At 41.4% G+C, this 72089-nt stretch overlaps 1 long non-coding RNA gene across 1 annotated transcript; it reads left to right on the top strand.

Annotated features, from left to right (window-relative positions):
- The first annotated feature begins 29205 nt into the window (after positions 1 to 29205).
- LOC137341853 (uncharacterized) lies at positions 29206 to 53112 on the top strand. The gene is made up of 3 exons (XR_010967139.1): positions 29206 to 29320; positions 34155 to 34217; positions 52592 to 53112. It is a non-coding gene; the product is annotated as an uncharacterized lncRNA (long non-coding RNA).
- Positions 53113 to 72089: the final 18977 nt, after the last annotated feature.

Raw genomic sequence — 72089 nt, 5'->3', positions numbered from 1 at the left:
TAATGAGTCAGGATTAATTAATAATGTCCTAGTTTAGGATCCCCTTGGAACGAGCGACCACAACATGGTTGAATTCCATATCCAATTAGAGGGTGAGAAGGTTGATTCTCAAACAAGCGTACTGAGCTTGAATAAAGGAGACTATGATGGTATGAGAGCGGAATTGATTAAAGTGGACTGGGAAAATAGATTAAAGGGTAAGACGGTACATGAGCAGTGGTGTTCATTTAGGGAGTTATTTTACAACTTTCAAAATAAATATATTCCACTGAGGAAAAAAGGGTGTAAAAGAAATGACAGCCACCCGTGGCTAAGTAAAGAAATCAAGGATAGTATCCGACTAAAAACAAGGACATATAAGGTAGCCAAACTTAGTGGGAGGATAGAAGATTGGGAATTCTTCAAAAGACAGCAAAAAGTAACTAAAGGATTGATTAAGAAAGGGAAGTTAGATTATGAAAAGAAATTAGCAAAAAATATAAAAACAGATAGCAAGAGTTTCTATAGTTATATAAAAAGAAAAAGGGTGGCTAAGGCAAACATAGGTCCCTTAGAGGATGAGACCGGGAAATTAATGGTGGGAAACATGGAGATGGCAAAAATGCTGAACAAATATTTTGTTTCAGTCTTTACAGTAGAGGACACTAAGAATATCCCAACACTGGACAAACAGGGGACTCTCGGGGGGGAGGAGCTAAATACGATTAAAATCACTCAGGAGATGGTACTCAGTAAAATAATGGGACTCAAGGCGGATAAATCCCCTGGACCTGATGGCTTCCATCCTAGGGTCTTGAGGGAAGTGGCAGTAGGGATTGTGGATGCTTTGGTGATAGTTTTCCAAAATTCCCTGGACTCAGGAGAGGTCCCGGCAGATTGGAAAACTGCTAATGTAACACCGTTATTTAAAAAGGGTAGTAGGCAGAAGGCTGGAAATTATAGGCCAGTTAGCTTAACATCTGTGGTGGGTAAAATTTTGGAGTCTATTATTAAGGAGACAGTAACGGAACATTTAGATAAGCATAATTTAATAGGACAAAGTCAGCATGGCTTTATGAAGGGGAAGTCATGTCTGACAAATTTGCTTGAGTTCTTCGAGGATATAACGTATAGGGTGGATAAAGGGGAACCAGTGGACGTAGTGTATTTAGACTTCCAGAAGGCATTCGACAAGGTGCCACATAAAAGATTATTACTTAAGATAAAAAATCACGGGATTGGGGGTAATATTCTGGCATGGGTGGAGGATTGGTTATCAAACAGGAAGCAGAGAGTTGGGATAAATGGTTCATTTTCGGACTGGCAACCAGTAACCAGTGGTGTTCCACAGGGGTCGGTGCTGGGTCCCCAACTCTTTACAATCTATATTAACGATTTGGAGGAGGGGACCGAGTGCAACATATCAAAATTTGCAGATGATACAAAGATGGGAGGGAAAGTGGAGAGTGAGGAGGACATAAAAAACCTGCAAGGGGATATAGACAGGCTGGGTGAGTGGGCGGAGATTTGGCAGATGCAATATAATATTGGAAAATGTGAGGTTATGCACTTTGGCAGGAAAAATCAGAGAGCAAGTTATTTTCTTAATGGCGAGAGACTGGAAAGTACTGCAGTACAAAGGGATCTGGGGGTCCTAGTGCAAGAAAATCAAAAAGTTGGTATGCAGGTGCAGCAGGTGATCAAGAAAGCCAACGGAATGTTGGCTTTTATTGCTAGGGGGATAGAATATAAAAACAAGGAGGTATTGCTGCAGTTATATAAGGTATTGGTGAGACCGCACCTGGAATACTGCATACAGTTTTGGTCTCCATACTTAAGAAAAGACATACTTGCTCTCGAGGCAGTACAAAGAAGGTTCACTCGGTTAATCCTGGGGATGAGGGGGCGGACATATGAGGAGAGGTTGAGTAGATTGGGACTCTACTCATTGGAGTTCAGAAGAATGAGAGGCGATCTTATTGAAACATATAAGATTGTGAAGGGTCTTGATCGGGTGGATGCAGTAAGGATGTTCCCAAAGATGGGTGAAACTAGAACTAGGGGGCATAATCTTAAAATAAGGGGCTGCTCTTTCAAAACTGAGATGAGGAGAAACTTCTTCACTCAGAGGGTGGTAGGTCTGTGGAATTTGCTGCCCCAGGAAGCTGTGGAAGCTACATCATTAGATAAATTTAAAACAGAAATAGACAGTTTCCTAGAAGTAAAGGGAATTAGGGGTTATGGGGAGCGGGCAGGAAATTGGACATGAAGCTGAGTTCGGATCGGTCAATGCCCTGTGGGTGGCGGAGAGGGCCCAGGGGCTATGTGGCCGGGTCCTGCTCCGACTTCTTGTGTTCTTTAGATTTGTGGTTGGGATCAGATCAGCCATGATCTTATTGAATGGCGGAGCAGGCTCGAGGGGCCGATTGGCCTACTCCTGCTCCAATTTCTTATGTTCTTATGTTCTTATGTTCTTATCATTCTCAAAGCCCTTACAAGTTAGTTCCAAAATCAGCTCACATCCAGTATATATGGACGTGAACAGCACCGTGTGCAATGCATCAGGAAATTGGGTGCATGTTGACATGACATCATGTAGTGTTCATTTAAATATTCCTGCTCCCTTTTTTAAACATGGGAATGTGCACAGAGTGAAAATTAGGTACAGATCCAGTAGAAGAGATTGTCAAAATCCCCAATCTGTAATGGCCTATAGAGTAGCGCACATGGGGCATAACAGATGAAAGTTGGCCCCATTTTCTTCAGGGGAGGAAAAAGGGAGGATCAGAAAATTGGCAGACAAAAAGGAGGAAAAAGTCTTAATATATCAAAAGTATAAAAGTGCTGAGCTCTAGTCCCTGTTTTGGCTGCCACTTATACTCATGCTTATCACAGAGCACAAGGTTTTCCATCTGGTCATTTGCAGGAGGGAGAATAAATTAGCCAGTATCTCCTCTCACACACTTCAACTGATTCATCAAATGAGGGCATTAAAGACTTTGTGCTCTCATCTACATGTTTTTTGATCAGAATAGAAAATTTAGTTACGTTATTGGGAATAAGTTACATTTTTAAGAACAAGTTTCCCAAAATGGGAATGATGACATGGATGTAAAATGGTAGGAACAAAATATGAGAAAAATGCTCTCAAATTCTGGAGCATACCCCTTTTTTTGGCTGGAGAACTAGATTTTTGACAATTTTCATATTATACAATAATAATGTTAGCAATTCAGTTGGATTGGCTTAGATCAGACTGGATTGAACATCTAAAGTCAATTCACTCTTTCCTGTCTGCTACCAGTGAAGGCCATGTGAAGGATCTGCCAAACCCTGAAGAAATCATCATTAGTTTCACATCACTTATGACAGACATAAGATCCCTTTCAGCAGATACCCTTTTATTTATCACGCTTGCATGATGTTTGGCTCAGGCTCACAAGGCACTGTCATTTGATGTTGCTGTTGCTTCTTACACTATTTTGGAGTGAATGATTGAGGACATTGTGTTCACACAGCCTGACAAGTGGTTCAATGGGTCCAGACCTCAAATAAGCAGCTAAGTGCTTCTCAGAATTCCTATGGTCCCCATGGGGCTGGCACTCTAGTCGTGCTGTGAATGATGGAGGTGCCTACCCCTATTATGCAAATGACCCCATCCCCAAAATTTGAGTTGGTGTTAGAGCCAGGGCAGATGGATGGGTGGAAGTATTCTCCCACCACACTTCTGGCAGTGGAGTGGGGTTCCAGGAATTTCTGGACTGTAAATTCTGGAAGCAAAGCTCTTCCTTAGCCTTGGGTTGGTCATTGTACTCCATAGAAAGCCTGGAGTAAGATCTAAGAAATAAACAACAACCACATGTAGAAATAAAAGGTACTATGGGCCTTGGCTCTTCCCCAGATTTCTCAATAATTGATCAAGTGATCTTCGTTCTCCACCCAAGACTTGAAAAGCACTCAGCAAGTGGAACCCTCTTTTCTGGAAAGGATGAGATAAGGACAATAGTGAGAAAGGATCTTAGCTCAGAAAATGAAGATGTAGAATCAGTATGGGTGGAGCTAAGAAGTAACAAGGGGCAGAAAACACCAGTGGGAGTAGTTTATAGACCCCCTAATAGTAGTTATAGTGTTGGACAGAATATAAATCAGGAAATTAGTAGAGCATGTAACAAGGGTAATGCAATAATCGTGGGGGACTTTAATCTTCATATAGACTGGGCAAACCAAATTGGCAAAAGTAGTTGGGAGGATGAGTTCATGGAATGCATCCGCAACAGTTGTCTAGAACAATATGTTGCGGAACCAACTAGGGAACAGATCTAGTATTGTGTAATGAGACAGGATTAGTTAGTAATCTTATAATAAAGGATCCTCTGGGGAAGAGTGATTATAATATGATAGAATTTCATATTGAGCTCGAGAGTCTGAAACTAGAGTTTTAAATGTAAACAAGGCCAATTATGTAGTTAAGAGGGGCGAGTTGGCTAAGGTAGGTTGGGAAATTAGATTAAAAGATATGACGGTAGATAAGCAACGGCGAACATTTAAAGAAATAATTCATAATTCTCAACGAATATACATTCCGTTGAGGAATAAAAACTCCACAGGAAAAGTGATCCAACTGTAGCTAATTAGAGAAGTTAAGAATAATATTAGATTAAAGAAGAGGCTTACAATGTTGCCAAGAAGAGTAGTAAGCCTGACGATTGGGAGTGTTTTAGAAATCAGCAAAGGATAACCAAGAAATTGATAAAGAGGAAGAAAATTGAATATGAGAGTAAACTAGGAAGAAATATAAAAACAGATTGTAGGAGCTTCTACAAGTATATAAGAAGGAAGAGATTAGCGAAAGAAAAAGTAGGTGCCTTAGAGGCAGAGACTGGAGAAATTATAATATGGAATAAGGAAATGGCGGAGACGTTAAGCAAATATTTTATATCTGTCGTCATAGTAGAAGACAAAAAACATACCAGAAATAGTGGGGAATCAAGGGTCTAATGAGAGTGAGGAACTTAAAGTAATTAAGATTAGTAAAGAAAATGTTTTAGAAAAATTAATAGGATTAAAAGCTGACAAATCCCCTGGACCTCATGGCCTGCATCCTAGGGTTTCAAAAGAGTTGGCTGCAGAGATAGTGGATGCATTGGTTTTGATCTTCCAGAATTCCCTAGATTCTAGAACGGTCCCCGTGGATTGGAAGGCAGCAAACATAATCCCGCTATTCAGAAAGGAGGGAGAGTGAAAACAGGGTACTACAGGCCAATTAGCCTGACATTAGTAGTAGGGAAAATGTTAGAAACTATTATTAAGAGCGTAGTAACAAGGCACTTAGAAAATCATAATATAACTAGGCAGAGTCAACACAGTTTTATGAAAGAAAAATCGTGTTTGACAAATCTATTAGAGTTTTTTGAATGTGTAACTAATAGGGTAGATAAGGGGGAACCAGTGGATGTAGTATAATTGGATTTTCAAAAAGCATTCTATAAGGTGCCACATAAGAGATTGTTACACAAGATTAGGGCTCATGGGATTGGGGGTAATATATTAGCATGGATTGAGGATTGGTTAACGGACAGAAAACAGAGAGTAGGAATAAATGGGTCATTTTTGGGTTGGCAGGTTGTAACTAGTGGGGTGCCACAGGAATCAGTGCTTGACCCTCAGCTATTTACCATCTATATTAATAAATTAAAAGAAGGGACAGAGTGTAATGTATCCAAGTTTGCTGATGATACAAAGCTAGGTGGGAAAGTAATCTGTGAGGAGGACACGAAGAGTCTACAAAGGGATATCGACAGGTTAAGTGAGTGGGCAAGAAGGTGGCAGATGAAGTACCATGTGGGAAAATGTGAGGTTATTCACTTTGGTAGGAAAAATAGAAAAACGGAATATTTTTTAAATGGTGAGAAACTATTAAATGTTGGTGTTCAAAGGGATTTGGGTGTCCTTGTACATGAAACAAAAAAGTTAACATGCAGGTACAGCAAGCAATTTGGAAGGCAAATAGTATGTTGGCCTTTATTGCAAAGGGGTGGAGTGCAAGAGTAAGGAAGCAATTGTACAGGGTGAGACCACACCTGGAGTACTGTGTGCAGTTTTGGTCTCCTTACCTAAGGAAGGATATACTTGCCTTAGAGGCGGTGCAACGAAGGTTCACTGGATTAATTCCTGGGATGAGAGGGTTGTCCTATGAGGAAAGATTGAGTAGAATGGGCCTATACTCTCTGGAATTTTGAAGAATGAGAGTTGATCTCATTGAAACGTATAAGGTTCTAAGAGGGCTTGACAGGGCTTATGCTGAGAGGATGTTTCCCCTGGCTGGAGAGTCTAGAACTAAGGAACATAGTCTCAGGATAAGGAGTCGGACATTTAGGACTGAGATGAGGAGAAATTTCTTCACTCAGAGGGTTGTGAATATTTAGAATTCTCTACCCCAGAGGGCTGTGTATGCTCAGTCATTGAGTATATTCAAGAGTGAGATCGATTGATTTTTGGACTCTAAGGGAATCAAAGGATTGGGCGGGAAAGTGGAGTTGAGGTCGAAGATCAGCCACGCTCTTATTGAATGGTGGAGCAGGCTCGAGGAGCTGTATGGCCAATTCCTGCTCCTATTTCTTATGAGACTTATACTACACAAGCACCTAAGCACACACTCAGAGAAGCTGATGCAAGAGGGAAGATGGCAGTACACCCCCACCAGCCCCAGTGTCCACACGAACAACAACCCAACCAAACAGCAAGTCTAGAGAAGCTAGGATAGCCCTCATGCGACCCTGCACAGCTACTAGTGACAAATCTTCCTGGTCCTGAAGCATGTAACACCACCATACCAGTGTGTGCAACTGTATCAACAAGCTCATTATACCAACACATGCTACAGCAAAAACCATGGAAGCAAATTGTAGCACCAATATATAAAGCAGTAAAATTTAAAGCAAAAATATCAGATAGAATTGCAAACTGCTTCATTTCAACAAGACCACATTTTGGAGTTGAAATAAGTGTAGGTATTGTATTTTTTTACCTTTAAAAAAAAGTAAAACTATAGTTACAGAACCAAGAAATTGAAAACTAATCCAATGTAATCTTCAAACCCGCCTATTCTAAAACTCTTCAGAGGAGTTAAGAAATGCTTAACTTCTTTGGAATGTGTTGGTTACTTATTCCTTATCCGCTTTGAATACTTCAAAATCTAACCAAGCTAAAGCTCTATCAGGGTTAATTTGCTCTGAGTGTTGGAGTTGGTGCACGCACTAATTGTGCGTCGAGGTGCAGTAATCCTGTGCGTCAGCGTTAATGGAGTGGATCTAACTTTTCCTCTAGCTCATAAAATGATTTCTGGGAGTAGACAGGTGTAAAAGCAGGCTAATCAGCATCTGAAAAGAGATTTTAAAAATACGACTATCTGAAATGTCCAACATCTGAAAAAAGAAAATTTCGCTCCTGCCCCAGATTTCAATCATTTTTAATGCTTTTGTTCAAAGTTTAAAGCTTTTACAGGTTTGTTTTCCTTCTGTTGAAACGTTTGCCCTTGTTATATAGGAGCTGTAAAGTTTTTTTCACTCCATACAGGTAACTCCTGTAGAAGCATGTTATATGATTCCATCTTCACAGTTTTGAATAATGACTATCATGTTCCATAAGGCACTGCATTTGTATATTTTAGCTAGCGAAAACTCAAATGAAAATGACATCTTGAAAATAGAATAGAGAAATCCTGGGTTAAAGGGTTGGATAGAAACGGCCAATCGGTTCTGACATCTTTTGAATCTTGACTTAACATATTAGCTATCTTTTTTCTTTTCACTTGATAATGGCCTGCTGTATATTTCCAGTCATTTTAGCTTTTACTTTCAATGCAATTAAACAGTGCCTTTCACATTTGGAATATCTTATAATCTCAGGTTAGGTGTAGACTTATTACTGTTTTACAACGTGAGTAATAGAAAAGTGATGAAGTATGCATGTAAAAAGCAGAATGGTAGCTATCACCAGTAAAAAAACGAATGCAGGGCCTTCCAAGTTCCGTAAGTTTCCTACTCTTTAACCTAAGCCAATTAGAACAAAAAGTACCAGAAACATGTACACTACGCAACAGTGTTAGTCAATGTTTGCAGGTTTGACGTCATTCATTGCACGATTAGCAGTTTAACAAGTGGGCTCAGCAGCATTAATGCAGCTCTGTTCTGACGAGCATCTCGGTGTTGCGTCAGTTGTGACACATCTAACTCCATAGAATGCAAATAAAGTAAACCTGTGCCAATCTGTCAGTACACTAAAAAAGGAGGAGTAAAATTAAATGTAATTTAACACACAATCAGTGTGCGAAGAGCAAATTAAACCTCTTAGTGCAGTTTTGTCATGGCAAATGGTATGGCTCCATGAGGAAACAAAAACTTCTTTCACAACTTAAATATCCGCGTTTCATACATGTATAAAGTATGCATCGCCCAATTAAGGCGGACAAGCTGGAGTGCCTGCCAAGGCTTGAAATTGAACTTGTAGTATTCTGCTGAATCTTGTAATATTCTTCCAATCCTACGTGCGCCTGTCAGAGTTAAAGATAACACTGTCCTTTTTAACAGCTGAAATTTTCAATTTAATGTTACACTGTGGAACATACGACTAGTAAAGCACACAGTGCAGGTCCTGTCACTTTAAATGTAGAGGCTTTACAACAGGAAGTAAATTTCACCCTTGCATAACATGAAACGCAAGCCTTTTGATTACTTAATGCTCTTTGTAGCTTTCAAAATATGTATTTTTTTGTGACATAACATCGACAAAAAATATAACTTTCCATACAATTTTAATGCCATTTGGAACCAAGAGGCTGACTGACAAACCAAAGGTATTAATTCAAGTGGAGTTCTTTTTTAAAGTAGTAACCAGTACATTGTAAAAATCCATTTCAAATTGAAGCCACTTAGATGTATTTATACTGTCTCAACACAAAGGCAGTATTACTTACTTCTAGTTGGTGGCCACAGCAGCCACCGAATAAGCCTGCCCCCTCGTAGTGAGGGGACCTAAAATAGGCATTAGTTCCCTCATTTAAATACTTAGGAGACCGAATATCTGTTTTAGGCAACTGCCAGGGACTCCTGAAAAATGGCCCGACCCAATTCCAGGTCAGACATTTTTCCGGCGTCCTTGAGGCGCAGGATATTGCTTTCTGAAATTGGGCCTTGTTGCACCCATTTTACACCTGTAAAACGAATGCAACGAGATCCAATTTCTACCTCTCTGTCTCTTACTCAGTCCTTGTTCTAAACACTGATTTGATCTGTTATCTTAATTGTATGGCTATTTATGGTATTAAAAAAATGGGGAACAGTGCCTTATTGGGGTAAACTACTCTATGAATACAGCTTATAACACATTTATAGATTTAACATTCATGAATAGTAGGCTTTGTGTCAATTTGAAATTTATTTTGTAGTATGTCACTCTTTGCCATTTGTCTCTGTATATTCTTTCTAATTGCTGTACCTCTACATAAAATGAGAATATCTTTCTCTCCCTTCACCAAAGGAAGTCTGCGAGAGAAAGTAGGAACATGACCACATTAAGCATCACTGTGGATCTTAAAGAACATTCTAGAACCATCAACCTGCTTTCGCAACAGACAATGTCTGCTCTTACATAATCACTACTAAAGCGAATTAGCCAAGTGTCTGATTACATGCAAGTGAATGTTGATGCAGATCTGCTTGTAGCATTATGGAATAGTTGTAGGAGGACAGTACTAATATTTACTGACAAGCATGGACAAGCTTCACTGTTTCTTATAATTAAAATGTAGCTCTCTGGGAACAGTTACTTAAAAAGAATGCAATCTTACACAGCAGCATTGAGTCAGAGATCTGGTAGGCTGTATGTGACTGGTATTTGTCACATGCATTTTGCATCAGTGTCCTGAACCTGCCAAGTTCACTCCAGTTACGCATAAAAGCGATTAGCTAGTATCCATTGCTCATGAATTATTAAACTCAAGTTCCAGAAAATGTACTAAATTCCATTAGTGTTTTTCTAAAGGAATGATTTAACTGTACAGTAATGTAATTTTATTTTATATTTACTGGTAACCTGCAGTACATACTTCTGTAACCTAGTGCAAATTATCATTAATCATTTAACCCATTTAGCACATTTAGCTCAATGAGTGACTATGCCATTTTATCCCTTAAGTAAGGAAAACCATATGACCCATGAATTTTGAAGTCACAGTGAATTGTGAAGGTGTTCATCACGAATCATTGAGTATTCTATTTATACTACTCACTTTAAAATATTTTCAGCAGCAGTATCTATTATACAGTGAAGCGCAGAACTTGTTTTTTTACTAGTTTAATTCTGCTGATTCACAGTGCCAAGAGCTGTAATTAGTCCCAAGACCAATTATACAAATAACCTATCTAGAGCTATTACAGCCAAAATGTTTTCACTTAAATCTCTGTTTTGCCACATTGCACACATATAATGAACTTAAGAGCAGTGAAGTACCTCAAAATAAATTAACTCTTAAAGCCCTGCAGGCGGATGAGTTATGTATTCTTATTTTCCTGTAGCCAAGTATGTATGGTAAATATTTGAAATAAAAATGCAAGATGCTAGGAATACACAGCAGGCCAATCACCATTTGAAACAGAAAGGTAGGTTAACATTACAGGTGTGATATAACTCTTCATCAGAACTCAGCTCAGTGTTAACCTATCTTTCTGATGCTGATGAGCCAGTTGCACATTGTCTGTTTTTATCATTAACCATTCCTTAATCGATTATTTTATTAATATTCCTTTTCTATTTACCGTGGTCAACAGCATTTTCATGCTAATAACTTTCTAATTTTCTTTTCCTTTTTAGGCTCTCCATTGTTGTCTTCCTTTTTCAATCTTCCCCAGATGTAGCCAGATGTGAACGTCACCATATTTAGTATATATGATAAACCAACAGAGATTGGGCATTCAGTTTGCACTCTCTTCTGCCATAGAGATGGGGTGCTTTTTTTCCATTAAAAAGCCCATCCATGCAAAATGCACCCAATGAATACAATCATGGGTCAGCACTCTCTCCTCTGTGTCATAAGGTTGTGGGTTCAAACCATTCTTCGGGGTTGAGCACATAACTGAGGCTGACACTTCAGTGCAGTACTGAGGGAGTTGTGAATTGTTGGAGTGCTCTCTCTCAGGTGAGATGTTAAACTGAGACCCTATTTGCCAATTTAGATGGACATAATAAATCCCACGGCATTTTTCAAAGTAGGGAGTTCTCTCCATTTCCTGGCCAGCATTCATCCCTCAATCAGATTAAGTGGTCGTCATCTCATTGCTGTTTTTGGGACCTTGCTGTGTGTCACGTTTGATGTCAAAACAACACTAACTACATTTGAAAAAAAAATCATTGGCCGTGACGTGCTTTGGGATATGAAAGGTGCTATATAATGGAAGTACTTTCTTTCAAATTTTGAATACCAATCATAATCGGATTTCAGACTTTCAAACTTCAAGTTTGGAGCCCAGCACTCTATACAACAGCTTAAAATCATTTTTAATACTTATCGTCCAATAAAATATGCTGTGGAGAAACAGCAAATCTAATAATTAAATAGATTTTTAAGAAAGAAAATTAAAGGAAGGAATAAATGACAGTAAACAATAAATTCAATTAAAGCTTATGAAAGATATAAATGCTTGAAAACAATTAAACCTACCTAAACCGTAACTTTTCAAATGTTTCTGATTGATAATACCTTAATAATAATGCAGTGACTCTTGAAGCACAATTTGAGTGATACAGAGTCACATTACTAGTCAGTCGTACTGTCTAAGTCTGCATTCAGATGAGCCTTGTTGTTTAAAAAACGTCTAAACATGCAAGGTGGCAGTAAAAAAAGTAAATACGATGCTGGGTTATATTACCAGATCAATTGAGTTCTAATCTCCAGAAGTCAATCTGAAGCTGTACAGAATCCTGATCAGTGTGATTCCACAGTGCCAGAGATATATAAAATATTTGATAGGGTAGAGAAAGTAAAGTTAAAAAAACAGTACTTTCAAGATGCCAATCATAGATAGATGCCAATGCAGCAGGACGGAAGGATGCAGGTTCAAGGTTGTAAAATGCAAAATTAGGACACGTCAGGAAATATTTAATGACACATAGGATGATCAAACCACTGGAATAGGTTGCCAGAAAGGGTGGTTGAGGTCAGTGAGATGCTGTAATGGGGTAGTGGTAAGTTTGCTATTCTGAAAGGATGAAATCAAATGGGCTGTTCCAGTAAGGGTGTAGTGCTGAAGACTTGTGCTCCAGAACTAGCTGCACCTCTAGCCAAACTATTCCATGACAGCTACAACACTGGCATCTACCCGACAATGTGGAAAATTGCCCAGGTATGTCCTGTCCACAAAAAGTAGGACAAATCCAATCCGGCCAATTACCGCCCCATCAGTCTACTCTCAATCATCAGCAAAGCGATGGAAGGTGTTGTCGACAGTGCTATCAAGCGGCACTTACTCACCAATTACCTGCTCACCGATGCTCAGTTTGGGTTCCGCCAGGACCACGCGGCTCCAGACCTCATTACAGCTTTGGTCCAAACATGACAAAAGAGCTGAAATCCAGAGATGAGGTGAGAGTGACTGCCCTTGACATCAGGGCAGCATTTGACCAAATGTGGCACCAAGGAGCCCTAGTAAAATTGAAGTCAATGGGAATCAGAGGAAAATTCTCCAGTGGCTGGAGTCGTACCTAGCACAAAGGAAGATGTTAGTGGTTGTTGGAAGCCAATCATCTCAGCCCCAGGACATTGCTGCAGGAGTTCATCAGGGCAGTGTCCTATGCCCAACTATCTTCAGCTGCTTCATCAAAGACCTTCCCTTCACCATAAGGTCAGAAATGAGGATGCTCGCAGACGATTGCACAGTGTTCAGTTCCATTCGCAACCCCTCAGCTAATGAAGCAGTCTGTGCTCACATGCAGCAAGACCTGGACAACATCCAGGCTTGGGCTGATAAGTGGCAAGTAACATTCGTGCCAGACAAGTGCAGGCAATGACCATCTCCAACAAGAGAGAGTCTAACCACCTCCCCTTGACATTCAACGGCATTACCATCGCCGAATCCCCTGCTATCAACATCCTGGGGGTCACCATTGACCAGAAACTTAACTAGACCAGCCATATAAATACTGTGGCTACAAGAGCAGGTCAGAGGCTGGATATTCTGTGGCGAGTGACTCACCTCCTGACTCCCCAAAGCCTTTCCACCATCTACAAGGCACAAGTCAGGAGTGTGATGGAATACTCTCCACTTGCCTGGATGAGTGCAGCTCCAACAACACTCAAGAAGCTCGACACCATCCAGGACAAAGCAGCCCGCTTGATTGGCACCCCATCCACCACCCTAAACATTCACTCCCTCCACCATCGGCACACCGTGGCTGTACCATCCACAGAATGCACTGCAGCAATTTGCCAAGGCTTCTTTGACAGCACCCCCCAAACCACGACCTCTACCACCTAGAAGGACAAGGGCAGCAGGCACATGGGAACAACACCACCTGCATGTTCCCTTTCAAGTCACACACCATTCCGAATTGGAAATATATCGCCGTTCCTTCATCGTCACTGGGTCAAAATCTTGGAACTCCCTATCTAACAGCACTGTTCGAGAACCTTCACCACTTGGACTGCAGCGGTTCAAGAAGGCGGCTCACCACCACCTTTTCAAGGGCAATTAAGAATGGGTAATAAATGCTGGCCTTGCCAGCGATGCCCACATCCCATGAAAGAATGAAAAAAAGGGTGAATTTATAGTGCCACTTAATAAAGAGAGGGAAAGAAAGATTGGATTAGGAGAGAGAGAAAAAAAAGATATAAAAGAAAAGTAAGAAAAAAAATTTAAAATTTAAAATTTAAAAAATCTCTAACAACAATTTACTACCTGTAGCAATCTCCACAGTTTCAATTGTTCTCTTTCTGGAATATAAATCTCATTGTTAAAATGTTAATTACCCTGTTAAGTACTAGTCCTAACTTTCTGCAGCGAGTTTAATTGGCAATTAATGTGCAATTGCAACAATTTCTTGAAGCCTGCGGGAAGGTTGAGGATGAGCTGTCGGTTTCGCGAGGCTAATGGCGGAGTGGTGCAAATCGTCCAGCAACTTGTGGCGATTCGCAATTCACAGGGTATTTCTTCCTCGCCACAAGTTGCTGGATGATTTACACATTAATAATGGTGTGTGCATTAAACTCGCCATGATTTTGGCAGCAAAATCTGGGCCATTCTTCGTGACTTTGGTTAGGACCATTTCAGTGCAGAGGGAGGGGCTGAAACCTGATTGGAGAGATTCAAACTGAGTTGTGGGAGATATGGGTATCGATTTGAGAGGTGAAAACACATTCAAAGACTTTGGAGAAGAAAAGAAGGTTGGAGATGGGGCAATAGTTTGCAAGTACAGAGAGGTCATGGGTGGTTCTTTTGAGGAGTTTGATTATGGTGGTTTTGAAAGGAAGAGGGACAGTGCCTCAGGAAAGGGACATAAGTGGGTCATCCAAAACCTAAAGATGGAGGAGAGGTCAGCAATGAGGGTAATCCTTGCTGATAATGGGATAAGCTATGAAGAATGAGTAGATAAACTGGAACTATTCAGCCTTGGAAAGATGTATTTCAGAGAGCAATTTATGGAAATATGCTAATACTTAATGGAATAGCAAAAGTAATCCTGGAGCACCAGGACAGAGGGCACAGGATCAAGAGCAGCTATCAGGATTTTTTTTTTACACAGAGAGTGATCAAGGGCTAAAATGAGACACCAGAAAAGGTGGCTGAAACTACGACAGTGGATTCATTTAAGAAACATCTGGGCACTATAATAGAAAGACGAGGTAGGCTTTGTATTCTGAAAGGTTGAAATCAAAAGGGGCTTCTCCATCTGAATCTAACTTTCAGACTTCTAATATCTACATTTCTCCACAATATTTCTGCCTCAATGATCTGTTTCCATGCCTAAATTCATAATGTTTCATCACTTAAGTCTTTGGCAAACCCACCTGTCCCCTCTACTACTATTTGGATACTAGCCATGCCCAGGTACAGAACGTACATGACTCAAGACAAGCTAATTGTTTGGTAGCATTTATGGAAGATTACGATGATCCACACTGGTATCCATTAACACAAAGCACATATAGCTCATCCAAATCCATTAGTTTCCATGGGGACAGAACTGGTAACAGCAAATAAGTTGTGTGTCATCTTAATACTTACCATGATTGCTTCAATTATTGAAGTAACTAAGGTGAAACTTGGGTCATTTTCCCCAGAAATTTAGTAAATGAGCTATTAAAATTTTCCAGAAACCCTATTAAACTCATTTATTTTTGGATCAAATAGTGAACAATATTGTTGACACAACTTCGGCACAATAACCAAAAGTAGAAACGTATTGAGTAAACATATCCAACACTAATAACTGCAGATTTCAGAGTTATGAACTGAACCTTAATATTTGTGTTAAAACCATCACATTATACTTTCGTTGAAATGAACATCAACAGTACAAAGCATGAGTGCAATGAGTGCAAACCTACTAATCAAAGTCCTTATTGGGATTTTGAAGGTTGTGCGTCATTAGGAACTACTTGCTTGCAAACTAGAATTTTTTTTGACAGTCAAATCAGTACATAAATGTTTAATTACTTATAAGATAGCATGTTGAAGAATAGAAACGATGGTGGCAATTCAAAAGTTAAATGTAATTGAAAGGAATTATATCATACTACAAAACAATGTAAAAGGTCCTGATGTGAAAGATTTTTAAAAAATTAATAATCATTTCATGTTGGTAAAAAAAAACAGAACTAACACAAAATATAACCTTCATAGACAAGACAGCATCAACATTCTCTAAAAACAAATACAAATACAAGACGGATAAATCAGGGCACATTACAGAAATGCAAAGAGACCACAGGGCTCTATACATGAAGGAATAAGATGACTAATTTGACTAGAATGGTCTTGTCAATGAAGGTTGATTAATTTGGAGCCTTTCCAAAGTCAAGTGTGTACACGAAGCAAAGGGTAAGTGACTAACTATGGCAAACATGATGTTATCAGAATCTGAAGCCTCAAATGATTCCTGCCATTTCCATGAACCATAACATGTAAACAGAAATGTCAAAAAATGCTGTGAGTAAAGTCTGTTGCCTAGTTTTATTACTGTACCGAGTCACAATTTAAACATATACCAGTTATTGAATAAGTTTACTGGTGTTACTGAATCATAAAATTTAGAAATTTCAGTACTAAAGCACTATAACTCGTCAACATAATGAAGGATAATAGCTTTTTTAAATGATGATGATTTTCCCTTCTTGCCATAAGCTAGACATCCAAATGCTCTTTAGTCTTGGATCCAAAGAGCTGTCCAGAATTGGCAACTTTGCTGCCTAGGGAAGCCAAAATGTGAATTTTAACAGAGGTCAGGTTTCAAATCCAGGTAACCCAGGCCATGATGTACTACACCCACACACTCTGCCACTTGGCTGCCCATGAATAATTATGATTTGAATGAGGTTTCCTACTTCAACGTTAGTCACCATTAATATTATAAATGAACTACTTGAGAGGAATTAGAGCGGACGTCAACAATTTCGATGAATTTCTACTCGGCATATTGCAGGATGTTTGATTTAGTCTGCGAACTAACAGGATTTATAATGTCAAGAGGTTGAATCAAACTCTGGAGTCCCCCAAGGATCTATCCTTGGCCCCCTTCAATTTCTCATCTACATTCTGCCCCTTGGTGACATCATCTGAAAACACGTCAGGTCCACATGTATGTTGATGGCACCAAGCTGTACCTCATTACCACCTCTCTCGATCCTTCCACTGTCTCTCATTTGTCACACTGCTTGTCTGAAGGATGAGCAAAGATTTTCTCCAACTAAATATTGAGAAGACCGAAGCCATTGGCTTTGGTCCCCACCACAAACTCCGTTCCCTAGCCACCGACTCCATCCCTCTCCCTGGCCAATGGTCTGAACCAGACCATTCGCAACCTTGGCATTCTATTTGACCCTGAGATGAACTTCCAACCACATATCCGCTCCATCACCAAGACCGCCTACTTCCACTTCTGTAACATCATCTGTCTCTGCCTCAGCTCATCTGCTGCTGAAACCCTCATCCATGCCTTTGTTACCTCTAGACTCAACTATTCCAGTGCTCTCCTGGCTGGCCTTCCAACTTCCACCCTCCGTAAACTTGAGCTCATCCAAAACTTTGCTGCCGTATCCTAACTCGCACCAAGTCCCGTTCACCCATCACCCCTGTGCTCGCTGACCTACATTGGCTCCCAGTCTGGGGACGCCTCCATTTTAAAATTCTCATCTTTGTTTTCAAATCCCTCCATGGCCCCGCCCACCCCTATCTCTGTAACCTCCTCCAGCCTATAACCTTCCAAGATCTCTGCGCTCCTCCAATTCTCGCCTCTTGTGCATTTCCAATTTTAATTGCTCCACCATTGGCAGCTGTGCCTTTAGCTGCATAAACTCTAGAATTCCCTCCCTAAACTTCTCCACCTCTCTACCTCTCTCTTCCTTTAAGACGCTCTTTAAAATCTACCTCTTTGCCCAAGCTTTTGGTCACCTGTCCTAATATCTCCTTATGTGGCTCGGTGTCAAATTTTGTTTGATAACACTCCTATGAAGTGCCTTGGGACTTTTTACTACATTAAAGGCGCTATATAAATGCAAGTTGTTGTTTTTATTGTAAACTAGACACCCGAATGCCCTTTGGTCTTGGATCCAAAGAACTGTCCAGAATATGAATTTTAACAGAGGTCAGGTTTCAATCCAGGTATCCCAGGCCATGATGTACTACACCCACACACTCTGTCACTTAGCTGCCTATGAACAATTATGATTTGAATGAGGTTTCCTACTTCAGTGTTAGTCACCATTAATATTATAACTGATCCATTTGGAGAGGAATTAAAGCAGGTGTCAACAATTTCGATGAATTTCTACTTAGCATATTACAGGATGTTTGGTTTAGTCTGTGAACCAACAGGATTAATAATGTCAAGAAATTGAATTCAACTATTGTGGGATGGGGAGAAATTTATTACGCACTGGCTCTGGATTTGAATTCTTTGCATGATTATAGACTAAATCAGTTACAGATTCACAATATTAAGGCCCATATTAAATACACTCCTTCTCATTTATTGTTACATAATAGTAGCTTATTAATTTGTGAACTTCTAAAATAATATTTTAAAGTTTAATTTTATCTCCACCTTTCTCTCCCTGATCTCCCATCACCATGCACCACACACTGGAATCAATATTTCTGCTGCCACTCTATGGAGAATATGGATGCCTTGACCAATTAGAAGGCAATTGCATCCAATAAGGAAAGGAATTGGGTTGTTTTGGAACAAGGTGAAATGTGCTGTGCTGCTCTATAATGCAAGTATGAAACCTCAACAGGCTCACTCACTCACTGATTGTTGTGCAGCAGTACTACTTGAGGGGGAGTTAAGAGGCTTATAAAGAAGACTGCAGTCTGCCAACTAACTCTTAGATGGGATTCCTGTAGCATTAAATGGTTTTAGTGAAGAGAGAGAGGGAGTGAAGATCTGAAGGTAAAATGAGAATCAACTATAAAAAAAGGAAAACTATTAATGAGCCACAGTTGGATAATGATTTCCATTCATAGCAATTAACATTTTTAAATAAATAAAACTTACCTTTCATGATGAGTAAACAATCTGAAATAAAAGAAAGAACTAAAAATAAGTATAATACTATTCTGGCAGTAGTTGACGAAATAGGAGCCTGTTATTCATCTCAGGGTCAAGGTGACCAGAAACCAGTACTATGAATAGTGCATATTATCTGAAGAACTGGGTCTTTTACTGTTATAATTAAGTGTACTTCCATTAGAGGCAGAGACAGGAGAAATTATAATGAGGTTTAAGGAAATGGCAGAGACGTTAAATATTTTGTATCTGTTTTCACAGTAGAAGACACAAAAAACATGCAAGAAATGATGGGGAACCAAGGGTCTAATGAGAGGGAGGAACTTAAAGTAATTAAGATTAGTAAAGAAAAAGTATTGGAAAAATTAATGGGACTAAAAGCCGACAAATCCCCTGGTCCTGATGGTTTACATCCAAGGGTTTTAAAAGAGGTGGCTGCAGAGATAGTGGATGCATTGGTTTTGATCTTCCAGAATTCCCTAGATTCTAGAACCGTGGATTGGAAGGTAGCAAATGTAACCCCGCTATTCAAGAAAGGAGGGAGAGCGAAAACAGGGAACTACAGGCCAGTTAGCCTGACATCATAGTAGGGAAAATGATAGACTATTATTAAGGATATAGTGACAGGCATATAGAAAACCAGAATATGATTAGGCAGAGGAGATAGTTGAGGTACTGGATGGGCTAAAAATTGATAAAGAGGTGGTACTAGAAAGGCTGGCTGTACTTAAAGTAGATAAGTCACCAGGTCTGGATGGGATGCATCCTAGGTTGCTGAGGGAAGTAAGTATGGAAATTGCGGAGGCACTGGCCATAATCTTCCAATCATCCTTAGAGATGGGGGTGGTGCCAGAGGACTGGAGAATTGCAAATGTTACACCCTTGTTCAAAAAGGGCGTAAGGATAAACTGAGCAAGTATAGGCCAGTCAGTTTAACCTCGGTGGTGGGGAAGCTTTTAGAAATGATAATCCCAGACAAAGTTAACAGTCGCTTGGACAAGTGTGGATTAATAAAGGAAAGCCAACACGGATTTGTTAAAGGCAAATCATTTTTAACTTGAATGAGTTTTTTGATGAAGTAACAGAGAGGGTTGATGAGGGCAATGCAGTTGATGTGGTGTATATGGACTCTCAAAAAGCGTTTGATAAAGTGCCACATAATAGGCTTGTCAGCAAAGTTGAAATCCATGGAATAAAAGGGGCAGTGGCAGCATGGATACGAAATTGGCTAAGGGACTGGAAACAGAGATTCGTGGTGAACGGTTATTTTTTGGACAGGAGGAAGGTATACAGTGGTGTTCCCCAAGGGTCGGCACTAGGCCCTCTGCTTTTCTTGATATATTTTTACAACACCAAGTTATAGTCCAACAAATTTATTTTAAATTCCACAAGCTTTCGGAGGCTTGCTCCTTCCTCAGGTGAATGGTGAATGTGTTTTTTTCCACACCATTCACCTGAGGAAGGAGGAAGCCTCCGAAAGCTTGTGGAATTTAAAATAAATTTGTTGGACTATAACTTGGTGTTGTAAAATTGTTTACAATTGTCAACCCCAGTCCATCACCGGCATCTCCACAACATTTCTTGATATATATTAATGACTTGGACTTAGGTGTACAGGGCACAATTTCAAAATTTGCAGATGACACAAAACTTGGAAGTGTAGTGAACAGTGAGGAGGATAGTAATAGATTTCAAGAGGACATAGACAGGCTGGTGGAATGGGCGGACATGTGGCAGATGAAATTTAACACAGAGAAGTGCGAAGTGATACATTTTGGTAGGAAGAACGAAGAGAGGCAATATAAACTAAAGGATACAATTCTAAAGCGGGTGCAGGAACAGAGAGATCTGGGTGTATATGTGCGCAGGTTGTTGAAGATGGCAGGGCAGGTTGAGAAAGTGGTTAAAAAAGCATACGGGATCCTGGGCTTTATAAATAGAGGCATAGAGTACAAAAGCAAGGAGGTTATGATGAACCTTTATAAAACACAGTTTTGGCCACAACTGGAGTGTTATGTCCAAATCTGGGTATCGCATTTTAGGAAGGATGTGAAAGCCTTAGAGAGGGTGCAGAAAAGGTTTACTAGAATGGTTCCAGGGATGAGGGACTTCAGTTACGTGGATAGACTGGAGAAGCTGGGGTTGTTCTTCTTAGAGCAGAGGAAGGTTAAGGAAAAACTTTCTTACGTAACGAGTGGTTATGATCTGGAGTACACTGCCTGGAAGGGTGTTGGAGGCAGATTCAGTTGTAGCTTACAAAAGGGAATTGGATAAGTACTTGAAGGGAAAAAATTTGCAAGGCTACGGCGAAAAGGTGGAGGAGTGGGACTAACTGGATTGCTCTTGCAGAGGCTTGATGGGCCGAATGGCCTCTTTCTGTGCTGTATCCATTCTATGATTCAGAGTAAACAATGTTTTATGAAAGGGAAATCATGGTTGACAAATCTATTAGAGTTTTTTGAGGGGTGTAACTAGCAGGGTAAATTAGCGGGAACCAGTGGATGTAGCATATTTGGATTTTCAAAAGGCATTCGATAAGGTGCCACACCCTCCAGGGTTGTTACACAAGATTAGGGCTCATTGGATTGGGGTAATATATTAGCATGGATTGAGGATTGGTTAATGGACAGAAAATAGAGTAGGAATAAACTGGTCATTTTCGGGTTGGCAGGTTGTGACTAGTGGGATGGTGCAGGGATCAGTGCTTGGGCCTCAGCTATTTACAATCTATATTAATGACTTAGATGAGAGAACTGAGTGTGATGTATCCAAGCTTGCTGATAATAGAAAACTAGGTGGGAAAGTAAGCAGTGAGGAGGACACAAAGGGCACGATTTTGAAATGAAAGTGTGGGTGCGTTGGAGGCGGGGCGGGGCGGGGGGGGCAAAAAAAATCGGGATCTTCTGGAGCGGGCAGGAATCCTGGCTCCAACCCGTCAAAAAACATGCATGACCCAGAGTCATCTGGGTGCATGTGCCATTCCCGAACCCAGAAGTCCCGGCAGAAATTAAAGCCAGCGGGACAAAATTTAAAACATTAAATCAAGTACTTAAAGTACTTGAAATGAACATAATTCCAATTAGCAATGAAGGCAAGTGATTTTAGCGCTGCCTCGATGTATTTCCCGTGCTGTGTGAAACACGCCAGGTGAAAGTAGTCGGGTTTCAGCCGGCAGCCATTTGGACATTTAAATCCTTGTTTGACAGATGGGGATAAAAGGTCAGTTATTGCACAAGGGCACTCAGTTCTCTCAAGCAAACTTTTGGCTGGGGAATCTTTGTGTTTGGACTGAAAATTCTTGGTTTACACTCAGAATTGTTCTCTTCACACATATTTACAAATTTTTCGAACCCCCTTAAACTGACACCATTAGAATGGGGGGCGTGATGGCTGCATTCACCAGTACATCCGAGGACGAGGAACATCACCATCCTCGCCAGGCACGGCGTGCACTTCCGCCACTTGCAGCTCCACAAAACAGTGCTGCTCCACAGGCACCTGCACAAGATCAGTGAGGGGAACAACAGAGAGAGCGATGTCGCAGGAGGCACTACCCTCACCAGAGGGTCTACAGACCAATGCTGAGCTACCTGGACCTCTCTGAGGAGCAGTGCATATGGAGGCTGAGTGCAAGTCACCAGGTGGTCACAAACATCTGCAGCCTCTTTCATGCCGAGCTGCTCCCAGCTGGGCCTGCCGGCATCTCATTACCCATCGCTGTTAAACTGAACACTGCCCTCAACTTCTATGCCTCTGGATCATTCCAGGGTGCCACTGGTGACATCGCCGAGGTCTCTCAGTCGTCTGCCCACAAGTGCATAAGACAGGTCACCGATGGTTTGTTTCGCAGGGCCTCGCACTACGTCAACTTCCCCATGGACAACTTCAGCCAGACGGAGAAAGCAGTGGATTTCCAATCTATGGCTGGTTTCTCACGGGTGCAGGGTGCAATCGATTGCACGTATATAGCAATCCGAGCACCTCCACACGAGCCAGGAATGTTCATCAACAGAAAGAGATATCACTCTAACAATGCTCAGCTCGTTTGTGACCACCACAAAAGATTTCTTCACGTGTGTGCGAGATTCACTGGCAGCTGCCATGAATCATCCATTCTGAGGGAATCCAACATACCAGCCCTCTTCCACGCACCAAAGAGCCTTAAGGGCTGGCTGCTCGGAGACAAGGAATACACCCTATACATATGGCTGATGACACCTCTGAGGAACCCCATCAGCGAGGCACAGTGTTGATACAACAACAACCACATCGCCACCAGGTCTGTAATTGAACATGTGATAGGACTGCTGAAGATGTGATTTCGGTGCCTAGGTCGTTCTGGGGGAGCGCTTCAATATGCACCAGCGAGAGTGGGTCACATTATAGTAGTGTGGTGAGTCCTGCACAACATGGCACAACAGAGAAAGTTACTGGTTGACGAGGCACCATGCCCTCATCCAGCATCCACATCTGCCATCAACATTGAGGAGGAGCAGGGGGAGGAGCAGGAGGAGGACGACGAGGACAAACCCACGAGCTGAGCAGCGGCTCACCTGGCTGCTCGTGAGGCCAGAGAGTCATTCATATATGATCGCTTCTCGTAAGATCAAAAAGTGAGAATAGTCCAGCCCTCACACCACCTGGAAAGAGCAGCGCCAACACCAGCTCCCCCCGCTACCCTGCATCAAACAGTCTTGCAACTACACATACAGCCAGTGTAAATGCACCCTCTGGGTAGCATCAAGTGTTGCCTTTCATGATGAAGCACATGAAAGGGCACTATCACAAAAGGCAGTCAAGAATGGGCAAGACATGGAAGTAGTGGTGAGAATGATAACATTTGATGTGACTTTTTCAAAAAACAGATATAAATGAAAAACATGACAGTCTGTCAGACACCCTTGTGCATACCCTTCGTGATCAGAAAACCTTAGCCTTTCCCTTCCTACTACTTATAGGTGGTGCATCCTCTGTGGCAGGTTGCTCATGCCCATGCCCGAACTGCTTAGATGCATTCGGCCTACGCCCTCTGGGTTTTGGAGCCTGTGTGGGCCCCGCCAAAGACTGCTCCACCTGCATTTGTACAGGAGCAGACTCGGCCACCTGGAGACGAAGCAGCATTGCGGGTATTGGCTGAGAGGGGGCAACGGGTGAGACGTGGGGGCGCTTTGAGTGGCATCCCCACTTCCATGTCACCTTTCGTCTTCATCCCTCTCCTGGACCAGGCCCACATTACCCCTACCAACCAGCTGGAAAACAGTTTGGAGGACACGTGTGATGCCTTGTAAGCCCAGTTGTAAAATTTCTGTCTGCCTGTTTAAGGCGGCAGAATGTTGTTCACTGTGAATCCGAACGGCCATTGTCAGGGCCTGAATGGGCTCACTTGTGTGCCGTGCCTGAAGCTCAATGGAAGCTCGCCTTCTTTCCAACACAGACATTCCTGTACTTACCTGCAACGCTATCTCAGACATTTCAGCAGTTACATGCAACACTATCTCAGACAGTTCCTCATGTACCTGTGACACTATCTCAGAGATTCCCTCCCGTACCTGTGCCACCATTCCACTCATGCAGGAGTTGGACTCCTCCATCCTCTGCACTATTGTGGAGAGGGCGTGTGGTACCTGTTCCAGTACCTCGCATATGTGCTGCTGTCCCTCGATCATTCTCCTTTTAAAGGATGGCCCCGGGGGTTCAGCATCTGCATCCAGCTGAGCAGAGCCTGGAGAGGAGTACGCTCACTGACGTGGACTCTCCACATCTGCCCTTGCCACCATTGTCTGCTCATGCTCACTTGTGTGTGGTGAATCACCAGGTGCTAACCCAACAAACTGACTACTAGAACCCACTGAGGTGTGAATATCTGCGCTGGTGGATGGCTCGCTAAGATGTGAGAGTGCATCCTCAGAGGCTGGGAGCTCCTCTGAGGAATCTCCCTCTCCTGTCACTATGGTCATTGAATGGTCTGTAGGAGAACAGAAGGCAATATTAAGCATCATCACAGGTGTGTCATGTTGTGATGAGCATACTGAGGTGTTCAACATGCTAATCATTGTTAACATCAATTCATACTGTGTGGGATGAATGTTAAAGTTGTGTCACCAGACGTTTGTGGGGTGCCAGTCTTGGAGTCCCTGACAGACAGGCACTCGAGGGTGCAGCTGATCTCCAGGGCCTCCTCCTCCTCCTCTTTGAGGACCACTATTTGTTGTGGCCCCTCTCCAGTCCTCGCCCTCTCGCGTGCATTTTGTGCTCTCTTCTCCTAGAAGGGGAGAAAGTACAGATGTGTGAGTGAGTGAGGGTGATGTGGTCAGCCGATGAATGCATTGCTTTGGGTGAGGCTGACCATGAAAGAGGCCATGATGTGGAGATGCCAGTGATGGACTGGGGTGGACAAATGTACGGAGTCGTACAACACCAGGTTATAGTCCAACAGCTTTATTTGAAATCACAAGCTTTCGGAGCTTTGCTCCTTCGTCAGGTGAGCAAGGAGGAAGGAGCACCTGACAAAGGAGCAAAGCTCCGAAAGCTTGTGATTTCAAATAAAGCTGTTGGACTATAACCTGGTGTTGTGCGACTCCGTACATAAAAGAGGTGCATCAGAGGGTAAGAATCAGACAGAGACATCACATTGGGTCAGGATTGGGGTGAGTGCTAGTGGTGGGATCACAAATGGGGAGGTGAAGAAGTGCTGAGGAAGTGAAGGTAAGTTGAGGATGAACCTTAAGTGGGTGTGAGGAGTGATGTGATGGAGTAGTCTTGGCAGTGCAGAATGATGTGAGGAGCGGGGTCAGGGGGCGGGGGTGAATGTGTGACAAGGAATGCAGGAGAATCAGTAAATGTACTCACTTTTGCTGACCTAGTTAGGTCATTGAAATGCTTCCTGCACTGGACCCAAGTGCGGGATATGTTGCTCCTGCTGGTGACCTTCTCTGCCAGGCCTTCTTGGTGGCAGAGGGAGGACGCTTCCTCCTGTCGGCTGGGCAAAATAGTTCCCTCCTCCTCCTCACCCCAACTAGCAGCACCTCAAGTGAGCCTTGCCCCTCTGCTACTCCATTGTGTCTCCTTGCTTCTTGCTCCAGCAAAATCCATTGGAGGAATGGCCCTTTAAATCTAGATGCTCTAGCTCACAGCAGGTGATACGGATGTGCAGCTTTCGGACGGCAAATCTGTAAACAAGATTAATGGCCATCAATTAAGTTGCGATTGCGTGGGGAACAGTAAGTTTTTATTAAATGGGTTACCCGCACGCCCGTCCACCATCCCCCCCCACGCTGCCATCTCACCGCCCTCTTAAAATCATGCCCAAAGAGCCTGCAAAGGGATATAGATAGGTTAAGTGAGTGGACAAGAAGGTAGCAGATGGAATATAATGTGGGGAATTGTGAGGTTATTCACTTTGGTAGGAAAAACAGAAAAACTGAATATTTTTTAAATGGTGGGAAACTATTAAATGTTGATGTTCAGTGGGATTTGGGTGTCCTTGTACATGAAACACAGAAAGTTAACATACATGTACAGCAAGCAATTAGGAAGGCAAATGGTATGTTTTCCTCTATTGCAAGAGGGTTGGAATACCAGAGTAAGGACGTCTTGCTGCAATTATACAGAATGTGGAGATGCTGGTGATGGACTGGGGTGGACAAATGTAAGGAATCTTACAACACCAGGTTATACTCCAACAGTTTTATTTGAAAATCACAAGCTTTCGGAGGCTTCCTCCTTCGTCACCTGACGAAGGAGGAAGCCTCCGAAAGCTTGTGATTTTCAAATAAAAATGTTGGACTATAACCTGGTGTTGTAAGATTCCTTGCAATTATACAGGGCTTTGGTGAGACCACACTACTGTGTGCAGTTTTGGTCTCCTTACCTAAGGAAGGATTCATTTGCCTTAGAGGCGGTGCAATGAAGGTCACTAGATTGATTCCTAGGATGGGAGGGTTGTCCTATGAGGAAAGATTGAGTAGAATGGGCCTATACTCTCTGGAGTTTAGAAGAATGAGAGGTGATCTCATTGAAACATATAAGATTCTAAGATGGCTTGACAGGGTAGATGTTGAGAGGATGTTTCCCCTGGCTGGAGAGGCTAGAACTAGGGGACATAGTCTCAGTATATTCATACTCATATTTGTATACTCATATATGGATTCCCCCTTGACACTGCTCATAATGAGATGGAGGATATATTGTTTTAGAAAGGCTGGCAGTTGAAATTTCCATGAGTGTTCTTCCAATCTTATTGCACGGGGGTTGGAGTATAAGAGTAAGGAGGTCTTGCTGCAGTTATATAGGGCTCTGGTGAGACCACACCTGGAGTACTGTGTTCACTTTTGTTCTCCTTACCTAAGGAAGGATATACTTGCCTTAGAGGGGGTGCAACGAAGATTCACTAGATTGATTCCTGGGATGAGAGGGTTGTCCTATGAGGAGAGATTGTGTAAACTGGGCCTATAGTCTCTGGAGTTTAGAAAAATGAGAGGTGATCTCATTGAAATGTATAAAATTCTTAGAGGCCTTGACATGGTGGATGCTGAGAGGTTGTTTCCCCTAGCTGGAGAGTCTAGAACTAGGGGTCATGGTCTCAAGATAAGAGGTCAGCCATTTAGAATCGAGATGAGGAAAAATTTCTTCACTGAGAGGTTTGTGAGTCTTTGGAATTCTCCACTCCAGAGGGCTGTGGATGCTCAGTCGTGAGTATATTCAAGACTTAGATCGATAGGTTTTTGGACACTAAGGCAATTAAGGGATATGGGGATAGGGTGGGAAAGTAGAGTTGAGGTCGAAGATCAGCCATAATCTTATTGAATGGTGGAGCAGGCTGGAGGGGCCGTATGGCCTACTCCTGCTCCTATTTCTTATGTTCTTTTGGTCTTATGTTCTCCTGCCATAACTTCGGCAGAAATCCTAGTGAAACAGTGCAAATGGCTGTTCACTCTGTTTCTCAGGGGTTTCTGCCAGATATCAGGAAACTATCACGGAAATCCTATCCAAGAGATGTTCTTCCATTTAATAGGCAATCCATTATTATCAATAAGTCAAATTGCATTTCATTACATGGTATTGTAAATTTCCAATGTTATTTTGGGGATCAAAATCCCCAATTCTATCCACTTTTTTGTAAAAACTATAAATTAGAGGCTGATTGTTATTATATGTTTCTTTAGCTATATATGTTCATTTTATATACCCTACTTTTTTTAGAACCTAGGATACATAGAAAGATGGTAGACAACATGTACCAGGTAGGTATCTGGCTTTTAGCAGTAATGGGAAGAAAGCATATTCTGAGCCTGGGTAGCATTGGGGGGCTGTCTTCAGGTTAGCTAGCACTGAGGTGGGATCTTGGGGTTTTTCAGCACTGGTTAGGCTTCTGGGGTCTAATAGCAAGGGTAGGATATTGCCCTGAGGTTTGAGAGGGCAGAGTTTGGAAAAAAAAATGTTTAAGGGTGTCCTCTCCAGAGACAAATAAATGTTTCTGATTGATTCTAGGAAGAAAAACAGATTTTCAGATGCTAACATTAAACAGATGGCTTACAATATATAAGCATTGTTTTATGGGCTCATTTTTGACATTGTTGGCAGGAGGGGGTAATTACAGTGTGGACCATCTCCACTGGGGGGAGGGCAGTTACATCGGGACAAGTTTACATAGATAGTTTCCATTAGAAATATGGAAGTAGGAATTTATAATGGAAACAGTTGACAGGCAGTGCATGAAAACAGCATTTTTAATATATATATATATAGATAGATAGATATATACAACTATTTTCTCATAATTAACTGCATATTTCTGAGCATTAATGCTCGCTATGATAATTGTGGTTGACAAAAATAACAGCATAAAAACAGAACAGAACCTCTCCCACTAACTCCATATGTATTATCTCAATACTGTATTTAAATGGTAAGTCAACACCTCTGTTTAATCAACAGTTAGATTGAAAGAGGTTGAGAGAGAAAAAGATCTTGGTGCAATTGTGCATTTATCGCTAAAGGTTCATGATCAATGTAGAGAAACTGTTACTAAAGCTAACAGGGTATTGAGTTGTATTAATAGAACCATTCAGTATAAATCAAAGGACACCATTTTGACACTATACAGGTCATTGGTCAGACTGCATCTAGAAACTGTGTCCAGTTTTGGTCCCCCCACATGGTGGGTGATATAATGGCCTTAGAAAAGGTCCAGAGGAGAGCTACAAGAATGATTCCTCACTTAAAGAACCCTAGCTACTCAGATAGGCTCAAGGACCTTGGTCTATTTAGAGCAGCGTCCACATAGAAGTGACCTGATAGAGGTCTATAAAATAAATAAAGGGCTGGATAATGTCCCTTTTGATAGATTATTCCAGTTTAACAGATCGGGGAGGACCAGGTGACACAAGGTTAAACTATGTAAAAGAAGGAATAGAATGGATGTTAGGTGGTTTTTCTTTTCCCAGAGAATTGTGAGCCTCTGGAATACATTGCTGGCTGGCGTGGTGGGTGCTGACTCTCTGCATGCCTTCAAGAGGGAGCTGGACCGATTCCTGACTGGGGCAGAGATCGTAACATACAAAAGGTAAATGTCTTTACAGATAACTCTTCATCTATGGGATCTCCTGGGCTGATTTTGATTGCCTGAGGGGGGGTCGGAGAGGAATTTTCCAGCGTATTTTTCCCCTTGTTGACACTGGGTTTTTCCCCTGTTTTTTTGCCTCTCCCAGGAGATTACATGGCTGGGGTGGTGGGCTTGGAAAGAAGTGTTTAGCCATGATGATTCGGCCATCATGGTGTGGGGCAGGCTTGATGGGCCAGCTGGTCTTTTCCTGCCCGTCAATTTCCGGATGTTCGTATGTTCGTAAAAAAGAGAAAGAATCCCAGACTGAACTGTCATTGACTAGTGTTCATTTGAAAATGTACCTTGTAGCCTTAAAGGGCCACACACCTACAGTTTAGCAGTTGAATAACAATTTTTTGTGTCACATGGTATAATGCGCTTGTGCTTATAAAACAGCACATCTTCTGACTTACTGTGCCACAGGAGATTCATTTATATATAAGTTTTGTAAAAAGGATGCGTTTATTGTACTCCAAATGTCACTTAGCACTTTATTACAGGTTAAAATTAATCTTTGAAAACGAGAAAGATTGTCAGTAATTGATTTGAAGCCTGAAATTTACAAGTAATTACAACTGCCTTCTGATTGACCACAACAGTTTGTATATCAACAGTCATTTGGATTTGTCTGCTTAGATGGTAGTCACAAAGGGACAGGTTATGTCACCAGCTGAACATCACAATCTCATTCCAGACCAGAGACTACCTGTGAGAGGTGCCACGCGATATCCTCTTGTCATGCATAACTTCAGTATGTTTTATAATTCTAACTAAGTATGGCCTCTGGAATATGACAGATACAAGCTGGATGCAAGATAGATAGATGTATTTTTTTCATTTGTTCTGAGGAACATTGCCAATACAGTGGACCAAATTTTGCTGTAGCAGGGCATTTGGCGGTGTCTGCCGTTAGTTAAACTTGCCCTTGCACATTTGGATTTTTATTCATTTCAGTAGGAAGAATGAGGAGAGGCAACATAAACTAAATGTTACAATTTTAAAGGTGGTGCAGGAACAGAGAGACCTGGGAGTGTACATACACAATCTTTGAAGGTGGCAGGCCAATTGAGAACACTGTAAAAAGGCATATAGGGTCCTTGGCTTTATAAATAGAGGCATAGAGTACAAAAGCAAGGAAGTTATCCTAAACCTTTATAAAACATTGGTTTGGCTGGAGTATTGTGGCCAATTCTGGGCACCACACTTTAGGAAGGATGTCAAGGTCTTAGAGAGGGTGCAGAGGAGATTTGCTTGAATGGTATCAGGGATGAAAGACTTCAGTTATGTGGAGAGACTAGAGAAACTGGGGTTGTTCTCCTCAGAACAGAGAAGATTAAGAGGAGATTTGATTGAAGTGTTCAAAATCACGAAGGGTTTTGATAGAGTAAATAACGAGAAACTGTTTCTAGTGGCAGAAGGGCTAGTAACCAGAGGACACAGATTTAAGGTAATTGGCAAAAGAACCAAAGGCGACATGAGGAAAACATTTTCATGCAACGAGTTGCTATGATCTGGAGTGTACTGCCTGAAAGGTTGGTGGAAGCAGATTCAATAATAACTTTCAAAAGGGAATTGGATAAATACTTGAAGTGAAAAATTTGCAAGGCTATGAGGATAGAACAGGGGAGTGGGATTAATTGGAAAGCTCTTTCAAAGAGCCAGCATAGTCATGATGGGCCAAATGGCCTCCTTCTGTGCTGTATGATTACATTTTTTGCATGGCAAGTTGCTGAAAGTATGACCTGATAAAATCGTAGCGAGGGAAACAGGGCAAGCAACTGTGCACCTCCTGAACCAATCAGATTGAAGGATTGTGAAATAAAACAGCACAAGGACTGAGAAGGAAGTGTAAATTAGAGTGGGTGAATTCAATGTCAAATCAGGTACAGAAAGAAATAAAGAGACAGAAAGGAAAAGTAAAAAAAAATTAAAATTTTTACATTTTTGAAATCTACAACTACAATTAAAACCTGAAGGAATGAGACTCCACACTTTTAATAGTTAATTTTCAATGCCTGCGGGGTTGACTGGCAGTAATTAACACCTATCAAGTCATTACAAGGGTACTTAGATTTGAAATGACTTGACTTAACTATCTGTGGCAAGTTTAGCTCGAATCTACCAGGCAAATACAGCAACTTCACACCATTCAGTGTATTTCAATGGTGAGGCCGATAGCGAGATGGCATTTTCACAAAGCTAATGGCGGAGCAGCAAACTCGGACAGCAACTTTTGGATTTTGAGTTTAACCCGCATCTGCTCTTCACCTGAAGTTGCTGTATCATTTGTGAATAAATAACGGTGAGCGCCATTAGTGTCACCATATTTTGACAGCAAAATCTGGCCCTGTATTTATTACTCATCTCTAGTTGCCCAGAAGGTATTAAGGGTCAACAACATAGTGTGGGACTAGAGTTATGTGTAGGCCAGACCGGGCAAGGACAGCAGGTATCCTTCCCTAAAGGACATTAGTGAACCAGTTGGGTTTTTATGACAATGTTGAGTAGAATGGGCCAATACTCCGTGGAGTTTAGAAGAACGAGAGGTGATCTCATTGAAACATATAAGATTATGAGGGGGCTTGACAGGGTAGATGCTGAGAGGCTGTTTCCCATGGCTGGAGAGTCTAGAACTCTAAATTATTAGCAGAATAAGGGGTCGGCCATTTAAGACTGAGATGAGGAGGAATTTCTTCACTCAGTGTTGTGAATTTTTGGAATTCTCTATCCCAGAGGTCTGTGGATGCTGAGTCATTGAATATATTCAAGGCTGAGCTAGATAGATTTTTGGACTCTAGGGGAATCAAGGGATATGGGGATCGGGCAGGAAAATGGAGTTGAGGTCGAAGATCAGCCATGATCTTATTGAATGGCGGAGCAGGCTCGAGGAGCCGTATGGCCTACTCCTGCCCTTATTTCTTATGATGTGGAGATGCCGGTGATGGACTGGGGTGTACAAATGTAAGGAATCTTACAACACCAGGTTACAGTCCAACAGTTTTATTTGAAAATCACAAGCTTTCGGAGGCTTTCTCCTTCGTCAGGTGAGTGTCGAGATTCATTGAAAATTACCGCATATATAGTCATAGAACAATGCCTGGTAATTACAGATAATCTTTCCAACTGCCCGTTATCAAGGCCATCAAATTAATTGAATAGTGTTCAGACAGAGAAACCTTAGATACCCCAGACAACTGAATATACATATATTCAATGCTTGTGATTTTCAAATAAAACTGTTGGACTATAACCTGGTGTTGTAAGATTCCTTACTTATTTCTTATGTTCTTATTCAGCAGTTTCCACAATATTTTCTGGTGCTACCCCACAAATTACCAGATTTATTGAATTCAATTCTACATTTGAGGGCTTTGAACTCATGACCTCTGGGTTGCTAGTCCAGTGTTGCTTCTGTAATTCAAACATTGTCTGATACTTTGGCTGTCACTATGAAGTACTTACCAGCTGTTTGCTGACTTTTAGTTACATTTTAATGTTTTTGTATGAAACCTAAAAAGACGTAACTAAGCTGCCTTTGCATATGTATGACTACATCTTGTGTCCAATAACAGTTCAAATATCTCACCTTCATCAGTAACTTTGGTGAAGCCTTTCATAAATATTAAAGCATTTGAATTTCAACTTATTTTGATTTCAGGAGTGCGTAATATCAACCATTAAAGCTGTCAAACTTATATTGGTTTCCATAATATTATCACTGCAGCACCGAAAGCATAAAGCCGCAGTGATGATATCAAAGAGTATTAATTCCTCTGGTCAGTATGTATAGCAACGTCATAAATGCATTCATGAAGATTCCTTGGTTTGGTATTTCGAGCAAAATTTTGAACGTATATTTTAAACCTTGTTTACAATTTCACTAGAAATCTTCACAAACACATTTACAATGTTGCTAAATATAGTACTCAGAGGAATGTGCTTGAAATCTTAGAATAACAATTATGGCATTATGTCCCTATCTACACAAAATGACATAGTATTACATTGGCAAAAAACAATGATTATGTAGTCAGCAGGTTAAATGGGTTAACAGGCAGTCTTGCCTCACTGCAAACTAACATTAGTACAGATTTTTAAAGGAGTGGTTTGAATTTTTAAAAATAGACATGAACTATCACCTTTATATTATACAGAACTGCTTCCAACTGAAGTAGTCCTGTTTGTCTTGATTGCCTCTACACTGAAATGTGCCCCATTTACAACATATGACAGATGCCAGAGTACTAGTAACAGTACAAAATTTAAAATTTGCAACCATGACTTTAGTTTTGCAGCTGCTGACCCTCCTTGATGTCTCGGGGAGGTGGGGGGGGGGTGGTGCTGGAGGGGATGGGAGGGAGGGGAGGGAGTGGGAAGTGGGGTGTGTTCAGGAAGGCTCATCCAGGCTAACAATGCAAGAACTGCATTCTTGGTCTACAGCTGGAAGAAAATGGCAGAGGCAGTGTGCAGCATCTAGCAGCAACTGCCTACATTTGCTGTCATTAGCAATGTGCCTCCAACATGGGGGAAAAGAACACCTCTTGAGATGGTATTGCCTGCTGCCAGAAGCATTAGTACCCCTAGGTTTCTAAAAAAATAAAAGTAGTATTCCATCTTTGATACTGGGTATTATTGTGATAGTTAAAACAGATCTGATGACTGCCATCTTGTTAATCCCCATGAGCTAGTTTTCCAAGTTTCCTGTCTTGCAATGACTTGTCCTTTGAGTTATTTTAAAATGTGGATACAAAAGTCGTCAAAGTCAAGTAGAAACTAATGTAACTTTACATTTCAGGAGAGATGAGGGGTCGAGGATCTGAGTGAAGAAAAATGAGATGTTCAAGTAACAGCTAAACAGGTGAGGATGGCAGAATTTCACATGCAACAGCACAATTGCCATGTCAGGAACAGCTGTTTCCTCATTCCAGATATAGGACGTGTTTAAAAGTAAATCATTTTTTTGGCATTCAAAATCATAGTTGAACGTCAGTAGAGAATCTACAGTATTTTTCAGACTGGAGCTTAGAAATTCTTCTCAGTGAACATTTTGAAATTTATGAATTTTTGCCATTGTTTTATGACATCTAAAAAAGTTGGTACTAAACTGCACTTGAATGTATATGTGTATACCATAATGTTAAGTAACAGTCCAAATATCTTGCATACATCTAGGAAACTTGAAGTGCTTTGGAGAATTTAAAACATTTAAGTTTCAGTCCTGATTTCAGGAGTGGATCACATCAACCATTAGACTTGTCAAATTTATATTAACTTCAGAATATCATCACCGCAGCAGTCAAAGCAAAAAGACACATCAATGATCTCATGGGTGGTTTGAGCTCAGATTCAACCCTGATTGATAAGGTGAAAGTTTCTGTTGTGCCTTTTGTGCAAAGATCAGAAGTGAAATGAGTTTGGCCAGTTGCAACCCAGTTCCAAATGGGCACGAGTTCACAGCACAAACTGCCCATAACTCGGCTCCAAATTCCAACCTCACTCCGAGAGACCAAAAAATTATATTTGAACAAATCGTAGATTTTCAATTCATTAAAGGAGAATTCTCTACCACACTTTAGAAATTCTAAATGTTCAAGTTAATTTCAAACAAGCTGTGCTAAGTGCTGTGAATCATCTGCTGGTTTGTTGTTAAGAAACCCACCATTGCCTCTCCCTTACATAAATTTATGGGAGAAATAAAGATGAGGGTTTTCTACTTCTATGTTCAGCTTGCGATTCTTCTCCGTATTCACTGTAATGAGCAGAAGATAGCAGACTGGCGAGCACAGAAGTGAAAAACTTCGACCAATATATTAGCAGCTTATTTGTAACTCTGCTATAAAACCTTCCAAACAAATTTGGCTTGAAAAGGAAAGAAATATTCATTAGTTCACCAAACTTCTGTGGAGTTTTACGGCAGAAGTATAGAACACAGATGGATTGCAATGAGGTGAGGGGGGGGATGTGATTTTAATGATTGCAGTGAGCTGCTGTCACAGTCACACCTCCAGAGGCAGCTTGCCTGTGTGGCCGGCTTGAATCTGGGCTACCTGCCTCACCGGCAGAGGCCCTCAGGTGAGTCCTGGAAGTCAGGGGTGGGGGGGAATAAAGAGAACGTGAGGGTTAGGTGGTCATGGGCCAGCAGAGGCCTTCAGGTGTGTTGTGAGGCTGCAAGGAGCACTACTGCTCTTCCTGGCTGCTCATTTACAATAGCAAGGGGCCTAAAGCCTGTTTCAGATGGGTGCGACGAACTGCCGGGCAGCTACCTATGCCAAGATGGCAGTACCCATATCCCTGGCACAGTTCAGCATGGACCATTGCACCCTGAAATTGTTCCTTTTTGTGTCTGCTTTACACCCATGAAAAGGGTGCAATTAGGACTAGTTTCTACCCGTTTGTTTCCATAGATATGTTTGTGTTATCAGTAAAATAACAGAGCTTGGCTCAGTAGTCGTATATACACTCGCCTCTAAGGCAAAAGGTTAAAACCGCACTCCCGGGACTTGAGCAGATAATCTAGGCTGACACTTCCGTTTTTCAGATGGGATGTTAAAGCAAGGCCCAAGTATACTTATTCAGGAGAGTTTTCGCAGTATCTTGGCCAACGTTTATCCTTCAACATACACCACCAAAACAGATTAACTGGTCATTAATCTCATTGCTGTTTGTGGGATCTTGCTGTGCACAAATTAGTTGCTGCTTTTGCCTGTAAAACAGCAGCGAATATACTTCAAAAGTACTTAATTGGCTGTGAAGTGCCCTGGAATATCCTGAAGACTTGATATAAGGTTTGATATAAAGGCAAGTTCTTTCTTTCTTAACAAAAAGAAAGGGAAATTTTGGGTAATACTGTAATTTCTCTGGTCATGAGATCATTTTCTTTTATTCTTCGATAAAACTATTTCAAATGTAATTGCACTGAGTTGCAAAGAAAGTTGTGCTGAATTTTGGTTCTAAGTGCCACTATACGATCTGGGGAAAGTTTTATTCTGATCTTTTGTGTGTACTTTCTTCTCCTGACTTCCTCCTGCTGACATGGGTTGTACAGGGTGCAGACAGAGACAAGAAAGGTCATGGCGTTCGGCTACACACTGACAGTTGCTGTCATGCGGATTAATCCCACTGTGACAGCTCCCGTTGTGTAACTCAACCAAAGGATTTTGGCCACTGGAATGATTTTAGTGGAAGTGTTGGGCCAGACACTTCTTCCTCTCTGAAACCACCTTATGAATTAGGATGACCTGATTTAAATGTTAGAAATAAATCAAGGAACTACATTCTTGTGTTTATGTAGAGAGTTTGACTTCAAAATACATCAGGAACCAAACTTCTACAATCACACTTTTCAAACAACTTATTTGGAATATTTTCAACTATAAATTTAACTTAATAAAGGTAATTATCTTTTTATTGACATAAAAAATGACCTATAGAATCTCTTCTGCATTTTGAGGAATTTCACTTCCTATTTCTTGAGAAACTGCCACAATTTTTTGCAAAGTCTGGAAAATGTTAAATGGTACGTTAGATTGATTTGTGTTTTAATTCTTTCAAAATATAGTCTAGGCTGCCAAAAAGTACTGAAGGTTTAACTGTCACCGTTGATCGATTGCTGACTGATTAGTCAATATTTTAATTGATGCATTTAAATTTACATTCAGATTGCCTCTTCAGCAAAATTGTAGAATTGGGCTGGCTAACCGAAAGCTTAGGGATTCACAACGGCTGCTTACTACTTTAACCCTCTGAGATCAAAAGAGTTTTCTGTTTAGCTGTTGGGATTGTAGGGGTGAATCTTTAGCTAGGCTGGCAATATGAGTCAAGTGGCCTGATTTTCAAAAGAGTTGAAATTCCACAACTTAAATTTTTCTATAGATCTCTTTTTCCTTCTGTGGTCCTTTTTCATATTGATTGTTTCTCATGAGCTGTTGGAAAGGGAACTGGAGTCAGTCGTCATCTATTGGGTAGAAGAAAACAACAACAACAACTTGCATTTATATAGCACCTTTAATGTAGCAAAATGTCCCAAGGCCCTTCACAGGAGCGATTATCAAACAAAATTTGACACCGAGCTACATAAAGAGATATTAGGACAGGTGACCAAAAGCTTGGTCAAAGTGCTAGGTTTTAAGGAGCGCCTTAAAGGAGGAGAGCGAGGTAGAGAGGTTTAAGGAGGGAATTCCAGAGTTTAGGGCCTAGGCAGCTGAAGGCACGGCTGTCAATGGTGGGGTGAACTGAGTCGAGGATGCGCAAGAGGCCAGAATTGGAGGAGCGCAGAGATCTCAGAGCTCAAGATTGCAATAGGTTACTAGATGAATTTGCACTATATGATATTAGCATAGAAATACTTAACACAATCGTATGAGATTACTTTGCTATTTCAATGGAGGCAATAATCCATTTATTTTAAACAGCTGAACATTACAATTAATATGCAGCATATTGAATTTATACAATGTCTTAATCAGTCTTACACTAATGATGCAATTTCACCCCATATGTTTTTGTCTCTAAAATTAATATTTGACTAATGGACCCAAGGGGATCCTGAATTAAAAAGAATGATTGTTTTCACAATTGTTGCGTTCGAATCCATGGGTTAGTTATTCTTAGATGTAGGCTTGTAGAATTTCCCAGTTCTTGTTGGGAAAAAATATATTTTTCTCCAACCTCTGAGGAGAGAATTTGCAACTTTGTCTCTATGTGTTATTTTCATGTTATTTGCAAAATGCAGAATTGGAGGTAACCTTGTGACATAGTTTAGTAATTGTTGGGGAGGTAGGAGACAGAAAGTAAAGATAAAGGGAATGTACTCTGATTGGCAGCTTGTGACCAGTAGTGTTCCCCAGGGATCTATACTGGTGCCTCAGATGTTCACAATATATATCAATGACCTTGATGGAAAAATAGAAAGTTGGCGATATTACTGAGGTGGACTAGGCAGTCTTTGTGATGGAGAGGATATGGGGGTCAAAGCTCAGCTTGGGGTCAAATAGGACACCGAGGTTGCGAACAGAGTGGTTCAACCTGAGACATGTTGGGGAGAGAGATGGAATCGGAGGCAAGGGTACCCAATGTGTGGTGGGAGCCAAAGACAATGGCTTTAGTCTTTGCAGCGCTTTACTGGAGAAAATTGTGGCTTATCCAAGACTGGATTTTGGACAAGCAGTCTGATAACACAGAGACTGTGGAGGAATGGGTTGTGCCTTAAGCCGCTGACCCCTACACTTTGCTTGCACCATCTGCTTATCCAAATCTGGTCTACCATGCATTCCCTCCTCCCTCTACTCTATTATCAGTGACTGAGCCTTACCTCCACACTCTGGAACTCTCTCCTCCAACCTGCTCTGCTTTGCTCTGACTACTTTCAAATGCCTTCTAAAAACCTACCTCTTTCATCATGGCGTCAGTTACCAGCCCTAATCTCCCTCCTACTCTTGCTTGGAACTGACCCCCAACTCTGAAGCACCTAGGAACATGTTTGCTATTTTAAAGACACTATGAATGATCTCGATAGAGTAGATGGGGAGAAACTGTTTCCACTGGCAGGAACATCAGTAATCAGTAAAAGACCAGAGGATAGATGAGGAACATTTTTTTTATGCAGCATGTTGTTATGATTTGGAATGCCCTGCCAGAAAAGGTGGTGAAAGCAGACTCAATAGTAACTTTCAAAAGGGAATTGGATATATACTTGTAAAGGAGAAATTTGCAAGGCTACGGGGAAAGAGCAAGGGAATGGGACAAATTGGATAGCTCTTTCAAAGAGCCGGCAGAGGCATGGTGGGCCGAATGGCCTCCTTCTGTGCTGTTTGATTCAATGATTCTAAAATTCAAGTTGTTGTAGTTGAACAGTTGTAAGCCCATTTATAAAGAATAGGTTTACGACTTTGCTGCACTTAGCTCACAGAAAAAAAGCTCATTATAATTGTATACGTTTACGGTAACTTTCATTCACATTCTTGGAATATAGTAGTGAAATCTGGCAACGGATGAAAGTATAACTGATTTGGTGTCCTGAGCTGTTTCTTTTAAGTTGAACATAAATATGTTTCCAGTGCTTAGTACATAAACAGTCAAAAGGAAATAAAATCAGTAATGATGATCATCAACAAAATAATTCCCCCATTCTTTAACAAATTCCGTTTTTTACATGATATGCTATTAGTTAAGCAAACACTGCAAAGTGACTAATGTCACCAAACAGATGACATAACCTTGAAAAAATAAAGTGCATCAGCTGTCTCAAAAAGTGACATACATTTATAAAAGAGAGGTAGGTTAATGAAACATGAATAAGATTAATGATTTGTTAATAAATCAATTATAAAAAAGTATCCACAGAGTCAGCATCCTTTACATGCTGCAGAAGATCGATTAATAAGCCTTCGGAGGGCTGACATCTTTTGTTTGTTAAAAAGGACATAGTCATTGTACTTTTACTGTCAGTGTATCATGTGACTGAATCTGCAGGATCAGTTCTTGAAAATTAGTTCTTGAAAATGCAAACCACTGGCATACAAAGGCAGGTGCAGCTGAGACCATACAGGACAGTGAAGACCTCCTGTCCCCTTACCTTCCCCTGCCAACAACCGCTCTGTGCCCATTTCCTGCCCATTCTGGGTGATACATGGCCCAGCAGCATTTAAATGAGGCCCAGTGTTTAAATTTGCTGTAGTCTTCCATTGCCTCTGGCAGGTAGGAAATTAACTTGGCAGCGGAAACCCGCTCCGAGTTAAAATCGACCCCCCAGACTGTAATGGTTGATCTAGTTTAGCAAATAGATATCATGAAACTGTTCATCTACTCATCTGAAGCACTTTATTCAATGTATAAATTTATTCCAGCAGTAGATGTATAAAATAAAAAAATGTGATTGTCCCATTAAACAGTACATGGTTAATTCAGTCTGAGAAATGTTGATAATATAATGCACTTTACCTGATAGCTACTTGTTTGCTATGTAAATTTAGCCTATTGAGGCTGTTACTGCTGCCAGAAGAATTTGAATGCAGTTGAATTACCTAGTTTTAAGTGTGGGTTGAATTGTATACTAATATGCCTTGATGCAGTTTGTATTGTGCATCATATCTTGCGCTGTGCATTGTTCCTCGATTTGCATTGTAGCTTATGTTTTTTTGGAAGATAAAGGGCCAGAAATCGAGCAGAGCGGCGAGGCAACACTCAACGCAGCTCCTGCGAATTAAATTAATGAAAATGCTTACTGTGGGCTCTGTGGCATCGAAATGTTTGAATTTGAACTTTAAAAAAATTGTGCGCTATCAACCCAGCCTCTGAGCAGCGTGAGTTGCCGCGCGGCTGGAAAAATGTGTGAGGAGAAGGCACGTCCACAGAATCTGTCAGGAAGAGAAGTCACGCCCACAGATTCAGGCTGCATTGCTCAAGCAGGCAAGCAGACTTCATTCATTTAAAGTTAGTATTCTGAATGTCATTGTAAATAAAAACTGTAATTTTTTTCAATGCCAAAGAAATAATTGAATTAAATTAGACAGAAGGAAAAAGTAAAAAAATAATAACTTTTTAATTTAAAAACATTTTTTAATGACCAAAAGCTATTAAAATAAGGTGTAATATGAGACTCCGCATTTTTAAAAGTTAATTTTTAGTTGTTTGGTCGTTAAGACTAACTGTTAAAACTTAGTTTAGACCTGGTATTTTTAAGCGTACCTATTTGGTGGCATAATTAGTTACTTTCCAGCTGTGCAGATAAGCAAGTTGGCTCTTTTTCAATGATTTCTCTCATTGCAGCGTGCGATGGCCCTTTAATTCGCATCTGTCATATCACCAGCGAACCACAAGGAGCAAGTTTACGATTTCGGCTTTTCACTGCGCTTGTGCAAATGCGGGAACTTGATTTTTCAATTCACCAGTAAAAACTGAGAGCGCTGTTGAGTTCCTCTGTTATTTCGGGAGCAATTTCTGGCCTGAAATGATTTTTGTGCTCTTTGGACATTTGAGTCAATATAATTGAGATATGGATCCATTTGTGGAAAAAAAATGGTGTTTATCGTTTCCATTTTGAGTTAGTCTTTATTCCATTAAGCGATGAAGTAAATGAAAGCCCAGAGTATAAAATGGCATTCAGTTTCATTTTTTCTTTTTGGTTTCAAAATGGCTTTGTTGCTGATGGTACAAGCATTCTTGAATTCAGGAGAGAGGCGTCCTGCAGGATTTACAGACAGTAATTTTATGGATTGGATTGACACCCATTGTTCTTGGAAATTCAGATCTAGCAAGAAAATGCTGAATAACATGTCAAAAGAGGATTTTGCAGTGTCACTGACTTCAATTATGCCTTGCTGATGCCAGCGAAAGTGATCACTGTGCTCACTTTCTATGCTGCTGGTACTTTTTAGACCCCCATTCTAAAGAACCATGGCAGCCGCCCTCAACGGGTGCCCAGGAAGTTTATTTTTAAGTCATTGCTGCTTTGCTAAGGAGGACCTATCATAATTATAGTTTTCCAATGTTTGTATAGCTGCAAGAAATCCAAGGATGACTTTTTAAAAAAATTGCTGACTCCCTGATCTGTAGACTCTGTAGACCGTGTATCTCCCGAGACTGCATACTTTCACATTGCACACATGATCGTGATGATATTCCTGCTATCAATTATTGCCTGCACAGTGACTGTATGGAAGCCTTTCATATTAAAGTGAACTTTACCATGGCAGCGTCTATGAGTCTTTTTGGATTAGGCAGATGTTTATGAAGGAGAATTAACTGGTAGGTAACTGTTAGGTAAGGCACCAACCTAACTCTTCATTCTGTGTTCTACGTCTAGGCTCTTTTTAATTACTACAATTTTTGCTTTGGCAGTTGATTGGAGCCATGAACTGTAGGTATGGATGATGACTCAAGTGTCAAATCCCCAAAACATCACATTACATAATGAGGCTTGCACGACCATTAATTGGTGAGTGTCCCTTACTGTGCAAATTATACATAACTCGTTGGAAGGAATAAAAACAGAAAATGACGGAGAAATACACAGCAGGTCTGACAGCATCTGAAAAGATAAAAGCCGGGTAAATGTTTCAGGTAGATCGTTTGTCAGCTGAAGTGTTCACCTGAAACATTACTCTGTATTTTCTCTTTTCAGATGCTGATGGATTTTTTACATTACATAGAATTTACAGCACAGAAACAGGCCATTTGCCCAACTGCCGGCATTTATCCTCCACATGAGCCTACTCCCATTTGTTGTCAATTTTCAACATTTTCTATTTTTATTTCAGCTTTCTAGCATTCACAGTTGTTTTTCTATTCCAATTATTAGAAAGAGTGGGCTGGATTGAGGGAATTGCCTTTTTCATTCTTACTTGTATTTTTTTAAAGATGGAAAGAAAAAAAGAACTTGCAGTTAAAGAGGAACTATCATGACCGCAGGACATCCCAAAGTGCCTCGCAGTCAATGAAGTACTTTTGAATTCTAGTCACTATTGTAATGTAGGAAACGCAGCAGCCAATTTGCATGCAACAAGGTCCCACTAACAGCAATGAGATAAATGACCAGATGATCTGTTTTTAGTGGTGTTGGTTGAAGTATAAACCCTAACCAGAACACTGGGAGAACTCCCCTGTCCTTCTTTGAATAGTGCAATGAGATCTCTTACGTCTAGCTGAGAGGGCAAATGGGTCCTCGGTTTAACGTCTCATCCAAAAGAGAAGCAGTCCGAGCCCGCATGCAGCAAGACCTGAACAACATCCAGGCTTGGGCGCATAAGTTGCAAGTTACATTCGCGCCAGATAAGTGCCAGGCAATGACCATCTCCAACAAGAGAGAGTCTAACCACCTCCCCTTGACATTCAACGGCATTACCATCGCCGAATCCCCCACCATCAACATCCTGGGGGTCACCATTGACCAGAAACTTAACTGGACCAGCCACATAAACACTGTGACTACAAGAGCAGGTCAGAGGCTGGGTATTCTGCGGCGATTAACTCACCTCCTGACTCCCCAAAGTCTTTCCACCATCTACAAGGCACAAGTCAGGAGTGTGATGGAATACTCTCCACTTGCCTGGATGAGTGCAGCTCCAACAACACTCAAGAAGCTCGACACCATCCAGGACAAAGCAGCCCGCTTGATTGGCACCCCATCCACCACCCTAAACATTCACTCCCTTCACCACCAGCGCACTGTGGCTGCAGCGTGTACCATCCACAGGATGCACTGCAGCAACTCGCCAAGGCTTCTTCGACAGCACCTCCCAAACCCACGACCTCTACCACCTAGAAGGACAAGAGCAGCAGGAACATGGGAACAACACCACCTGCACATTCCCCTCCAAGTCACACACCATCCCGACTTGGAAATATATTGCCGTTCCTTCATCGTCGCTGGGTCAAAATCCTGGAACTCCCTTCCTAGCAGCATTATGGGAGAACCTTCACCACATGGACTGCAGCGGTTCAAGAAGGCGGCTCACCACCACCTTCTCAAGGGCAATTAGGGATGGGCAATAAATGCCGGCCTCGCCAGCGACGCCCACATCCCATGAACAAATAAAAAAATGTGGCACTCACTCAGTATTGCACTGGAGTATTAACCTAGATTAGGTGCTTAAGTCTTTGGAGTGGGGTTTGAACCCACTGCTTTCTTGACTCCAAGGCAAGACTGTTACCTCTGGGCCATGGCTGACACCTAGGATAGTACTGGATGGCATAATTGCTGTTTACAAATGAGATTCTGATGTTTACGCTTCACAAGGCTCAGATCAGAATACAGTTCTAGAAAAGTATAAGAATATATTGGTGTATGCCGCATCTCTGTATTACTCGACCTATCTGATGATGACAATTACAATGATAATGGAGCCAAATGTCTGAGGGATATGCAGGAACAAAATCATCCAGTTGTTATAAACATTTAAAGCTGTAGAAGTTTGCAGCACGGAAGGAGGTCAATCAGCCCACCAGTCCAAAGCACATCACATTATTCTGGTCTCTCCTATAGCCATTTGCTTCAAATATTTATCCAATTTGCCCTTAAAAGATGCAATGGCTACTGCCTCAATCATTCTTTATTGCAAAAAATCCATGGTCCAACTACTCTTTGTGTGAAGAAATTTCTTCTAACCTCTCTCCTCATTCTCTAAATGATGATTTTAAGTTGATGATCCTTCATCACTGATATTCCAGAGAAAGTAATCTTTCCTTATTCAAGCTATCAAAATTCTTCATAATATTAAATCTCCTCTTAATCTTCTCTGCTTCAGTGAAAATAGTCCCAGTATCTCAAGGATCTTCTAATAATTATAGTTTTCCCTTCTTAGTATCATCCTGATGAATCTATGCTGTTTGCACAATATTGTTGCATTTAACCGTGCATCTGCTCCTCGCCTGAAGTTGCTGTACCATTTACGCATAAATAACTGCGAGCGCCATTAGTCTCACCGTTATTTTGACAGAAAATTCTGGCCTATTAAATTTGTCAAACACAACTTGCCTTTAACAAATCCATGTTGTTTATCTTCAATTATCCTATCCATTTCTAAATTCTCAATAATTTTCTCTTGAAATATGCATTCTAATAGTTTGCCTGCAGCTGACATTAGATTATTTGGTTTATAGTTACCAATTTTATCCTCTTGAACAAACGTATTACATTGGCTACTATTTAGTTCTGTGGTGCAATTTTCATATTTAAGGAGAAATGAAAAATTGTGGCCAGAGCTCTTGCCACCTCCTCTCGAACTTCTTTCAATAGCCTTCAGTGGCCAATGATTCATCTACCTTGCGTTCTGCTAAATTTTTCAGAACCAATTCTTTTGTAAATCACTTTTCATAAGAGTGAATGGGAATGTTTCCTTCAAGAAGGGTAAAGGTTGCATTATGTGCTTTCTTATTCAACACCAAAGGAAATATTCATATCAGCCAGTCACAGTAAATAGTACTTCATGCTTTTTATACAATTTTATTCTCAGGATGTGGGTGACACTGGAAAGGTCTCAATTATTGCTCATTCCTAATTAATTGTCCAGAGAAGGTGGTAATGGTTTTGTTTCTTGAACCAATGCATTCCTTGAGATAGTGCTCATTATTGTGCTTCATAGCAATTTTTTATACAGCATAGTCACTTCCTAAGCCACTTCAGAGGGCAATAAGAGTCCACCACGTAGTGTGGACTAGAGTCATATGTAGGTCAGAACAGGAAGGGGTGGCAGGTTCCCTTCTCCAAAGGGCATTAGCGAACCATTATTTTTTGATGCTAGGCCACAAATTACCGACTTAGAAGGTGGGATTTAAACTCACAAACTCTGGGTTGCTAGTTCAGTACCATAAACGTCACACTACGCTATCATACCCAAATTAATGTGTAGTGAAGGGTCTTGTTTCTTTGCTAAAATAAATAAAACTATTGAATTATCAATCACAGCTTTGTTTATCCTAAAGCTTAATAATCACAATTTTACACAACAGATGTAACACTTTAAGAACACTTGTACACTTATTTATATTATGAGGTGATTTGGGTTGGATTCAGTTGCAAAATGAAAATGGTAAAGTAAATATGGGGAAAGTCTATAATCCATGAGACTGTTTTGCAGCTATAATTTTTCTTCCAATATGAGCAGTGCAAACAGTTGACCATTGTCTTTTTTGACATATCTATTATACACTTGTACATTAAGTGATATAACAACAGGCTATTTCTGAAGACAACTGGAACAAGGACAGATGCCTCAACAATTGACCTTGCTGATTGATGGGAGAACAGAAAGATTTGGAGAAATTGTATTGAGATACCAACGGGCAAGTCGGAAATTTCACAGAACAAGATTACTAGCAGGGACAGGGGCTGGAGTCAATACAATAGATATGATCTTGTTCATTTTATACTTTGAATATCTGCTTGGATGGAGCATTTGAAATAACAACAGTGGATAGAGCAATGGCTCTGGCACTGTGAACTGGAAATTGAGTCTGACATCATTCATGGGTTATAAGATCTTCTTACTTATCAAACATACTATCTAACATACATATCCCATTTGTCCAGCTTTTATTAATCCAACCAAATGTGGCTTTGATCAAGCTGTTGTTTTACTGTTGTCTTTCATCATATTCAATCATTTTGGACACGCTGAGACAGAAATGTACTCTCATATTTTTAATTGCACACTTAACTTCTTCAAATTAAAACTACTGAATATGAGAAGTGAGGAGATTAGTTAAATTCACATCAAAGGGCCTTAGAGACACATTCTAGTGACACTTCACTCAGACATGAACTGATGCCTTGTGATAATTGTCTATAAGAAACACATAATGTGGGTTTGACTGAGTTGTCAGCATTGCAGATCAAAGCTCTTCTAAAGTGAGAAGACCCTCTGACCTGCCAGACAAGTGGCTTTGGGTGTTCACTGATGTATATAAACAGAGTTGTTTTAATGATTTATGAGAACAACAAATTGTGACTGCTTCTTTTCAATGTCAGTGAACCTTGACCTGCGCTAACAGATCAGGGGATGTTTTTGCATTTCTCCAGAAGGTGCCTCACCCCTTGCTCACCAGCCCAATGGTTATTACTTCCTCTTAACTCCAAGCAAAAGTCACTTTGCACTCCCACCATAAAGCCAAAAAAATGGAAAAATTGGGATTCCTTATTCTGTTAATTCATTTTAATTGTCAATTTTTTTGTTTTAAAGAAATACCTGCATTGATATAACACCTCATCATATCTCTCAAACATTTCAAAGCACTTCACATGCAATGAACTACTTTGAAGTGCAAGAATTATTGTTATGTAGGCAAACACAGCAGCCGTTTTGCACACAGCAAGATCCCATACACAACAAGGAGATGAATGATCAGTTAATCTATTTTTGATGATTTTGGCGGAGGGAGGACCATTGGTGAGGAAGCCAAGAAAACTCCCTACGTTTCTTTGATATTTAATATTTACCTGAACCATTGAATCAGTGAAACAGGACCTTGATTTCATTTTCTATCAAAAGGACAGCAACTCTAACAATGCAGCATTTTGTTAGTACTGCACTGAAGTGTCAGCCTGAATTACATGCTGAAGTGAACCTTCTCATTTAAAGGAAAGAGCCTATCAACATAGTCAAGCTGGTACTAATAGTAGAAAAGTTGCTTCACATCTTTAATGGTCCTGTGTATCTTGTGTGGTCCTGAAAGCTGATGTATAATAATTTATTGGTACCCCAATCAGTGAGATCTTTATCCTTATATTTGTGATTCTCCACCATCACTGTGTTACATTGGATCGTAAAAAATCAAATAATCTTGTTTACATTTAACACAATTTGTTTATTTAAAAAAAACTATAATTTGCTCTGGCAGAAAACTGAGAAGCAAAGGAAAAAACTTGCATGCAGCAGTTTGATATTAGGTCACTTGCTTGCTCACTTGGTCAGTGAGTGGCTAACGACATTAGGAATTTAAATGAGATAAGGTAGCATTGGAGGTTTATGTGGGATCATGTAGTCTTTGGGCTTTATGAACCTTTTGGGAGTCATTTTCACCTTCACTGTTTGGGCAGTAAACCGGTGGAGTGGATCGCATGCCCATTACAGAATCTGTCCAATTTTTAATTCTATTGGGATGGGCTCTGCCAGCTTACTGCCCAAATAGTGAAGGTATAAATTACCCCATTGTGTGGGCTGGCAGCAAAATTGAATGCTCTACTTTGATGTCAGACTGCACTGATAGTTACCTTATACAGTTTGAAATCCACAGCCTACTACTAGAGTGAGTTTAAAACTGGTCCAATAGGATATATGCCATCTTCCCTTCGGGTTATGCTGTGAGAAATTTACTCTAATATGAATTTGGTAGTGCAAATGGGATATAACACATGGGGCTCGATTTTAAAACGGAACTGCGGGTATGTTGAGGGTTGGCGGGCGGGGGCGAAGAAAATCGCGATTTCCAGGAGCAGGCAGAAATCTCGGTTCCAACATGCCTAAGAATATGCACGACCCAGGGTCATCTGGGTGCGCGCGCCCTTCCCGAACCCGGAAGACTCGCCGGAAGTTAAAGCCGGCGGGACGATATTTAAACAAGCAATTCAAGTACTTGAAGTACTTGAAATGTAAATAAATCTAATTAAGAGTGAAGGCAAGCAATTTCAATGCTGCCTCAGCGTGTTTCCCAGGCTGTGTGAAACACGCCATGGGGAACGAGTCGTGTTTCAACCGGCTGCCATTTGGACATTTAAATCCCTATTTGACAGATGGGGATAAAAGGTCAGTTATTGCAGAAGGGCATTCAGTTCTCTCAGACAAACTTTTGGCTGGGAAATCTTTGTGTTTAGATTAAAAATTCTTGGTTTACACTCAGAATTGTTCTCTTTACACATATTTACCTACTTTTCGGACCCCCTCAAACTGACACCATCGGGGAACATCCGAGGACGAGCAAAATCACCATCCTCGCCAGGCACGGTGTGCACTTCAGCCACTTGGAGCTCCACAACATAGTGCTGAACCACAGGCACCTGCACAAGAGCACAGAGGGGAACAACAGAGGGAGCGACTTTGCACGAGGCACCACCCTCACCACAGGGTCTACAGACCGAGGCTCAGCTTCCTGCACCTCTTTGAGGAGCAGTGCATTCGGAGGCTGAGAGTGAGTCGCCAGGTCGCAGACAACTGCAGCCTCCTTCATGCCGAGCTGCTCCCAGCTGGGCCTGGCGGCATCTCATTCCCCGCCGCAGTTAAAGTGACCTCTGCCCTCAACTTTTTCGCCTCCGGATCATTCCAGGGTGCCACTGGTGCCACCGCCTGGATCTCTCAGTCGTCTGCACACAAGTGCATAAGGCAGGTCGCCGATGGCTTGTTTCGCAGGGCCTCGCAATGTGTCAATTTCCCCATGGACGACCTCAGCCAGATGGAGAGGGCAGTGGGATTCCACTCTGTGGCTGGCTTCCCATAGGGTGCAATCAATTGCATGCATATAGCAATCTGAGCACCTCCACACGGGCCAGGACTGTTCATCAAGAGAAAGGGGTATCACTCCATCAACGCACAGCTCATTTGTGACCACCGCAAAAGATTTCTTTATGTGTGTTCGAGATTCCCTGGCAGCTGCCCTGATTCGTTCATTCTGAGGGAATCCAAAAACCCAGGCCTCTTCCACACACTGAAAACCCTTAAGGGCTGACTCCTCGGGGACAAGGAATACCCCCTGCACATGTGACTCATGACACCTCTGAGGAACCCCATCAGCGAGCAACAGCGTCAATACAACAACAGCCACATCGCTACTAGGTCTATAACTGAACATGCGACAGGGCTGCTGAAGATGCGATTTCGGTGCCTCGATTGTTCTGGGGGAGCACTTCAATAACCATCAGCGAGAGTGGGTCGCATTATCGTAGTATGCTGTGTCCTGCACAACATGGCGCAACAGAGAGGGGTACTGGATGATGAGGCCCCATGCCTCATCCACCATCTTCATCTGCCATCCACATTGAGGAGGTGAAGGAGCAAGAGGAGGAGGATGAAACCATGGGCAGAGCAGCGGCTCACCTGGCTACTTGTGAGGCCAGGGAGTCACTCATATGGGAATGGTTCTCATAAGATCAGAAAGTGAGAAGAGTCCAGTCCTCACACCACCTGGAAAGACCAGGGCCCAACACCAGCCTCCCCACCCCCCACCCACCGCACAAAACGGAACCTGCAACTACACATACACCCACTGTAAAGCAACCCACTGGGTGACATCAAGTGTCGCCGTTCATCATGAAGCACATGAAAGGGCGTTATCACAAAAGCCAGTCAAGAATGGGCAAGATGTTGCAGTAGTGGTGAGAATGATAACATTTAAAGTGACTTTAACAAAAACCATATATAAATGAAAAATAGATATTCTGCCAGACACCCTTGTGCATACCCTTAGTGATCACAAATCCTTAGCCTATCTTTTCCTACCACTACACAGAGTGCATCCCCTGTGGCTGTGCTCATGTCTATGGCCGGACTGCTTAGATGCTTTCGGCCTACACCCTCTGGGTTTTGCAGCCTGTGAGGGCCCCACCAAAGACTGCTCCACCTGCACCTCTGCAGGGATAGACTCGGCCACCTGGAGAGGAAGCAGCATTGCGGGTACTGGTTGATAGGGGGGCAATGGGTGAGACACGGGAGCGCTTTGAGTGGCGTCCCCACTTCTATGTTCCCTTGGCCATCATTCCTCTCCTGGACCAGGCCCACGTTGCTCCTACCACCCTGCTGGAGAACAATTTGGAGGACATGAATGATGCCTTGGAAGCCCAGTTGTAAAGTTTCTGCCTGCCTGTTTAAGGCGGCAGACTGTTGTTCACTGTGATTCCGAACAGCCATTGTCAAGGCCTGAATGGACTCATTTGTGAGCCGTGCTGTAGCTCAATGGAGTCTAGCCTTCTCTCCATCGCAGGCATTCCCGAATTTACCTGCGACACTATCTCAGACGTTTCCGCAGTTACGTGTGACACTATCTCAGACAGTTCCTCATGTCCCTGTGACAGTATCTCAGAGATTCCCTCCCATACCAGTGCCACCATTCCACAAATGCAGAAGTTGGACTCTTCCATACTCTACCCTATTGTAGAGAGTGCGGGTGGCACCTGTTCCAGTACCTCGTAAATGTACTGCTGTCCCTCGATCATTTTCCTTTTAAGGGATGGCCCCCGAGGTTCAGCATCTGAACGGAGCCTGGAGAGGAGTGCGCCCACCAACGCGGACTCTCCACAGCTGCCCCTGCCACTAATGTCTGCTCATGCTCACTTGTGTGTGGTGACTCACTACTCACCAGGTGCCAACCCAACTGACTGACTACTAGGACCCACCAAGGTGTGAGTATCAACGGCCTTTAAAAATCGAGCCCATGATGATTACCTTTCCTTCTCTCCCCCAGCATAATAGAGTTTTCTGATTGGGTATGGTTTTTGATCATTCATTTAAAGCATAGAGACGCTTTTATCAACAAGGCTGATCAAATACCAGGATACATCTCAAAGGTACTTGACTATATATTAGAACAAGTTATTAGAACAAGTTATTCTAATTTAATCTAAACTGGGTGACATGGACATGTTGGGCCGAAGGGCCTGTTTCCATGTTGTAACTTCTATGATTCTATGATTCTATGATAATTTTGTATGGATCATTGAGGCCACATATGGAATGTTTTGCACAGTTTTGGCACTCCACCTTTAAAAGGACAATGATGTATGGTGAGGATTTAGAGAAAATCTACAAGAATGATTCCAGACTTAGGGCTCTAAGTGACTTTTATTGGAGAAATGATTGATAGCAGACATAATCCAGGTTTCTGAAATACTGAGAGGAATAGATAATGCACATGCATGTGTGCTAAATAAATCAGACTGAATGCAGTACTAGACAACACAAATACAAAATTAATATACAGATGATAGGATTTGGAATGCTTATTCCTAAATTGCTGGGACCTTGCAAATATTATGCCAGGGAAGGTAACTGATAAAGAGTGAGGTGAATACTGCAGGATGTAAGGCTAGAATAATGCATCTACACTTTTGCTTAATTTTCCACTGGGGGACAGGGAAAGATTTAGAACATCTTCCTTCCAGCATGATGGAAGAGATGGTCTATGGCCTGTGGAAGGAATGTGTCTGATGGGACAAATTACCCTTTCTCATTCCATATTTTCGTGTATTTTTATAGGGGTAGATGTTCATTTTTTCTGCCTGGATAATAATCTACTGGATTGGATCGCCGACTCATTATAGAAGCACTCACCCAATTTACATTTCACATACGCTGCCCAGGCGATGAAGACAAAACCTAACCCATAGTCTTATATGTAGGTGACTCTACTAGGAATCAAACTAAGTTAACTTTTTTTTTGATTGAGAAACCAAGGCAAAGGGCTAAGGTCCATAGTGCAGGACGCCACTAAAGTTAAAGAGAACAGAAGAGAAGATATGTTAAATCAAGCAGTAGTCATTAGATGGGTGTTAAAAGGCTAAGTATTGTATGAGGACGAAAAGCTTGAATGAAATAAACAGGTCCAGAAGTGGGGGATAGGGAAGGTAAAAGTTCAGGGGAAGAGTGATCAGAAGAGCAAAATAGGGTGAGATTGTAAAGGGTCTCACAAACACCCAGGACATCAAAACATGTTGAGACGTATTAGTACCTATAAGAGTTGACTGTGATATTATCCTAAGCAATCCAAGAAGATTTTAACTTATTTGTGTGGAAAATTCTGCTTCTTTCCTAGGACAGGAAAATGGATGGTCCTTTGCCTGGCTCACAAAGCAGTGCAAAATGCTTGCCATGAAGACAATTGAAATGGGGGAGAGATTCTTGAAGCTCTAACAGCCCTAGAAATTGAAGACAGCATGAGCGGAGTTGATGTTCCAGGAACTCCTTCCTCATAGTCTTTCCAGTCATAATTCATTAATGTGACTGTTTCATTCAAACCAAAGTATCAGCTTAAAGCATAGTGTTTTAACTCCCTCCAAGCTGCATTAACTAGAAAACAAACTAACTCCTTCTAGGCTCAGACATTGCTTCAATCACTGCATGACCTTGTTTGGCATCAAGTCATGTCAAAAGAAAACTTAGCCAATGGGCTTATCAAAATGATATTACTTCATTCAATTTTCAGCACCTTCTAAAATATTCATTACTGTTTTTAGACAAATTAAGTTTATATTCCGATATTTTAAAATTGAAAACATATTGACTAGCCTGTATGCAGAGTTACTGGCAGATATCTGCGTTGTTTCTGGCCTTACCTTCTACCACATTTGCATAGAACATCTTGAGTAATGTAAACAAGGAAAATAGTGTGTAAAGATAGTATAGTTAAATTCTAATAAAAGTGTGGCTACTTTACAAGAAATGCTCTTGGGTCATATTTTGCTATAAGCTTCGGTTAAAATAGTTCAACCTTTTTTGTATGACAGTCTATTTAAAATAACAAAACATTTAACAAAAATAGATTGTCCACAAATTTATTCCATATAAAATGTGCTGCTGTCTGTAGGATAAATTCGACATTGAATGGACTGCATTTAATATACTCAGGTAATTGGAGAATATTTTATGCTTTGATTGGCACTTAATATTTAAATATTATGTTTGGAATTCTACAACAGGAGTGAATAGGAATTGTTTTACTACATTGGAATTTTGTGCTTGAACAAGAATAATGCTTGGTTCGGTTATACATTTATTAGTTGGCAAGTGGAACCTGTAAATTGCACTGTTAATAGTGCAGCATTTCCATGTCTCAGTTGGGGGCATTAAAATAGTTCCTCACTGGAAAATATTTCTGGATTTTATTATTTTCCAGATAATACTCACAAACAAACTGTGAAGCTGTAGAAATAATAGCTTGTTCTGAATTTTTGCTGAATGATGCACTCAAATGAAGGCATGGACTTGCATATTCACATTCCTGTACAATTTAGTTAATCTGCAAAATGACATTTTGCAGAAAATTGAACTGCAAGAGATTTTTAAAAAGAAAGAAAAGAAAGATTTGCATATATATAGCCCCTTGCATGACCTCAGATTTTCCCAAAGTGTTTTATAGCCAATGAAGTACTTTCAAAGTGTAGTCACTGTTGTGATGTAGGAAATGTGACAGCCAATTTGCGCACTGCAAGGTCTCACAAACAATAATGTGATAATGACTATTATCCATTTTAGTGATGTTGGTTGATGGATAAATATTGGCCAGGACACCAGGAAGAATTCCCTTGCTGTTCTTCGAAACAGTGCCATAGAATCTTTAACGTCCGCCTGAGAAGGCAAACGGGGCCTCGGTTTAAGATCTAAATCCAAAAGACAGCACCTCCAACAGCGCAGCGATGAAGTGTCAGCTTGGATTTTGTGCTTATGTCCCTGGAGTGGGACTATGAACCCACAACCTTCAGACTCAGAGGCAAGAGTGCTACCAAGGAGCCATGGCTGACACATGATTTTATTTACCTGTAAGCATTGTACATATCTACATTGTAATTGTAGGTTATAAACTTGCAAATAGTTTAACTACCATGCTATATCATTATTGATTTCTCATGTTAGCTTGGCTCAATAGTAACACTGTCAACTCTTGAGTCAGTAGGCTGTGTGTTTAAGCCCTACTCCAAGACTTGAGTACATAATCTATGCTGACATTTTAACGTAGTACAGAGGGAGTGCTGCAATGTCAGAGATGCTGTCTTTCAGATAAGACTTTGAGCCCAGGTGTTATCTGCCTTTTAGGTGGACTTAAAATATCATATAGCACCATGTGACGAACAGCAGAGGAATTCTGGTGTCATGGCTAACATTTATCATTCAACCAACATCACTAAATCAGGTTAGTCATTTATTTCATAGCTGTTTGTGGGACCTTGCTGTGTGCAAATTTGCTACTATGTTTGTCTTCATAACAACAATGACTGCTCTTCGAAAAAAAAAAAATAATTGGCTGTGAAGCGCTTACGGACATTCTAAGGAAGTGAAAGGTCCTATATAAATGCAAGTTCTTATGTTACAACTTTGCACTTCTTTATTCAATGTCTCCAAGACAATAACATTGAAACCATCAATCACCTAGCTGGAGATTGTCTTACACCTTAGATTAACTTTCCAAGATCAGATGGATACCCAAATCATTGCTACATACATACACTGCTGGATTCCTTTCATGAGGCTGGGAAAGAGGTTAGAACTTGCTTTGCCTGTTCGTCTGAAAGTCACACCAGTATATCCTGCTTTATCTCTGGTTAATTTCCATTGCCTGTGAAGTGCTCAGTTGTCATTATAAAGACAACAATGTTATGTTGCATGTCTCAGATGATGGAATATCTTGTCGGGGGGCAGTGCATGGGATCTGGTTTCCTACATAGGTGAAGAAGGACATATGGGTCTCATATCATCATAACATGGAAGCATCTTTCAGATAAAAGTAAACCATAATGAATTGTAGGTAATTTGTAATGATAGGTGTAAAATTACTCCACAAAGTTTAAGAGCAAAAATAAAGTATTTTACTCTAAAAACATGGTAATATAATATTCTGTATAGAAAAAAAATTGAAAAACTGTCCTAGATCGCATTTACCCATAAAAATAAGATAACAGTTCATAAAGTTAATCTCCAAAGTGTTGTCTAAAGTCTGAATTAGTCTAAGCTGAATGAATAAAAGCACACAATGGGGCTATTTAAAAAACGTATCAGTATTTATTATGTTGCACGGTAGTTTGGATTCAACCAATAAATATGAATTATCCACAAATCAAACATTACTTGAATTTAGATTTTCATGACATTCAAAGCATCAATCCAGATAGCCTGGTTCTTATTAGTTGCATTGTTAGTAATGGGAAAACCCTAGATAAACTTGTTCTATCACTATGGAATTCCATCTTTGTACCAACATTTGCTTCACATTGACTAATGTAATGATTAATTGTCCATTGTGGGTGGAGGTCACTAATTTCCAACGTAGATTTCATCTGTTGGAAAGGATATTGTAAAACCACCAATTAAGATCATTAAGTGGGTGGGGATCCAACTAAAGTGGGCCGCATAGTAGTTTCCAGTTACTTGAAGGGCCAGCTAATTTGTCAGCTACAAATTGAACTCACACCTAGTACTGATAAACTGCTGAACCCAGCAAGAGGACAGCAATATGCGGTTTTGTAATATCATGGATGCCATCATCCTTTCAAATGACAAACTGGATAAATGAGCGGTTTGGAAAAATCTGCCACAATTTCAGTATTATCATTATGTGAAGAAACTCGATGTAAAAAAAACAATCTTTAAACATCTTACATTAAATATAACAAACATACAATTACGTCACAAATGTTGGAGATCTGCAAATAGTACGCTTTATCAAAACCTGAGATTAAGATTCAATCAATAATTCTCAGTCAGACTTATTTATCAGTTAAAAAAATAGGAAAATAGTGGGTGTGAATTACAAAATACCTATTGGATAACAGTCTCATTGTAATAGTATTTTGCATATGTTCTGAAATAGCTTGGTGAATAATGACTTATAATAACATAATGATGTTATATCCACACATGCAGAAAACAAATATGGAATGCAGATGGGAATATTTTGTGGCACATTGACAAGAAAGTTTTCTCACAGTCATAAATCATATTTTTCTTTCTCTCTTCACTCCCCCCACCCCCCCAACAATATATCTGTGTCATTTGTTGTAGCTATATCCAATCAATCTTTGAGAAGATCATGAACAATTATTTCTGGAGCTATTTGAATCTGAACTAAGCCCTTTAAGACTGATCACCTTCTGAGTTGGTTAGGGAACTTGGGTGTAGCTAGTCTAAGTGCTTAATCATTTAAGGTTGACTATACCAGTAAGTTATGCTTCATCAGTGTGAGTGCCAAGATTTCTAACGCTTGTCTTGTTGGATTGCAGCAGAAATGAAGTGCTCAATTTGAAAAATATGGGGGGATAGGAAAAACAGTTCAATATAGTAAGGGTCTCCCATGGGAGCAACAGGTACACATTTATCATTGCTAGTTATTCAGATTTACAAATTCAGTCCAGTATATGGGACTCATGCAAAAATGAAGCATTTCAAAAGAGTGATTTTTGAAAAACTATTTTAGGATCAAACTTTCACAATTTTTCGTTACAAAACTGGTGGTCAGTTTGCATTTCTGCCATCCTCATTGTTGACCTCAAGTGACTTCTTTCTTTACAAATGAGAATGTTTTGAAAAACAGACATTCTTAATGACATAGGGCCAATCACAGTGATCTAATGCAGAGTCTTGTAAACAACACTGTTGTATTTAAATGGAGATGATTTCCTCTGATCACTATGTTTAGTAGCATCATAGAGAGATGCAGGACAATATCTTTTGGTTGATATTTCTAGTACGATTGTAAATTTGTACAAACATAATATAAGTATGATTTTGCTCGAAATACATGACTAGAAGATATCTTTCACATTTGCTTACAACATTATGACGAAGCAACCAAAGGAAATCATCCCTAAAGAAATGTTGGCTTCAAAATGAAACTAATATGCAATATGCACCAACGCAATACCATGTGTAATTGCTCCCTCTCTCCTGTCGTACTTTGTTTTTGTGAGATGTCCTGCACATCACAGTTTGTGGTAGTACTATAATTACACCTATGCAAAGACTTGTTCTTATCACAACAATGTTGGGATTACTTTCCCTGACGTTCTGTTTACAAGTTTGGCTATTTTTCCACAAGGCAGGCTCTGATGTCAGTGGTGCCTATGCACCTGCGTATCATGTTTCAAGGAGGACAGGTTGAGTTGAGATGAAAAAGGACATATGAAATGAATAAGCACTCATCCTGAATAGCCGCTCTTTGTTTAATTTTGTCCTATTTTCAAAGACTTCCTTCAGATCTTGTTACCACATGTAATAAAGCTTATAGAACTTTTTTACTCCTGTTTTTAACAACCATCAATTGAATGTTTTAAAACTGTTTTCCTTCCTTGAGTACTGTAAGTCATAAACTGAAGGAAGAAAATCATTTTTCTAATATTTATATCATAATCTGTGTGGGGACATTCAACTTTGACAAAGGTGATGTTTTCAAATGTTTTGTACAATTTTCCTCTTGTCAAGTTAATACGAACACAGAATAGGATCAAATTTCTCTCTCCTGTTTGTGCATTTCTGCTACCTGCAATTTTCCTTCTGGAAATTTATACTAGTAGTAAACCTTATTGCCCAATATAATTAATTTCAATTATCTCATTTATTAATAGGTATGTTGTTGTAATTAGCAATAAACAAGATATTTTATGCTAATTGTTGGTCTTAATTAAAACAAATTTCACCTCGCCATAAAAAGACCAAACTACTTCAAATGTAACTATGGAATCAAAACTAGCATGCAGACCCAGAAAATAGAACATATTACATTCAACTGCATGTTAAAGAGACAGAAGGAAGCCACGTCCTTTCCTGAATATCTAATCTTTTGTTGTGTAAGTGGGGAACGATGAAAGAAAGTTGGTGGTGGAGATCTATATCGAGTTTATTAGCAGGTGCCAAGCATTACTGCATGACCCTGGTGGAAAACTATCTGTAGAAATGACGTGCCAATTATCCTTAAGAATTATTTTTCCTACTCCCTGCCCAACACTGCACCATTGCAAGTACTGTAATATGAAAATCTTAGATCTCCACAATGGTTAAAATATATATATATATATATATACAAACATAATTATATAATTAATTATTCAATTCTCTATACAGAGGGAAGATTTCTGTGGGCTTATGTGTAATGTAATTATAAACCTGTACTTTATAAATGTATTTAAGATTTCATTACACTCAGCACATAGAGGAAATCTTCCCCGGTATGCTTAGCTTGTCATTTGACAATGAAACAAATCACAACAGTTATATGGAATAAGCAATATAGTAAGCTGTCTTGAGACATCCACATACCTACAGGGGAGAGGTGGGGGGAAAGGTGAATGGTATCTAGCATAGCTGAGTTTTCTCAGTGATACCATTGCCAATACTCGTATGTCAGTTACATCAGAAATAGCCTCATGTCCTTCAAATGCTGTTGTGTGCAAGGTTTCTAGCTTGGAAAGAAAACAAAACTTCGTTGGGGTACAAATTGATAACCATATCCAATTTCTGGGTTTAAAATCAGGGTTAGGGAAATTAGGGTTAGGTAACCTATGTCCAATCCTGCCCCCAGAAGTGTGCTGGCTGGTAATTAGGGGTCTAACACCTGTTTTAGGACCCAAATTGGGCAAAACGTGACCAGAACATGCATCACGGATGGTCTGCTCAGTTTTTCCGGGTCTATGGCAGCCTAACCTGCGATCCTTAAAGCGACTGCTAAAGGCCGCCAAAAAAGAGGTAAGTTTTGCTTTTTTACTTACCTGAATCTGAAGACAGGAGGAGCACTCCTGTTCCTCCGGGCTCCATAGCACCACTGCTAGCCCCTGCTCATTCCGCTCTCATTCGCCTCCCTTCTACTCTCTGGCCCTTCCTGAGGGCTGCTACCAGCATTGCAGCTGGCCTAATTTGGCGATCTCCAAACTGCGAGCTGCATTGGGATGTCCAATTGGTGTCTGCAGCTTGCAGTTAAATGCAGCTGAGGCCTGGTGCTGAATTTGGCATTAACCAACACGTGGACTTGCCGCCCATTTGAACTAAATTTTGTCGAACAACAAATATAAATTAAGAACAAAAATGCCTTAAAGTAGTTTTCTGGTTGTTAGTGAAAGACAAATCGGCTGCAGCAGAGTTAATCTAAATAAACAACTATTAGTCAAATCAGGTGAGATTTCGAAGAGGATTTAGAATCATATTTGGCACTCAGCCTTGTACGAAGTGGACCACTATCTTTAATTCTTATATTGCTGATTTCCACAGTCACTGGTATCACAGATAATCTACTGTATGCAGATTTATGTCAGATTACTGCTGTATTCATGATCAGAAATCATTGCAGCTGCTTTCCTGTAACCATGAAACAGCAAAATCAAACTCAAAAGCCCTGATTTTTAACTTGGTGGTGGGGGGGGGGCGCAGGTTGGCAGGGGCGGGGCAAGTGGGAAGTCCCCATGATGTCACCAGCATGAGGCTTAAGCAATTTTAACTCCCGGGCCTCATAATAATATAAAAACAGAAAATGCTAGAAACACTCAGCAGGTCAGGCAGCATCTGTGGAGAGTGAAACAACGTTAGCGTTTCAGGTCAATGACCTTTCATCAGAACTGGAAGATGTTTAGAGATGAATAGCTTTTAAGCAAGTTCAGAGCCAGGGAAAAGGGGAGCAGGGAAAGAACAAAAGGGAAAGGTCTGTGATGGAGTGGAGGACAGAAGTGATTAAATAACAAAAGGGATGATGGTACAAAGCAAAAGGAATTGATAATGGGACAAGTATTGAAACAAAAGATGAATCCAGAGAAGGTGCTAATAATTATAGAATGTCCAAGAGAAAATGTGAGCAATGGTTAAAATCTAAAGTTGTTAAACTTAATGTTAAGGCTGGAAGGTTATAAACTGCCTAGTAGAAAGATGAATTGTTCATCGTGCTTCCGTTGAGCTTCATTGGAACAGTGTAGGAGGCCGAGGACACTCTGACCTATCTGTCCTCAGCCTTCTAAATTGTTCCAGTGAAGCTCAATGCAAACTTGAGGCCTGCACCTGCCTCTGGCCCCCCGATTCCTGGACCTCCCGATATCTGGACCCGACCCCAGAACTCCCCGGCCTGCTCTATCCTCGGCCTGCTCGATCCTTTGATTTAATTATGTCACAGAAGCCCTCCACTCCCAACCCAGAAATAGAGTAACCACTGGGCTCAAAGAATACTTGATGATCTCAGTCAATATTTATCCCAATAACCTCCAATTCCATTCCCAACTGAATATATATCCTGCATCTTTTTGAAGAAGTTGATCAACACAGCACCAACTTATTTTGCTGGGAATCTGCTCTGTATATCCACTATACCGTGAGAAAAGAATCACTATTCTAATTTCTAGCCTTGCTTAAGATTTGTTAGCTTCAAACCTTCGTCTTCTAGTTCCGTGTGCACCATCCAAATCAAATAGTCTATTATGGCTGCCACTACTGTTAAAAGAGCCTGGAGCTTGAGTTGTTACTAGAAAGTAATTTTCTTTATTTATGTTCCATATCAGGTAGTATAACAACAGATTGTAGCTTGAAACAACTGTGAAAGACTGATGTCCCACAACATCAACCTTGGTGATTGCTAAGACCTCAAAGACTTGAATGATTTACTCAAGATTATGAGCTAAGATAATTACATTGACTCTTTTCTTCTTAAACTATTTGAAGTTCTTTTAAGCACAGTTGTAATTAGAAAACTATAGGGATTGTAATTTGATTTTTATTTACCTTGGATTTGATGGCTGAAGTATAAATTTATTCTTTATTTACAATTTGAATCTGGGAGGTTGTCTCCTAAATATCCCTTTGATCCCTTTTTGCTCTTTTAAAAATGCCTAACTCCTCTGCATTTGATAAAATGGCTCAATTTTCTATATTTATTTCTGAATTTAAACATTAGAGAAAGACATGTGAAGAACTAATAGATTAAACTATCTTCCTATTTCTATTGCCAACCATACATCTTTTTAGGTGGAGATTGTGGAGGTTGTGTTTTGCTGCTGTAGTTAGGCAGATGTCTCTCTGAATTGGTGGTTGGCCTGAAAGCTCAGAATGTTCTTTCACTTTGGCTCGAAATACAGGCAGACTCACGCCTAATGGAAAGTCTCTCCTCAAATGAAATCCTAGCATTGTTCTCACGAGATGTTTGGCAAGAATAATGATGGAATTTTGCAAAATTAGCATTCCAAATATCCTGGATGTAAGTCAACACAGAGTGGCGACATATCAATTCAAGCCAGAAATGCCTGCACAGTTCTGTCAATCCTTGCTTTGACACTAAAGAATTTTTTATTACCTCAGCATTTCTTCAAGGAGCTAATCTATATCTTTATTCCAAGAATGCTCTTTTCACTTCTGGTGGGCCTTTCTGGGTCCTTCTCTGCCAGTCGATGCAGCATAGAAAATAGTGACCGCTCTTATAATCATTAGTATAGCCTATTATCCGTGAAGTTCCCAATTAGTTACAGTCATTTCTACCGATTAATGAACATCGCTTCTGGTAGGCAAATTGCAGCTGTCGTTACAGCAAATTTTAGTGTCAATCACTGTATTTTAAACAAATAATTTTATTGCCATAAAAGATAATGTATGGGGTGTCTCTGTATTTATTAAATTCTGCTTAACCCTGGCTATAAAAGACTTTTATTTTACTGAAAAATAAAGCACAATGAGTATCAGATGATGGTAGTGTGTTACAAGGCTGTAACACACTTGAAAGTTTTGGGTGACATTATAAGCTGTGAGAGCACCAAACAGGTCTTTTGATTATCATCAAAATCCCAACTGGGTGTTACAATTTTGAACATGCCACTTTTATTCCTTGTATGTTTTTTTTTGTTGGTTTGTATGCTAACACCACATAGAGCAGTTTCACTCTGATGTTGAAATATTTTGATTTCTGTTTAATTGTAGTTACCTCTGTTAACTTTCTGAATTTTGAAAACAGACGTAACTACAGTTCAACAGGTATCAAATTTGAGATTTGGGAGGCCAGTTGCCATTTGCATTTCACAATGCTGAAGTAGCAAAGTGCATTCCTTTCAGCTGTTGCTATCAACTGTACACTGCTATTCCAGTGGATAGGTACATCATCAATCAAAGCAAAACTGGGACTCCTATGCTTATCTGAACTGAATGGGTTGTGGCTTCAGAACAGAAAGCTCCTGCTTGATCAAACCCCTTGACTTTTTGGAAAAGTCATATCTCAAGTAGATAGTGGAAAGGTATACAACATGGCACTCTTACACTTCGAAACGATCTGTGACAAAATTCCGCATGAATGCTTGCTTAAAGTGACATGAATTCAAGGAAAATCCTTGACATTCACTGAAGTATAGGAAGCAACAGGTACTGTTTAGGTGAGTAATGTTGGATGGAGGCGGGGCGGGGGGGACTAGTGAGTGCAGTGCCTCAGGGATTAGTGTTAGGACCCTTATTGCTTCTAATTGGCATTAGGATCCTGCATTTAGAAGCTCAATGCAACTTGGTCATATTTTCAATGGAAAACTAGGCCTGGGGCGGGGGGAACGAGAAGGGGAAGGACAGTTGAAGATGCAGCCAACGATCTACAAAATGAATTAGATAAAATATATAAAGGGACAAACCAGTGATGGACCAAATTCAACATGGAAAGTATGACGCAATGCACACTGAAAAAAATGGGCAATATACATACTCCATGAGTGGTGTTGAAATAGCTAAATGTTGAAGAAGATTGAAAGGAGTCTATGGGTTCCAGTGTACTTGGAGTCTAGCATATCCAGTCACTGTAACACAACAATCAACAAGACAAATGGAAGGATAAGTTATATAGTCAAATTAATAGAATCTTTGGAGGTCAACCTGAAACAATATAGCCCTCTGGTCAAGAGGACACATGAGAGACATTCAAGGCATGAAGGCATCGTGGAGAAGAGCTGTAATACCAACCAACTTTTTTTGACTAGTCCTGTTGGTGGTTAACTTGGATGGGTTCTATTTATTTACTAGATAAATACCAGACTGTACTTTTTTATTATCTGCCAGCATATTCCCCACTCCAATTCTTTATGTGTAGCTGAACTTCTGCCCTATCGTTCCATCAGTGCTTAAATTATTTCAGTATCTTGGCAGCCTGTCCTTAAAATAACCAGCTCACCAATGTGTACTGGCTATATTCATATCAATCATCAGAAAACAGTACAGGTTTCTACTGGGAATACATTAAAAATGTTTGAACTAGCCTTGACCATCATCAGAAGGTTTTTTAATGTAATAGTGTTGAAATTGTGATGGCAGTATCGATGGCTCCTTCCATCACTTTGCTGAAAATTGGGGGGAGATTGATTGGATGGTAATTGGCCTGGCTAGATTTGTCCTACTTTTTGTAGATAGGACATACCTGGGCAATTTTCCACATTGTTGGGTAGATGTCAGTCTCATAGCTGCACTGGAATAACTTAGCTAGGGGGCGACTAGTTCTGGTGCGACATTTTGCGGTTTGCTGTGCACTGATGTATCAGGAAAATCATTGAGGTGCTCCACACCAGGAGGAACACATACATCACATTCCCCATGAACAGAGCGAAGCAGGATGAGACAGCTCTAGGCTTCACCTACATTGCAGACTTTCCCAGGCTCCAAGATGCCATAGACTGCACCCACATTGCCCTGCATGCTCCCCATCGCCAGTGTAATATCTTTGTCAATAGAAGGGGATACCACTCCCTGAATGTTCAGCTTGTTTGCAACCACAGGCAGTGCATCATGCAGGTCTGTGCCTGGTTTCCTGGTAGCAGTCATGATTCATTCATCCTGCGCCAGTCCTCTGTTCTGCTTTTATTCCAACCAGGCTGTCAGGTCACTGGCTGGCTGTTTGGCAGCAAGGGATATCCATGGCTCCAGTCAGGAACCCTGGCACAGATGCAGAGCATGCCTGCACTGGGAGCCATGCCACCACCAGAAAGGTCATCGAGCAGGCCATTGGCACCTCCGCTGCCTGGAACGTTTGGCAGAAGCTCTGCCGTGTACCCCTGACCGCATTTCCAGATTTGTGGTCGAGTGCAAGATGGTACATAACTTCGCTATACTGAAAGACCAACCCTTACCATCACCTGGGCAGCAGAAAACACAGGAGTTGGGGGAGGGAGAGCAGCACGAAGAGGAGGAAGAGCACGAGCAATATCGACCACCAGTGAGGCAAGCGACCAGAACTCTTAGAGTAACTCATCCAAGGGCACTCCATGTGAAGCATCCCTCCCATCCCCAATACACCAACAGTCCCACAACCATTATCACCACCATCCACATTATCACTATCCGATTGCCTTCCTTCAGTCCAACCTCATGGGTCTTGGCCCAACTGACTACAAATATGAACGCGAATACCAAATTCAGAAAACAGAAACTTCACTTTACAACGCACCACCAGATTTGAATAACAGTTAATTGGAGTAATTAAGAATCGGCCTTGTGCAACCTCCTTGTGCCTCTTTTGTGTACTTGATTACCTAACCTAGTACTCCTGTGTGGTGTATCCCCAATGGCTACAGCTTGGGAGGTGGAAGGCTACTGTGATGGGTGACCTCGAGAAGCTCTTGGCCTTGAGGGCTAGCTAAAGACTGCAGCATCTCGACGTGGGCCGGGGCAGTCTAGCCCAGCTGGCTGTGTGGCACTAACAAGGGCACCGGCGGTGTGGGTAGTGAGGTTGCAGGCATACTGTCATTCTGAAAGAGGACATCAGGTGCCTCACCCATGGAGCTAAGGCCACTCTCCTGGGACTGCAGCTCAGCACTCCTATGGGCCTACACAAGAACAGAGTGCAGCAGTGATGTGATGCTTTGGAAGCCCTTGTCATCGTTGGCCCTCAGAGTCAAGATAGCAGTAGTCTGAGCTTCCATGGATTCTGCCAGAGGCTGTATCATGGTGGGACCTCATTGTCATGTTCATTCACTCCGTGCTTGCCAAAATTGACTCTATGCTCTGTGCGAAGCTCCGACACAAGTTGGAGCTGAAATCCTCCATGCACTCAGCCATTGTGTGCAAGCGTGCTGGCAGGCTTCCCAGCTCACCTAACATTTGCTGGTGTATGCCTATCAGCCGACTTCGGTAGTCTGAACTCTCAAAGTCAGCATTATTTCAAATTGTCACATCAATGTAGACAACACTCTACATTGAAGAATGCAGATATATTGCCACTTTTGCATTAATACGCACAGATGCAAAAGTAACAGTAAAAGCTGGGAGTCAGGTTCCATCTGACTCTCAAGGGCACTAAGTGGTGTGTGACTGCACATCTAGATATTTGTCTCTCGTTGCTTTGCATTTGCACTCGTTTCAGCCCAGTGCCAAGCTACATTTTAAAAGCACCTAAATGATCTCAACAGGAGATAGAGTTGTGAGCATGAGTCCAAACACGCATGTGCAGAGTTACTTTATGTTTAATTTGACGCACGGCTGGGAGTACAACCCAGCTCTGCCAGATGAATACTCTGCAGATATCAGACAGAGACCAGTATCTAGTATAAGTGCATCCTAATCTTGGTGGAGTTACGCAATGTACAATTTGCCATATGTCTTTATGAATATCTTTATGATATTCATAAAGGTGAGAGAGTGAGAGCACAGGAAATGTGCACCTTGCCTCAGGCAGGTTGACTATTTCATATGCACTTGTGCTTCCATTGTTTTCAGTGGGAGAAGCTAATACTAAAATAAATGTCCCGCTGCTGTCAATTAAAAAGAAAAAAAGAAAGACTTGCATTTATATAGTGCATTTCATGACCTCAGGATGTCCCAAAGTGCTTTACAGCCAACAAAGTACTTTTTTTTTGAAGTGTAGTCACTGTTGTAATATAGGAAACGTGGCAGCCAATTTACGCACAGCAAGGTCCCACAAACAGTAACGTGATAATGACCAGATAATCTGTTTTTAAGTGTTAGTTGAGGGATAAGTGCTGTCCAGGACACTGGGGCGAACTCCCCAGCTCTTCTTCTAGGGCCATAGGATCTTTTATGTCCACCTGAGAGGGTAGACAAGGCCTTGGTTTAACATCTCATCCAAAGATAGCACCTTTGACAGTAGAGCACTCCCTCAGTACTGCATTGGAGTATCAGCCTAGATTACGGTCTAAAGTCCCTGGAGTGGGTCTTGAGACCCACAACTTTCTGCCCCAGAGGCAAGAGTGCTACCACTGAGCCAAGGCTGACACATACATAGCAACTATTCAGTAAAGTTACCTGAAGTTACCTCAGGTAACATAGTTCTTAGTTTTTCCCAGGGAGTATACTAAGAACTTTGTATTCTGTAAAATAGAAAGTATGTTATGAAAATATTAACACTATTAGTATTTTGAAAATTTGGACAGATCAGAGTGCCCTTCCTGCTCTCAGTCCCAAACTAGCAACCTGCCCTCACTCCCATGATTATCAAGTGGCCTATTAATATTTCATACCTATGTCTAAGGCTTCGAAATGTAAGTAAGTGACTTGTACACAAGTATCAATTATTCAGTAAATACATCTGACATTCCAGCTTGATTTGTACACAGAATTTTCTGGTAAGTTACATGAAAGCAAATATGACGCACTTGAATAATGAGCAAATAAGCCACTATTATATTCTTGCACATTGTGTTGTGGAAAATTATATCTATTATTTATCAGCTGAGCTCAGATTACTCATTGTGGTATTAAAAACAAATTAAATCATGTCAGTGTCCATATGTAAAGAAAAGTACAAACTGGTCCAATTCTGCAATTAGCCCTACAGGTTGTTTTGAAGAAGTGAGTTATTTGGAATAACATTTTGAAGTGTGATGATTGCTGCCAATAAAGCAGCCATTTTGCACTCAGCAAGATCCCACAAACAGCAGGAGATGAATAACCAATTAATCTGTAATTGATGGTGGTACTTGAAGGAAGAATGTTATTCAGGACAGTGGCAGAATTCTATGTGTGACCTTTATCATGAGATCTTTAACATCCATCTGAACTGCTGGAACATAAGAACATAAGAAATAGGAGCAGGAGAAGGCCATATGGCCACTCGAGCCTGCTCCGCCATTCGATAAGATCATCACTGATCTTCGACCTCAACTGCACTTTCCCGCCCAATCCCTATATCCCTTGATTCCCCTCGAGTCCAAAAATCTATCTAGCTCAGCCTTGACTATATTCAATGACTCAGCATCCACAGCCCTCTGGGGTAGAGAATTCCAAAAATTCACAACCCTCTGAGTGAAGAAATTCCTCCTTATCTCAGTCGTGAATGGCTGACCCCTTATCTTGTGACTATGCCTCCTAGTTCTAGAGTGCCTAGCCAGGGGAAATAATCTCTCAGCATCTACCCTGTCAAGCCCTCTCATAATCCTATATGTTTTAATGAGATCACCTCTCATTCTTCTATACTCCAGAGAGTATAGGCCCATTCTATTCAACCTCTTCTCATAGGACAGCCCTCTCATCCCAGGAATTAATCTAGTGAACCTCTGTTGCACCGCCTCTAAGGCAAGTATATCCTTCCTTCGATAAGGAGACCATAACTGTAGGCAGTACTCCAGGTGAGGTCTCACTAAAGCCCTGTACAATTGTAGTAAGACTTCCTTACTCTTGTACTCCAACCCCCTTGCAATAAAGGCCAACATGCCATTTGCTTTCCTAATTGTCTGCTGTACCTGTATACTAACTTTTTGTGTACGAGGACGCCCAAGTCTCTCTGAACACCAACATTTAATAGTTTCTCAGCATTTAAACAATATTCTGTTTTTCTATTCTTCCTGTTAAAGTGAATAACTTCACATTTCCCCACATTATACTCCGTTCTGCCACCTTCTTGCCCACTCACTTAATCTGTCTATATCCCTTTGCAGACTCTTTGTGTGCTCCTCACAGCTTGCTTTGCCACCTAGCTTTGTATCGTCCGCAAACTTGGATACATTACACTCGATCCCTTCATCTAAGTCATTAATATAGATTGTAAATAGCTGAGGCCCAAGCACCGATCCTTGTGGCACCCCACTAGTTACAGCCTGCCAACCTGAGAATGACCCGTTTATTCCTACTCTCTGTTTTCTGTCCTTTAGCGAAACCTCTATCCATGCTAATATATTAACCCCAACCCCATGAGTCCTTACCTTGTGTAACATGCAGATAGAGCATCAGTTTAGCATCTTACCTAAAGGACAGAACCTCTGACTATGCAGCATTCCCTCGGTAGTGCACTGGACTGTCGGCCTATATTATGTGCTCAAGTTCTACAATGGAGCTCAGATCCACAACTTTCTAACTTCGAGGCAGAAGTGCTGCCAGCTTAGCAAAGCTGACACATAGGGTGTCATTTTAGCACCCGCTATCGGGTGCGTTCCTGGCGGGGGGGCTCCGAAAATCGGAGAATCCCGGAGCCTGCCCCGAACCCGCGCACTTCCGGGTTCCCCGCTGACGCGCCGGCGTGCGCGCGCAGTCCCCGCTGGTGGGAATCCCGCAGGCAATTAAAGCCAGCGGGATGCCACTTGAAAGTATTTATTTAGGTATTTCAGGTCATTAACTGACCTGATTAAAGGATTATGTGAGGAGGGGTGGGATTTTAGAGCAAACTGGGACTGTTTCCCATACTGGGGGAAACACCCCCAGGTCAAATGGACGTGTTGCAGCTGTCAGCCTGTGGCAGCTACAAAGGTCCATTTGACAGGTGGGGGGGGGGGGGGGGAGACCCTCACTCATTGCAGGAGGCCACTCTGTCACTTGGGACAAAGTTTGGCCTCCACCACCCTCCTCCTGAAAGTCAAAGTCACCAACCTGCACACTTACCCCGGGGTCCGGAGACATGTACCTACCTTGCGGACCCCCTCAGATGTACATCTTCCGGATGGGGGCCGCCGTAGCTGCAGTCATGACCTCCTCAGAGGGCGAACAGCATCACCAGCCTTACCAGCCTCGCCATCCACACCGTCCACCTCTGACACGTGGAGCTCCACAACAGAGTGCTGTGACACATCCACCTGTACAGCAGGAGGGAGGGCAACCGCAGAGAGAGATGCGTGGCAGAGGGCACTACCCTCGCCACAGGGTCCACAGACCGAGGCTCAGCTTCCTGGACCTCTCTGAGCAGCAGTGCACACGGAGGTTCAGAGTCACTCGACATGTAGTCGTGGACATCTGCAGCCTCCTTCATGCCAAGCTGCTCCTGGCTGGCCCGAGCACCATCTTACCTGTCGCTGTCAAAGTCATCACTGCCCTCAACAACCTCTCCTCCGCATCCTTCCAGGGTGCAACCGGGGACATCACCGATGTCTCTCAGCCGTCTGCACAAAAGAGCCCTGCAAATACACCTACACCCACTCTGCAGTGACACAATGGGTGGCATTAGTTGTGGGTCTTCATAGTGATCCTCAGGAAAGGGCATTATTGCACAGACCAGACAAGATTCGTGAAGACATGGCAGTAGTGATGCCAATATAATATGTGTTGTGAGTTGGTCAGAAATTCAATATAAGTAACAACCATGACAAACCCTCAAACACCCTTGTGCATCCCCTTCATGCTCACGACACGTTTGTCTTACACTGCCTACTGCACATATGTGATGCATGCCCTGTGGCTGCAGCACAGGTAGTGGCAGGTTGAGTGAGGCTGGCCGTGAAAGAGATGCACGAGAGGGTGAGTATGAGATAGAGCCATGAGATTGTATGAGGATTGGGTTGAGTGGTAGTGGCGGGATGAGTACTGGTGAGGTGAGTAGGTGCAGGTAAGATGAGGATGAGGTCTGAGTGGGTATGGTGGCAGTGATGTGGCAGACGGAGTGTAGGGGAAAGACTACGTGTACTCACTTTGGCTGACCTACTGAGGTCATTGGAGCGGCTCCTGCACTGTATGCAGGTGGGCGATATGTTGGTGGTGCTGGTGACCTCCTCTGCCACCTCGAGCCAGGCCTTCCTGGTGGCAGAGGCAGGCCGCTTCCTCCCGCACGCCGGGAGGAAGATCTCTGTCCTCCCCCTCCTCCTCACCCCATGTATTGATACCTGGAGTGAAGCATCATTAAACTGGGAGCAGCCTTCCCCCTGGGCTGCTCCATGCTGTAATTTTTGCTATTTGTTGCAGCATCTGTCAGTGGAGGACTGCCTCTTTAAATAGAGCTCCTCCAGCTGACAGATCTTACTGCGCATGCGCAGCCCGCCCGACGCGCAGCTCAGCAGTGGGGAACCCGGAGGAGCAGGTAAGTGGATCCAATTAGTGGATTGGATGCTACAATCGCGCGGGAAGCTAAGTAATTTCACCGGGCGCGTTACCCACGCGCCCGATAGCCCCCCCGCCGAGAACCCGCAGCCCTGTTAACATCGGGCCCATAATTACATTTGAATCGTAATTCCCTTTTTCACTAATTTAAGGACAAAAATGTAGACGTGTTTTTTTAAAGAAATAAATAATTTCAGCACTTTCTATTCACACGTACCTTTTCACTAAAATTAGTCAAGACAAGAATTCTAGCCCCCTCGAGACCTGATGTTATTTACTTCACTACAACAGATGAACTCAATGTTCCCACTTGTCCACTACAGACAAAAGGAAAAGCTCAAATACAAACAGTGCTATTAAACAGACAATGACTAGAACATATTGCACTGCCATATAATGATACATTTCATTATTGTTTTTACCTTCACCCTGCCACTCAATTAGTTAACACACTGGGGACAAAAGCAGATTATGTTTCATTGCTATTCACAAAACAACTGAATTAGACAATGGGTTAATCAGATCTGAAGTTCACTCATTAAACACAGGGGCCTAGGATTTTCTGCGTATTTATGCCCAGATAAATCAAATTCATGACCTAAAAGATCGCGGAATTGTGGGCGTGAGTTACGTGCGTAAGTTCAATACGCCCAAATTTCCTCAACCTTTTACGATTGATCCCTCCACCTGAACACGTCTCTGCCCATAATAATGGCTACGCCTCTAAATTACAGACCTTTATACGCATGTTTCCTGGGATTGTGTTTGCTCAGAGGCTCTCTTCAAATCACAACCAGTTTTTCTGGTGCAGCAGGAAACAATGTCATTTTTCTGGTGTTTATTGCAATTTTTTGAGTGATTTTTAATTAATGTTTCCACATTGAGACATGCACTATATTTTTTGTTTCATTGAATGGATTTTTATGGCATAAGTATAAGTCACATTAAAAATTGAAAAGCTTACCCAATTGCTGGTTCCTAAGCATACTGTGCCTAATGTGCCTGAATGCTGGTTAAATGAGTTGAAACTTAAATTTTCATATTTAAAGAAGAAATATGTGGTGTGAGTTTGGTGCTTCCCTTGTGCCCTAATTGTTTACGCTGACTTCCACCCATTTTATGTTCGGGCGTATTCTAATGAGATTCGCAGGAAATTTGAGTGTAACTTGACATCGCCAGAATGGACGCGGGAATGGGTGCATTTTCGGACTGTGTCCACGGAAGAAATTCCAGGCCAATATATTGGCAGCACAATCCTGTGACACAGAGAAGTATGATGTAGGTGCAAGGCCACTATTCCATATATGGCAAGCTCCTCAACTCACCCATGCTGCAGAATTTGGTGCTAGATGGAAGCTAAATGCTTTGTG

The sequence above is a fragment of the Heptranchias perlo genome, chromosome 24 (assembly GCF_035084215.1).
Source record: "Heptranchias perlo isolate sHepPer1 chromosome 24, sHepPer1.hap1, whole genome shotgun sequence".
Classification (NCBI taxonomy): Eukaryota; Metazoa; Chordata; class Chondrichthyes; order Hexanchiformes; family Hexanchidae; genus Heptranchias; species Heptranchias perlo.
This window is presented reverse-complemented; position numbering and strand designations above follow the sequence as displayed.